At 39.4% G+C, this 59785-nt stretch overlaps 1 protein-coding gene across 2 annotated transcripts; it reads right to left on the reverse strand.

Annotated features, from left to right (window-relative positions):
- Nucleotides 1-3389: 3389 nt before the first annotated feature.
- SPOPL (speckle type BTB/POZ protein like) lies at nucleotides 3390-36763 on the reverse strand. 2 transcript variants are annotated; one of them, XR_005257559.1, is made up of 11 exons: nucleotides 36509-36763; nucleotides 21535-21669; nucleotides 21235-21356; nucleotides 20818-20969; nucleotides 17190-17317; nucleotides 12941-13118; nucleotides 12791-12846; nucleotides 11092-11214; nucleotides 9786-9928; nucleotides 9543-9701; nucleotides 3390-7612 (listed from the first exon to the last, which is right to left on the reverse strand). XR_005257559.1 is itself a non-coding variant. In XM_038142455.1 (11 exons), exons 2-11 carry the CDS (start codon nucleotides 21610-21612, stop codon nucleotides 7468-7470), a joined length of 1179 nt encoding a protein of 392 aa, XP_037998383.1. In that variant the 5' UTR covers nucleotides 21613-21669; nucleotides 36509-36763; the 3' UTR covers nucleotides 3390-7467. The 2 variants fall into 2 exon arrangements, 1 of the variants encoding a protein (XP_037998383.1); XM_038142455.1 differs by having other exon boundaries at nucleotides 9648-9701.
- Between the last annotated feature and the right edge of the window lie 23022 nt (nucleotides 36764-59785).

Consider the following 59785-nt stretch of genomic DNA (forward strand, 5'->3'; position numbering starts at 1 on the left):
TGAGAAAATTGAAGTACATGACAGAAAGCATTAAGATTCATTAGGTTTCAATTCTCTGGTCTGTCAGCTTGTCAGAAGTAGATGCCTGCTATTCTAGCACTACTGGTAAAATACTGAGTATTTTCCTAATCTAGTACACAATTTAACCCCTTTTATAGCTTGTTCTCAGATTAACCACATCGGACATTTCCTGCTAGAAGGCACTTTCACAAGGAAATTTGCATCTCCATTTCTTTAAATCAGCAAAATTGAACTTGCTCAAATTTCACTATAAAGCATTTGCAGGCTCACTAGGTATTTTGTATTTATTTACATTATTTGAAAGGTGCTACCACACACTCAAAAAACCCACAAGCAAGGCATTTGAAGAAAAAGCTGCATTCAAAAGATATCCACCCTGCCCCATACCCATGCCTCAAATTCATCTTGACCAAAACAGCCAATAAATATGCAAATATTTTATGTCCCTCTATTTGTGGTCCTGCAATAATCCTCCCCATTTGAGTTGGGTTGGTACAATCAAAATTCAGCACAATAACCCCCAGTGCTGCTGTGAAGGAGGAATGAGGGCTTGGTAGTGCAAGAACTCCCTCCTGTGTGTGTCTGACAAGGACAGCCCATCTGCAAGAGGTGACAGGGACAAGATGCACCATTTAATTGACATTTTTATTCTCCATTTAAAAACATATGGTGTGGGCTTGACAAAGACCACCACAGCTCCTAATCTGGGCATGGCACAAGCACCAGAGGCAAGATGAAGTCTTTGCTGGAGGCAAACATTTCAGTTGCACACTTCAGTAGCAAGCAGGTGGTTTATTTTAAAGTTTCAAGACTCAACAAGCACAGCTGGGTTAGAAAATTGTGCACATAATAGATAAAATTAATTTCAAAGCTTACAGAAAACTCACCAACTTAAAAATGGAAAATATAAATAGTTTATGTGGCAATTAAGGTTAAAATAGGTCAGACTGGAGCTAGAGCTTCTATGCTTGAAGATTTCATCCTATTAGAATGTTTTTTGCATACGCTTCAAAATGTACCTTTTTTAACAGAAATGGCTCAGTCAGCTGTGCAGGGAGAAACGTGGGAAGTCAAAAACTGTGACTGCTTAAAATGCAGCAGCAGTTGTCTCCATTCTGATCAGCAGCACCAAGTCTGACATGGTGTAATTTATTTTCTGCATGACTATCACTGCCAACGCATGAAACATGCATAAGTTGGGCAAAGCAGAGATTTCCACTCATTATACACCTACCCTCGATTGAAACACTGTACCTGCATCAAAATATTGTTATGCTCCAAACTCTGCTGAGAATGCAAGGAAAAAATGTTAGTGTCAGGAAACACTTTCAAAGAAGGCCCTGCTCCCTGCCTGACAGGATGATGATCATCAGGTATTGCTCCTTCAGAACACTTGAACCAAGAGCTCAAAACACTCCTGGTACTTTCTCTAGAAGCCAAGGCCACGCAAACTCTGCAAAGTTGTTTTTAGTTCCTGAGTCTCAAAATCACAAGCTTGTTTCTGTTCTTTATACTTGACTCACAAGAAGCCCTATTTTACACTTAGAGCACCAGCTTCACATGCTGTTAAAATATAACTTATTGACACCCCCTGGAATGCCATTCCAAAGCATTCACTCAAGAATTCTCTCAGCTGAGCCTGGGATGGGTTTTTTTTCCCCCCTTGGTGCAGTGCTTGTAATGGAAAAAGTAAATCCTTTGCATCTCACATCTGAAATGCTTCACTTGACTCCTTGTATTTTTTCCAACTTTCACAGAAAGTACAAAGAAGGAATCTTCAAAATTGACAACAAGAAACAAGTTCTTCTAGTGGAAAACTGCCAAGACGTTTGCAGAAAAATAAACAGTTCAAGACTAATTTTAAGTGGCATTTAATAGCATTTCCTCTGTTAGCACACTACCACAATGTTAAGTGCAAAGTTATTTGTGTGTAATGGAAGCAGCTGCATCTTTAATCTAATTTACTTAATAAACGTGGCAAGTAAAATTTGTGGTGGAATGGGTAATATTCTGCCTTGAATAGTAATTGTAACTGAAGCCATCTAAAACACAGAAAACCATCAATACTATGAAGTTTGGAGTAGCAGCACAAAGACTCACTTTAATCAACTTTAATTTTTCACCTGACTGCTCAGGCTGCACTCAAATACTTCAAGATCAAACTATCCCTTCAGCACAGGGCAGGCCAGGCAATTCTGTACAGCAAGAGATGGTTTTTACCCTATCAGCCTCTATCAATTGAGAACCAATATTTGAGCTTTCCCCTTTTAAAGAAAGAGGACATACACAGGACTGGACCAACACTGTAAAATACTTTCCACAATATTCAACTTAAAGGAGAAAAAGCTTTCTTCGTGTGCTCAAGTTTCCACACAAAAAAAATGGAATTTTCTATGGAAAAAAAAACAGCTGGTTTTTAAAATCAATGCTCATTGAATCAATTTTGCTGAAAAACAAAGAATTTATTTTTTTTTATGATGACAAGATAAACAACTGGGAGGAAAACCATCTTAAGAAAGGACAAAAATATAGCCTTCAAAAAAAAGATATAATGAAGTTTAATATTCTTTGTTTATCTGGAATTTGAAGCTCAGGTCAGATATTTGGATTGCATAAATAATTCTGACACCACTCAGGGGCAACCAGTCCTGTTCCCCTCAGAGCTTACTGACCTCCCTGTGGGGATGTGCCATCATTGATACAAACCCCACAAGAAACATTAGACTGGATCACTGTGGAGTCACTTAAGGGATGTATGTTTGAAGCACAACTGGAGAAAATTTGCATGTATTGACCCAGACACCAACTTACCTTGACATCATCATTTTCAGGAGTTCAGTGTCCAAAGCCACACATCAACAGTGCCACATATCACTGCAAACATTTCTAACATATGAAACCCCTTGCATACCACTCCTCCTCTTCCACACCACTTCTCCTGTAACAAATGCCAACAGCATTCCTGCTGGATGGGCCCAGCAGCAGCCTGTACTCCTTGGCAGGACAAAGGATGATGGTTTTTGATGGTGGGTGGAAGAAGAAAGCAGATTTTAAACCTACCAATCCCACCTTCATTATCACAGCATCAACCCTTCTTCCCACCAATCCTGACAGAGTCTGTGCTAAGGGAGGCCCTTCTCAGGTGGGCAAGTTAAGCTCTCCAGAGCTTTAAAGTGTTAAAACAGAAAAATAACCAAGTTAAGGGAGATCAGAGCAAGGCTGCAAGATGATCCTCCCCAAAAGAGGTTTCGAAAAGAACAGCAGCATATTTAACATTAGACTGACAGCGCTGATAAAATATCTTTCTCAAAGCAAAGGCAGCCATTGGGAACAAATGCAAGACAACAAATAAAGACAGACACATTCTGTATAAGTAACAACTTTATTGTAACTTGATGTGCTGAAACGCAAAAATATTTTCAGCAACAAGGTACAAAAAGTATTTCACCATTAACATCAGCTGATAAAAAAAGGCTGGATGGTTTGATACGACTGTTTACATATCTGAATTCTCTTTATCATTTCCACCCCAAAACAGGTCCAAGTCATTTCACTGGTTTAACTTCTAAAATAGGACTCATTGATCTCAAGCCTTCAAAAACCAGGTTACAAATACAGTGAAGTTCCTTGCAAAACACTTGAAATAGTGAATTCCCTTTACAAACATAGTCCATTTACTGTAAGCAGAAGCCAAGTTATGAGACTAAGTGTCTTGGCTAGCTAAGGAGCTAAGCTCTGCACTAAATACACTATTGACAACAGACAGAGGACAGGTAACATTCCATTTGTCAATTACAAAAAAAAAAAAAAAAAAAAAAAAGCAATTAAGCTTAGGAATTTTAATCAACTGTAAAATTCAACAGAATTCGACAACATTTCAGGTAGCAGTACCTCACGTCTGCAATTCACTGCCTTCTATGAAACACAGTTTCAAATACTGCACATGGCTTTGATTCCCCCAAAGGAGAAGCCTTGCTGTGAGGATTTAAAAGGAACACAATCTCCGTGTAGATCCTCTACTGATCTCCTGTGCAAAGGTGAATCTTATACTAAATACTCAATGTGTAGAAAAACATCAGAACTAGAGTAACCTTGTGTCCATGATTATCACGTTTTGACATACACTTACCTTGTAACAGCAAATATTATCACAATTTCACAAAAATATACCATTACTCAACTTGTATCTGTGATACTTATTCCACTTGTTTGTGTAGTTTGTACCTCGGTGAAATTGAATTTAGGAAGCAAGAATCAACATGCAACAGAGGTCAAATGCAACTTGAACTTTTCCATCTCAATTGTGTACCAAAGAGTATTCTTCTTCACCTTTAAAAATACCTTTTACAAAGACCTTGCACCCTGTTAAATCATCCCTTCATTGCAACAGTTTCCTATAAAGGCACAATGTGTTCATACTTCTGCATGCAGTAAATGGACTAGGAAATAAGGATTATTTATTGAAGCAACTTCCACCCAAAGCATCTCCTTAGGAGAGGTTTGAATGGAGAAAAAAAAATAAAAATATATATAATACATAATAGCATTTTAACAGCAAATTGAGTCCTTATTTTTAGAAAGTCACCCTTGACAAAAAACACCACACAGTCACACACACACACACACGCACACACACAGGACACATGCAGGGTTCTCCCCAGAAAAGCACAGAAGTGGTGGTTCACATCTATGAGAGAGTAGTGTTGGCAAGCCAAAACATGGCACCTTCATACGGCATATTCCTAACCTGGAGGGAAAACCAGGAAAAACCCCCAGGACTTCAGCCTGGAAAAACCTGACCACTGATTATTCCTGATCTGCTGCACTTCCAACTGAAGCTTTAAGGGCAACTTCTTGAGATGTGGGGAATGAAACCAAGCTACTGAATCCAAAGGGGAAGGTGGTAATTATCAATGTCCCGTTCCAGTGAGAACACTGCATGTAGGTAATTAAAGAGGTGAATAATTAGTGCACTCACTTAAGAATACAGCAACTGCTTTACCTTTTTCTCAAGATCTGTCAGAACTTGATAACTTAAATAAATAAAGTCCAATCCAACCAGATGGATCAGCAGAGGGCCCTTTCCTGTTGGTGTAACACACTGCCTGGCTCAAGGAGGGGACACTCTATGATGCAGACGATACCACAGCACAGTGTCTGACATTTTTTTGGTACAAAGTGTGCTATTAGGCTTTAAAAAAAAATAATTCTAGCAATCCTTAAGCTTTCCATCTGATTACTGTAAGTTGTTACTTTAGAACAGGCTGACCTGGGCAATCATTACAGCATTAAATATTCAAGTCACTTTGCACGTGAGCGCTGTGAGCTTTACAGTGATGAGGATGAGGAGCTGTAGTCCCAACACGTTACACAGTGCAGCAAAAACATGATTTTGGAATAAACACCTTCACCTCCTGTTGTGGAGAATGCTTGTGAGACCTTATCTTAGATAAATATTTAAAAATTGATAAATCTCTGTAAATATATAATTTGATGCCTTGTGTATTATTAAAATTTCTGATTTTACACTTTAGCCATTATAAAGATTTAGCTAGAGGGTAAGAAAAAAAATCATGTTTACAGGTTTTAGTCTTCAAAATTGGACTCAGCATTTTTTTCCAATTTACCTTTGCAAGGGGTTTACTAGATGCCAAAGTATAAAATTATATATTCTTTCCTCTAAAAATTTCATTCAGAGCAAGTCAGATGAATCTCAATGAAATGAGGATGGAGAAACAATCTGAAATTCTTCCCCTCTTTTCCCTGCATGACTTTTTTTAATAGGCAAACTCAAACCCTTACGCAAAGTTCTTTATAAATTAGGTGAGATCTCCTCCCATTCCCCACTGTAAAACCCAAATCTTCCCCCCAAAAAAAAGAAATACAGCATATTATCACTATTACAGTAAACTCAATGCAATAACTCAGGGAACATTTAGAGTGTGCACTACTGCAGACTTTTCCTCCCAATTGTAAACAAAGCTATCAAACACTGAGGATGTTGATATTAAAGCTAAGGTTCATATAGTAAAGAACTGGCCCATGACAAGCAGTTTACAAATGTTTCATCCTTTTCACATTATGCAGAATTTCAATACCATCCACATTATGCAGAATTTCAATACCATCCACAATGCTAGTACAATAACTGAAATGCAAGGCTGAGCAAGTCTCTGCTTGCAGATACCATCTGACATTTCAGGGAAATACTCCTGGATGCGTGCACAGCCTCCCCAGGTGTTTGTGGGAGCCATGCATGTACGTCAAGATGGGAAAAATCCCCTCAAAGTTTTTACCATTCACATGCCTTTTTCAAATGAGCGAAAATATTTTGTTACTTAAATATGAAAGCTCGCAATAGCCACCTTCAACTGAGTCTTAAAAAGACATGCCTTTCTTTTCTAACAAAACTAAATCCCATGTGGCTGTGGGCATCTTAAAAGGTATCTAAAAAGTTAAGCCACAATTACCTGTACCTCATTGATTCATCAAAAGCAAAATATATATGTACCACACAACATACAAAAGTTACACATTAAAAGTGCATATTCAAAATCCATTTGGCCCATTTCCTCAATTTACATTTGGTCATTCTATGCATCCTTGACTTTTCTATGCAACCACACACTGGGATATATTTATTCCATATACAACACTATTCCTTTTCACATTGAGCTCTTTTACCTCTCGTTCAGTTCTGCATTAAATGTAAACTAATGATGGACCGTAAAGAAACACAAGCAAAAAGGTTTATTCTGTGTTTCTCTTCACCGCTCGGACAGCTTTGACACACACACAATAAGCATTACAAACTGTAATGAAAATACATTTTTGGGCCAAACCATTGCATATTTGCCCCCACAATGAAAAATAAATTATGTTCAAAGCAGTATATTGCCATAAATAGCCTGTGGGCATTTGCTGAAGGTAAACAGGCTCTCCCTATATTTAGCACTTGCCTAGGGTACATGATGTGCCTCTGGTTCAAGTGCTTTTAATGAGAGGCCAGCCAAAACCTTCCAGTTAGCACAGGACCAAACTATAATCTTTTTCTTTTTTCTTCTGAAAATAATGGAAGATCCCTTTCAAAAATTAATCTTCAGTTATCAACTTTACTGCATTATGGAGCTAGTGCAATCCTGCAGAGCCTAGTCAAAAAGACAAGGCACGTTAAAAAATAATAATAAAAAAATCAAGATACATTAGACTATATGGACTAGAGAGTCATTGAAGATAATTTAAGGCCTTTCAGTGAATTAGAGTAATCAGTCTAATTTAAAGCTGAGGATTAAACCATAAATTATCCATCTGAAAAGCAAACAATAGGCTTTTTCAGCTTCTGTTCTGTGGACAAGGATAACAAAAACTCTTGTTATGGTTTGTGAAAACACCTCTGGACAAGGAGGAGTGGAGTCAGTCCAATTTCTCTAGAGTTCATGGAAGATTTCAGGACTGTTTTAGCCGTTTGCGTGGAATGCCAAACTGTGGACACTGTGCAGACGCCAGAGCGCGAAAGGCCTCGGCTACTAAGTGAGGGTGGGAGTGGATCATGGACTTCCAGCCTGCAGTTTCCATTATGTCTGTTGCTTGGCTGAAAACAGAAGCATTGAGAACAGTCACACCATTTTACAAACCAAATGCACAGTGGAGAAGAGCAGGCAAGGCAGAAGTGCTGCAGAAGGACAGTCAAATATTGTGGGACAGACCATGGATGCCAGGGAGCGTGCCAACAGAGAGAAGCAGCAATTTGCAATCTGGGTATAGGGATATAATCAGATGTGGGACAAAAGGAACTTGTTCTACTCTACTCAGTACCAGCCAGACCTCAGCTAGAGAACTGTGTCAGAATAACTACCTTGAAATTGGTCATGAGAAACAATAAAAAGGAAAACTAGAAGAAAATGAGGTCTAGTGCAGAGATGAAAAGCAAGGGAAGACACGATAATCCCATTACATAAAAGGGCATGCTCAATTTGGGGAGAGATGGATGACAAGATGAATCAGCTGAAACTGCCTCAAAAATGATGTAGTTCATCTCCTAGAAAGAGCCATGAAGGCAGATTAGCTGGCTGGCTCCAAACCCCTTCACTGGGAGCCTGCAGTCTCAGTCTCATACTGAGAATATTCACTCTTTTTTCAGTGTAGATGATGGGCCACATTCAAAAGAGCTTTCAATGGCCACTGTTGATTTTTAAATAACACAAAAGCAACAACAGATTTCAGCAAGTATCACACTGACACCCAGGAGACTAAGAACTATATATTTACTCAATGTTATGTATTTACTTTTTGGTGAAATAATATTTTAAAAAAGAAAAAAATTCACTTTGCACATGAAGAATATTGTATTGGCTGGGTTGCATGTCACACTGACACAGGATAGATTTGTAATTTGGAACTGATATGCATCAATCCCAAGTTCCCATTGCTCTGCATTTTCACAAACCTTTTGTGAGCACCCTCACACTGTTTCAGGAACATTATCAAGCATGAAGTAATCAGCTGACCTCTACACCACATGATCTCTAAAACCTTCGGCAGATTTCTAACGCAAGCCTTTAATCTGCTGCTGCAAGTCAGTGAAGGTAAGGGCCTTGAGAAACAATTCTAAAGTTCAGACTCCCTGGTGCCCAGAGTCAGTAAATTAAGCCAGGCCCTCTCCTATTATTTCCCTGAATTACTGTAGATGTTTTAGCTGAAGCAAAGTTGACCAGCATGTTAACCAGCAAACATTCAAGACAGAAGTCATCTCACAAACTTCCAAATCACTTGAGAAGAAATACATCAAGTAGTTACATAGTTATGATTCTGACTTATCTCTGTTACTGGTATTTTACTATTTACCTTTCACCACCCACTGATTTTCCACATCATGCTCAATCATTATGCCTGTGAAGCTTTTTTTTGCTTCAAGGAGAAACAATAATTTAAACTAAGTGGTACAACACAGCCTTTAAGTTCTCTGGAGATTCTGATGCTAAGAAATAAGTGCTCCACTGCCCTTACACTGTGTGAGCCTACCACCAGCTACTCTGCAGCTGGCTGTCTTCCACTTTGTGATTCACTTGAGCTGCTGCAATCCAGAGCCTGAGCCACACAGTCTCGACCTGTTTCCAGTGTAGGCAGGAGGCCTCAGAGTCAGAGGGACCTGACTGACGGGTTGTGTGGCCTGCAGAGCACTTGTGCTGGCATGTGGGAAGGTGCACAAACACGTCCCCAAAGGCAAAGAGAGCAACTGCCCTCCTTTCTGTGGAAATACTGCAGGCTCAGACTGACCCAAGCAAGTCTCAAAACCACACTGGGGTTATCACTCCTCCAGGCACAAACCCGGGTACTCATGAGAATGGTTTTCTCTACAAAGGCTGCTTCCATCATCTCACAGCACTATACCCCTGGGAGAGGGAACGCAAACCAGCTATTGTTAGGATCTCACACTGGAGAGCAGCTAACATTCCCTGACATTAAAAGGGGGAGTCACAATCATAACTGGGGTAGCATCTGCTGAATCCTACTTTACTTACAGTCAGTGACAGGCCTCAGTAGTGTGGAAATGAAGCAACAGTTCTTAAGATCTGCAGTCTACTTAGCAGTGTTTGTACAGAACATCGTGGGGCAGGGAAACTTACTTGCTATTCCAGTTTTTCCCATCTTTACACCCAAGTTGTCTAAGAACACTGCACCTGCAAGAGAGAAGTGTGCTAATATTGAGAAAGTACACCAAGTATAAACACAAATATATTTAGAGTCTCACAAGTATTACTTGCCTGTTAATAAAGTCTATTGCTTGTGCTTTTAGCTGTTCAGCGCTGTGCAAATCTGCGAGGATAAGAATGTCAGCAACATTTTCTACCGAGAGGTTACTACAGAGTGCTTCCTCACACATCACCTTCAGCCGTTCCAGTGCATACTGGAGAGAGAAAAAAACTGCACTAATCATTCCTCAAACTCGTCCCCTCTGTCCTCATCTCTACAGCTCTTAAGACCCTTCCAGCCAGGCTTGGCGCCTCCCGAGTCTAACATCAAACTGCTTCCCCACAATGTGCTGCCCTGAACAGTTCTCAAACGTAACACAGGCATTAGGCTTGGCACTAACTAATTAAAGACCATGCTGAAAGTTTTTATAAAACAACAGAAATAACTCATTCAAAAATTTTCATTTCACTTCTGCTCGGTAAGCAAGGAGCCAAATCAGCACTGAACAGCTTCACATCTCTAAGTGAGGGGCAGGAAATGATACAATGGAATTTCATCAACTACATTGTTTAAAACAAATTTCACTTTACCCCCAACCCATCTCTGAACTTCCTATTTTCCATCACACCTTTGATAAAACCTACAAGAAATTTGAGGGAGAATAAATGCATTCCCATATTATATTTTGCATGAATAAACTGTGCTTCTTTTTTGAAGGATGTCACAATCTGAACAGATTTCATTTTTATTTTCTGGTATTGCAGACAATCATACAACTATCTCATAACAGTCTCTACATTTATCAATTATGCCCTAAATCAAGGTCAGCATTCAAAAAATACCTTAATTGCTGAACTGCTGTAAATCCCTTCATCTCAAAAATCACAGCAGAAAAAGTATTTCAAAGAGCAACAATTTTAAGAGTAGACATGATCCCAACAAAGAAGAGATGAAAGATCAGAACTGTTGGGTTTGTAAGGAAGACAAAAAGACGAAAGTTCTGAAGTAGCAGTACTTCAGGGAAGCACAGTTAATTCAAGAACTTGAATAAATCTTCTTGAAGAATACAAAGATCTAGTATACATTTTATTCAAAACCAAATTTTCCAAATCATATTAATGGTCTCTAATTTCTAAAAAAATTTGATACTAAATAAATACCTGAAACACCTCTCTTTAAAAAAAAAGATTTATCAGCCTTCTACTGTTAAAAAAGTCTATTCTTTCCTATCTTTCTTCATTTCTGATGAGAACTGCCTCATTGTTTTAAAAAAGCAAAATATATATCAAACAATCTGAAAATAAGATTTAAAAAAAAAAAAAATCAACATTCCCCAAGCAAACACCAGATTTGGGAAGTTTGGAGTCAATTACTTACTTTGTCTGCAGCTGCCAACAAATTGTCAGCCATTTTTTCAAGGTTTGGTGCTTTTCCTGTGTAAATGAATCTCATCATTTCTTTAAAAACTTCAGGGTCTACATCATTTATTTCTACACGATTCTGGTAAAGAAGAAGAAGAATAATCAGTGAAAGTCTTTGGAATTTAGCTACAATTTCAAAGTGAATATTAAGTATCATCTGCATGCATGCTATAAGTTTTCATTCACCATCCATCATACAAAATCCTTACAAATTTAAGGTAACATTCAACAATGTTAAGCCAAAAGCAATCGAAAAAGCTCTTAAAACTTAGGTAGAAATCAGCTGGAAAAGCTGCAGCAATAAAAATTAATTGCAATTTTTTTCCCTAGGAATGCATAACTCTGGAGTCTATCACACAGACTGTACATAAAAATCAAGACAGTTTCAGGAATACTAAAAAATGCTTCTGAGCTTCCAACACAAAGACAATGTGTTTGGAATATCAGAAGTCAGAGCAGCAGGCAGAACAAATTGAGCCATTCTTGGCTCAACTTAAACTGAGTCAACATAGCCCAGGTTTTGTTCTGAGAATCCAAAAAGCAAACACACTGAACTGACATCACACAGCTGAAGATTGCCATAACACAACAGTGGCATTGCAAGCTTGACCAATCCTATAGCAGTATCCCCTACGAGCAACTAATGAAGTGGGAAATGATGTCAAAGATGTAGAAGCAGACAGCAGACTTTTGAAAGGAGTTTCAAAATCCCAGGCACAGGAGATGGGCATGGTCTGGTTTCCTGTCAGTTTAGGAGGAGGGCTGCACAGGGCATCTGCTGCTGATGAAGGCAAAGGCCTGGCATGGCACATTACTCAAGCTGTGACATGTTTGGGTTTCTTTCAGTCCAGGAACCTCCGTAAAATGCTCCCAATACTCCATTTCCACCTGTGACAGTTTCCAAACTGGAGAGGTGCTGGGAAGGAAAGCGACCCTCAGCTGTACCACAGCACCACGCTCTCACGATGTGCGTGTGCACACAAGTGGCATCTTGCAGTTTTCAACACCAAATGATGATCACCTATCATAACCCTTTTGTGAGGTGATCAGTTCTTCACCTTTTCACGGATTCTGCCTATAAGCAATCTACTTTTGATAATTCTTCAAGAAAGACACAAACAGCTCCTCACTGTGGGAGATATCGAGTGCATAAAAGCAGAGGCAGCACTTTGCTGATTAAGAAACCACCCATCCAAAACACTTACACAGGTCAAGTGCCTGCAGAAGCTGTGAATGAAAAGGTGTTCCACTGCCTGAGGACTTAATTCCAGTCATAATCCACCTCTTGTTTCTTGGCTACCATAAAAAACACTTCAATACTTTACAGCAAAACTTTAGTCAAGTCAGCTGATAGGAAGATTCAAAGTGAGGCAAAAAAGGGGCAGAGATTACCAGGTCAATTACACCAGTAGCTAATGTTTAAAAACACCATCTAGGGCAGATACAAGTACCTGAAAAAATCCAAATCCTCCAGCACCTCTCCACTCTCTCTACACAAATTCCCTCAGAACTCACCAGGGGAGGTCCAGGAACTGTCCCTCATGCACCATAAGATCCCTCATCCTCCTCAATCTGCTCTGCCTCAAGTTTTCTGCAATGTTTTCCTCTTTCACAAAGTACAAATATTTACATGTAACATTTTCAGTGAAGCTTACCTTTTTGCTTTCCTCCATTTCATGTTCAAACATTGCATTAAAAACTGGAGATCGTGCTGTATCAAGAGAAGTAAACATTAAATATAATCAAATTTTAAACTTATAGCGATTTAAATTACAAAATAATAGCAATACAAAAGTAGAAAGTACCTGCAAGGACAGATTTATGAGCTTTGAATTCTTGTCCTCCTACATAAAAACTGCAATCTGTAAATCTTGTTGTTTCCCAGAGATTCCCTAAATCTTCTGCTAGTCGACATTCAGGTACCTTCAAAGTGTTTGTATTAGACTGTCCTGATATATTTACTGAGTCTTGGACCACGCTTACCTAACAGAAAATCACAGCAAGACAACTCCTTCATAACTGAATGCCAACAGTAATTAAATCACAGTACCTATTGCTAGAATTCCAACAATTCCAAAGCAAAGCAAAAAACAGTGAAGCTTCTGGCATTAGGCCAGAACCATAAACTAATGCTTTACAGTTTACTTTTAAGTAACATAAAACAAATAGGCTTACTTAGAGACTCTAATATTGTGTACTTATCCAACCAAAACAAAAAGAGAGAGCACAATACCACATGTCACCTGACAGAAATGCCAATGTAAATAACGACAGATACAGTTCTTGGAAAACCAGTGGGAACAAAAACAAGTTAATGCTATTTCAGAGTTAAATGAACAGTTCAACACTTCACCCATCTCAGTATAAAAATAGACAATATAAAATTCTGTACAGATCATCAGGATCATGTGGTCACAGAAAAGTTTCAGAAGAACAATTTTCAATATCCCTTATTGTACTGACAGTTAAGTTTATACATAACCTACAGTGAGATAATGCAAACTAAGGGCAAGTAACAGCTCCTTCATTATTTCATTTTACTTAGTCCAGGTGGGGCAGGAACCACAAGTAATTGTTTTCCAAACAAGATGAAAAGCCATTACTTTCAAAATACAAAGTGTAGTAGGTAACTTCAATAATGAAATGCATTCCCACAGGATGTAACTTCTGTACAGAACCAGTTAAGAAAACTGAAATATGTGCATTTGAAGTGAATATTCTGCCATTATTCCCCACGTTCAAGTCTTTCATATAGGAATGGAACAGGACAGCAGCACTCCTTGCTGCTTTTTCAGTTGTCTTCACACACCAAGTCCTTTTAATCAGTGTGTTGGGAAAACAGAAGAGCTCAGCAGGTTTTGCTTCTCTTGTCTGAGAGCACAGACCTGAGAATAAAACCTTTGTAACAAGCCATACTACAAGATCTTGATCACTCCATCTCCCAAATACAGAAAATTAGGATTAGATCTTAAGAGAAAATGCTGATACTGTTAGGATCAGGGCTTTGGTTGATTTCCAAAGGTATCTGGATTAAATCTGGCATAAAGCAAAAACAGCACAGTTCAGCTGCAGAGAAAGTTGGAGCATTGCAAGCCAAACTCCAGACCAGAAGGGGAGGAGGATGATCCAATTATGACAGCAGCTTGGGGATTTGAATCACTGCCTAATTCCCTGTATCATCTCATACCCCCTTGTGAACACAAGAAATTCCTTTTTATTCTTCCACCTTAAAAAAAGAGAAGAAACCCAAAGCACAGCAAAATTTCCCTTTCACAGTCAGACTGTACATTTGTAACACTGAAAAAATCTATAGAGCTATTTCCCAGTTTTCACACACACAGTGATTCCAGGAGATATACATACACACAAAGGAAGTTTTAGCTTAGCCAAGCTTATCTTCTGTTGCCAGAGGAGAGTTCTGCTTCTCCACAGCCTCGACTCAAAGTTCGTGGTCCCAGTTGTCTACACAGCATCCTCCTGTTAGCTACACACAGTGCCTAGGGAAAGTCATCTACACACTCTTTATGTGCACTTAAACTGATCTCTGACCTGCCAAACTTCTGGTTCAGAATGGTTTATAATACATACTGAGAGTTGTGCAACACAACAATTTGCTACAAGTCATCTTTTGAAGATATAACCTAAGCAAAGTTTTAATTCAAATCTCCCCCAACAAGTGACCTGAAGTGTATTGTCCTTTAAAGTTTCTAAATACAAAGGATTACAGGGGTCTGAGCTTTCATATCTCAGTCCAACAGGCATGCCATAAATCAAGTGCATCCTCTTATTATTTATGATTTATTTAAATGAAGCTGAAATCCAATCAAATTTATCCCATATAACTATTGAAAACTTGTCAACTTGAACAAGTGCTGTGTGATGACACTTAGCAAGGATAATGTCCATGATTTTCTGGATTCTTAATCTGTGGTAATCTAATGATAAGGGTGATATAAATGATTCCTTGGACTACTGAGGCAGGTAAGAGATCTGTGAAAGCAGAGAACACTCTGTTCTATTAACAAATGGAACATCTGCAAGGGTTCAGTACTTTCAGATTACATGGAAAGGGAGAATTCAGTCAGAGATCAGTGTGCCCAAAAATCTGAAGTTGCATTTAATCTCTTGTTGCTGCTGGCAGCACCGGACTTCACAAAATATTAAACTTAACAGCCTCTCAGGTCCCATCCAAGGGCATATCCAGCTGATCTTGAGAATCTTTGGCAACTCGGAATGAATATCTTTGCTGCCAAAGACAACCAAATAATTTTCCTGTAAGCCAATAGGAAGACGGGCCAACCAACAACAGTCAGTAATCAGTGACCTTCACTAAATACCTGCTACATCTGACAAGTTTTATCAAGCCAAGTGCAATAGTTAAGAAGTGGTAAGTCAGTTTTCCAAACAGGAAACAAGTAGGAAGGCAAACATGGAAATCAGAGCTTAACAGTGAAGTTCTAAAAGAACAAAAACTTCAGGCTTGTCTATAGAAACAGGTCCTTCAAACAACACCTGTCATTTCTAAGGACAGCTGAAGAGCTGGTATCACACATCCAAAGAAAGAAATTCTTAAAATATTTGGATTTTCAAGTTTTTCCTTCACCCTGAAACAAGCCAGAAGTTATTTTAACATGTTCACTGTGAACAACTAAATGTTTTACTTCCTTCCACATTTATAATCAGGGTAGGTCCAACACTTCACAAAAGCCACTCACACTAAAACATCAAGATATTTTCAAAGGGAAACACAGCTAAATTCAGTGATTAGCATCAGAATTTAAGTAACAGTATTTCTCTGTGGAAATCCAGTATTTCTTCTACTAGTATTTTTTAAACAAACCTAATCTCATTTAAAATTAGAGAATGATCTATTCCAAAACCAAATGCTACTTTTAAGAGCTTTTCATTTACATCAAAGTGTTCATTAAGAGGACAACTTAAGAAGAGGAAATTCTCAAAAGTATCTTTACAGAACCATAAAACACTTGTTATATCTGCTTTTATCACCCAAATAATTGTATTCATAACAAATTTATCATGCAGCTAATTTAACTTGTCTAAGTGAAAATAAGATGCACTATATTTGCAATATCTAGTCTCAAGGGCCACATTTCAATTATTCTTCCTACCCAGCATAATGACATATAATTAAATTGTAATCTTGCCAAGACAATTTTACACATTTCCTGTAAATACACAGATCAAAGCAAACTTATTAGCAGTTAGAGCATCTATCATCCTCCTAAGTCACTAATCACTTTATGGCAGCCCAGATAACCAGCCAATGTATATTCAACATACACTCCACTTACACTGCTACTTTCTCTGCTTTCCATTTTTAACACCAAGTAAGCTTTTTACTGAAATTTAATATGAAAATTTAGGTTATGGACATAAATGATATTACAGAAGAAGGGACCCACAATACACCATGAAGTTAAATTTATACCAAAGCTCTCAATGTTAATTTTCAGTATCAAGCACACCTTCTACAAGATACTTGCATTCTCTCAGAAAACAAAATGTAACAATTAGTCAAAAAATAAAGTGTTTAATTTGCTGGGAAGACCTGTTTCACTGGTTAAAGCCAACAATTAGAATATTACAGGAATATAGATTCTGACAATCAGTTGGGTTTTCTTTTATAATGTGAACCAGTATGTTAACATTTCCATCCAGTGAAAACCAATCCTCTCATTCCAGATACAACTTCTTTAAATAAAAGTGACCTCAGTAAAACAGCATTTCTCTAGACAGCACGCAGCAGCCACCTCTGGCATAAATAATTCTACAGTGAATTCTGATATAACTGTGGCAAATTCACAGAAAAGTTCAGCAGTTTACAAGTGATCAATTCAACATTCCACCTTAGTGTACAAGCACCAGAAAATAAAATAAAATGCAATGCAGACAAAGCAATGTATATTTTAACAAGTTTATAGTTTTCAGGAGACAACTTTAAAGTATGTTACTGCTTAAATCAACAGAAGTATCTATTTATTAGAGCCAGAAATATTTTGTTTAAAACTTTATTACTCAAAAATTAATACCCACCTCACAAAATAATGTAAGCTTGTCATCTGGTAGAAGACCATTAGCTTCATCTAGCAAAAAATCTCTTCGGATAAACTTCTTAAACCCCCAGTCCTTGCCTTGCACAAATCGATATGCTCTTTGGCTTTCTGATAAAAAAATTGTGTACAAATACAGCAAGTTAAAGGAAAATATTAACAAATAGCACCCAATTCCACATCAAGACTAATTGTTAATAAAAAAATTCAGCAGTTTCACACATTTGGATCACTTGTCAACAGAAGTGATTAAAGCCTTTTTAATATTGTAATAGTGTTATTTTATAAAACACTTGGTAGAACTTGGTGGAGGCACAATTTGTAATTTGAACCATATCCTCTCATTAGATGTCTCAGGCACCATCCAGCACAAGGAGTTTTTCAGTGAGTGTTTAAGAATGCCAATGTGTCAAAACAGGAATTGTTCAGAGGGAAGCACCATTACAATGAATTTGTCACCACAAACCCATCCTGACAACGCTCTGCAGTTGTCATAACAATGTGGTTTGACTTCTTCCTGAAATGGAAAATCTTGTTTCACAGGTTGAAATTATTTTGAAATACAGTAAAAGCATTAAAATAGCAAAACAGAAATGAAAATTTTCAACTACTAAACTATCTTTAGGTCATAAAAGATATTTATATTTATCTTTTGGCCCTAGTTATAAGAATTATTTTTTTTTTAATCCATCAGATTTGCTGTGACCACAGAACTTTTTTTTTTCTAAAGCTCACAGCCAAAAAATAATTCCCACAGTCATGTCAGTGCAAACACATGTAAATTCAGTAAGATCACACATTTTACATGGCTGGTTGACTTAAAAGTGGCCACTTGTTGCCCAAATCAAACCATGGGAGAGAGCACCCTACACTTAAAGTAAAATATGGAAAAGAGGTTATTTGGGAATGGCTTTGAGAATCTAAGTAGAATAAAGTACATTCTGAATTAAATTTAGAAAGATTGTTCAAAATGAAGAGAGCAAGAATACTGAAATAAGAGCAGAGGGGGAAGTGGGGAGGGATCTCATGAAGAGTTCTTTAAAAAAGAACTTTTCTTTCATTCCAAAAAAGCTGGGCAACAAACACATCACCATTTCATTTGCTGTACACAGAGATGCTTCAGCCTTCCAGAGAGCACTTTAGAAGTTTAAGTCAGAAGTTTGTAATAAAACCAAAGTGTTTTTCATAACAGAAGCTGTTAAAATATCCTCCCTTCTACAGCCTCTAAAATAAAGCCATCAGCAAAGCCAGACTTCCCCACACTATTGACCTTGGCAGCACCACTGGAACACACTGGAGCATGCACCACAGAAAACACACACGTGTCACACACTGCCCTCACCTCCAAGAGCTGGAAAAATTATATTCAGAACAGCTCTTCACTAGGATTATATCAAGCAAAATACCCTGTGAAGATTTTCACTGTATTTTCAGAATACACTGAGGAGCCAGCCAGGGGCTGCCACTGCAGGAGGTGTGAGGTCTCTGTCCCTGTCACCCCATCACACCGTGTATCAACAAGCCCTTGCCCATGCAGAGCTCAGCAGCAGAGGGAAATGCACTCCCTGAAGTGCAGTGTGGGCTTTGAGGGCACAGCACAGACACACAACACTGCTCACATTTGAAAATCTGTACACTAAGGAGGAAAAACACATTTTAAAACAATATTATCTAGTTTTTTCAGCATCTGGATTAGTGTTTTCACACTTTTACCGACTTTTAACCTCACTACCTAGAAATAAAAGAAAAAAAATCAGAAATTCATGTTCACAAATTTCTTCTCTAGATTCAGCCCAATTCTTTACTCTGCAGACTTAGATTTTACTCTCAGCAGCAACAACCAGTGTTAACACCCAAAATTAAGAACCAAAATAGAGCAGCACAAAAGCGCAAATGTATTTTTCTTTTAATAAAGTTAAAATGTTATTTCACTATCTGTTTCATACACAGCTTCATCCCTTGAAGCAGCAGCCTATGCATGAATTATCAATTTACAAGGGACATTGGAAGTGGGGCATCATCTTCCTGTCTCAGTAAATACACAGCACCCACAGAAGCAGATGGCAAGTGGCTGGAGAGTCCAAGAAATAAGACTTCTGTTGATAATTTCCTAAAGTGAAAAGATATTTATAACTCCTGGGGTGCCAAACCCAGCACAGCTACTATTGCAGAAGCTGCAGACACACCCACTCTCAGGATTTTTAGCACTGCAGTGATGATGAACCAGCAGAGAGCTGATGGGTCAGGATTTGGGTGTTGGCTACAGACTGGTCAGGAACAAACAGGTCACTGGAGATTGGGGTCCTGAGGGACAACAAATCAACAAGAACCCACAATGAACCCCTAAGGTAAACAAAGGGCAGCAGGACCTGGCTAGAGATTAAAATAGATTAGCTGTGGAGTCTCCATCCCTGGAGATCTCAAAGTACCACAAGTCCCAAGCAAACTGCTCAGGCTGACCCTGAGCCTCCAGAGCTCCTGTGCCAACTCAACAATTGTGTGCTTCTATGATTAGCTCCAAAAAGGTTTTGATGCAGTTTCACATTTTATTAGAAATACCAATCCACTCCAGGACTGGGTCAAGTCCAGATGTATACATCCTCCAAATGTACACAAGTGTAGCTGTGCTCATATAAGCTGCAGAAGAGGAAGTTGGCAGGGACTGAAGAAACCATCAGCATCAGTGTAAAGGGACTGGTGGAGTGAAACATGCATGGGAAACATTTATTTTCCTTCCTTCCAAAGAGTCCAGTAATTTCATTTTTACATTTGAACTCAGTTCTGTGGATTTAATTTGATGATTACAAGTGGGCCTAGTTACTTAAGGAGAAACAGCATGAACTTTGGGTATAAACACAGCAGAACTACAGATTTTTTGCAAGAAATGCAGAATTTGCAGCACAACAGGACCTGAAACAACTCTTAGGTCTTGGAGTAGAAGAAGGGAAGTAAAATAGATATTTTCCATCAACAGGACTTGCAGCAGAACAAATTCAATGCAGATCAGCATTAAATATTCATTTCCACAAGAATCCCAGCTTTCCCAAACAGCATTTCCAATGAAGGTTGTGCTCACAAGTTTGAAACTAAGAGCCTTCCATACATTTTTCATATCAACAAAACAATTAATTTAAATCATCAGTTATTTCAAGGTCTTCTAATTCCTTGGGTACATGGCACATGTTTTTAAACTGATTACACTGTAAATCAGCTGAAATAGACCAAAATATTGTAAAGGATGCCTAAAAAAATCCAGCCATCTCTGTTTATCCTATTTAACAATGGAAATTGAACACTTCTAATGTAGCTACAAACAAGCAAATACACTTCTCCTAACAGGAAACAAGAATAATCTGCTGGAAAAACTAAGTGACAAGGACCTGGAGTGACAGCAGTTGGCAATGTGCTGTCATTTATACTGCTCAGGATAGAATTAACATAGCTCAGTGATCAGAAACGTGTGAAACATGAACAGGATTTTATAATTATGTTTCTAAAAGGAAATTTAAAAAAAGGTATTTTAAAAGTTTATCTCAATATTAAATTCTGCTCTCAACTGAAAAAAATAACATTGCTGATGTTCTTACAAAACCACATTAGCATTCCCTTACCCATTGCTTTTGTTTCTTCTCTTTTAGCATTCAGCAAGGAAAATTTGAATTTTGCTCTGACTTCACTTTTTGGACAACTGACTAAAAGCAAATACAATGACAAGTAGTCTTTGCTTTCATCGTCTAATCCCTTTGGATTCACTCTCAGGCACCTGAAAAAAATGGAGAAATTGTAATTTTTTAATGGTACCCAGAATAAATTCAGAAATACTTTTACAAGACACAATCATAAATTCTACTGAAATGTTTCCATTGTGATTGCTGACATTTTGAAATTAGAACCAATCCATTACCTACAGTAACCCTCCAAGAAGTGTCCAAGTTTTAATATTTATTTTTGATTTAACTTTACAATTTTTTGTGAGCAAAATAACCCCAAAACAAAAGCCAAAGCACTTGCTCAAATAAAGACCTTACCACTTCATTTTGTCATTTGGCCCTGATGAAAATGTAGAACTCTTTAAAACTTCACCCATTTCTTCACGGCAAAAACTGAAGTTATTAATGGTCCACATGTATGAAAATTTTACTACTTTAACCTGAACAAAAGATCAGAAAATGTTAAGAAAATTTAACTTACACATCAAGCATTAACTATGAGAACTACTTAGATCATCAGCTATAATTTTTCAATATGTCAATAACTTTAGTTTCATTTTTTTAACAATTATTATAACAATAAAAGAAAATGAAGCCATTGGAATTTATATAGATTACCTGGGTGTAACACCAGCTTTCAGCCACAGGTCCACTGGACATCTCCCCAGGAGGAGGTGGGGTGGGAACCCTTGACATTGCCACTTATTGCAGGTTTATAGTATCAAGAGAGCAATCCAAGCTTCAGTAATTCTCCTAAAAAAAAAGTAATTCATACATTTTGTTCACCCTTTCTAGGCGTGGGAAATACAAAAGCTCGTATTACTGTGTTTACTAAATGATGCGTCTGAAAATTAAACCTGAAAAGAGGACAATGGCTCTGCTGGGTGTCACACATTAACAACCACTGGTGCTCAAAACCTGCAGGCTGAGCCCTCACACAATAATTTATAAAAATAAGCACCTCTGCATCACACACCACCACTAATGACAATATTTCAACACCCCCTTTGCAAATTACCACTTTGGCCACTCCAGAAGTGTTATAACTTTCTTCAGGCTCTCCTCCTTTGACTTGCAGAGTAGCCAGAGCACTCAGTCATTAGTACAATGCCTTAGGTTTTCACCCAGACATAATTCACAAGAACACTCAGCCACCTGGGAGTAGAATAGGTTCACACAACCCTGAGATTTCTGAATGGAGGGTAAGAAATCAAACCTGCATTTCAAGCAGTATTTTCTTTCACAGATCTTTAACACCAACAGACACAGCTGAAGAACTATAATCACACAAAGCCAGAAAACCGTTTCACTCAACTCCTAACAAAAAATGAAGCAATTTTGTAATGAACTACCACCACCTAACAGAGCACTCCTGTAGCTCCTCCTGCCCATCAGGAACTGAGCCACTTGCCCAGATCCCTCACACCTGGCTACACAGCAGAAATTGGCCTGGCCAATGAAAGAAGGTGGGCAGTGAGAGGGCAGCTCTGGGCTCCTGGTTGGCTCTTCTCTAAGGGAGGGTTGGCTGTCAGCTGTGGGCAGATTCTGTCCCAAGCACAGCATCTCACTTCAGCTGCTTCATTAAATTGCTAAAAAAGTGAAATGAACCCTGATCAAACCAGAAAAAAACATTCCATTATTTCTGCCACAAAACATTTTCTCTTAGTACAGAAAGTTTCTTTAAACATATCCTGCTATCACTTAAAAGCAACCATCTTTCTGCAACATTTGACTGCTTCACTGTACAGCTCTTTTTAGTTGTGATAGAACAGCATTAATTGTCTTCCTCAAAAGATGCGATTGCACATCACTAATCATGATGGAACTCTCCAGGGATGGAGCAACACTTAGAAACAAGGTTTTATGCAAACACTGGTAAAAACACACTGCAAGAGCACGTGCAATTCAGTCATGATGCAACAAGTTTATTATTCCTACAGGAAGAATTCTGCTCTGTGAAATACTGCGATCCTCACTGGATGTTTTCCCCCCCTGCCTTTCTGGTACTGCTTCTCACTCATGGTATGAAGCAGCCCTTCCACACCAAAGCCTGCTGACAGGTGATTGCTCTGAATCACAGAAGTATAAGAGCTTGAAAAGAAAGCTAATTCTCAGTTTTTACCAGATGAGGAAGCAGATGCTTTATAATAATAAGCCTTAATGAATCTCTGCCAATAGATCTGCTATGACAGGGTGAAAACAAAATACTGAATAGGTCTCCCGTAAGATATGGACCCCTGAGACACTGAAAACTAATCATAAACACAATTCAGCTGTCTATAACAAATGAATACTCCCCAAATAAAATTTGTAGTTGTGGCAACATTCAGTAGTACTGAATGTTAGTACTTCATTAGTACTTTCTATAAATGAAAAACCAACATCGTCCCTAAATTTAAGATAACCAAACTTGTTTGCTTCATGTTTTTTTAAGTAGGAAACACATCTATTGTGCATGTTGTGTTTACAGAGTTTTTGCTTACATGTTTACAATTGGTTTTGATTGGTAAACATGCTTACATGTTTACAATTGGTTTTGATTGGTAAACATGCTTACATGTTTACAATTGGTTTTGATTCTCTGTACAGAACCATTCAGAGTAAAATTCATACATATGAACTTTTCCTTTCATAAAGCAAATATTAGTACTTATATTACCATTATTTCTGGAAGCACATCCTACTCAGTGACGACAACTGAAGCTGTTCCCCCAGTGCAATGGATTTTGCCACAGAACCATATCCTGAAAGGGTTAGAACAGCTTACCTCAGTCTTACTGACCCTGCTTGCTGCTCCTTGATGCTCCAAAGCTAAAAGCAAGAAGAATACAGCCCATTCCTTATTCTGCCATTTGCATGAGATGCACAGGACTGCATTTGTATCTCAATTCTCCAGCCCATCAGACCAGTCAGCTCCCAGTAACCATGAAGGAGCAGCAGATCTGAGCCAAATTTGCTCTGGAGGGGTTTCTAAATTGGAAAAGCCTGAAAATAACTGCTGTACACAATCTCTTTTAAGAAAGTGTTCAGTGACCTTGGGCCAGCTACCAGCAGTTATCTGCCCACTCCCATCTCACAGCTAAATCAGCTTGATTCACTGAGAATTTAAGCAAAGGTAGTTATTTGCAATTATTTTCAGGTCCATCTGTTGCCTTGTCTCTGTACCTGCTCTAGCCATGGCAGCTGTGCTTCAGAGGCTGCTTCCACCTGCTGCATGGCCTTTATCTAAGGAAGGCCTGATTGTACCTAAGTACACTTCTCAGGTCCTTCTGAACAGCCTCAGCTTTTTGTAAAGTTTCCCCTTTATAGCACTAGCACCAGACAAGTGATTCTCATGACCTCCTGATACAGCTCTGAAGAACAGATTAACACCTCAATTTTTTTGCATGGATTTACTAAGCCAAACACATTTTTAGACTGAGAAAACTGGCAGAAAGCAGTAACTTTAAATCCTTGATACTGGGAGTCTGTGTTGAGGAGCTGTCTGTATTTTTCAGTATGCCTGAGCACACAACTTCAACAAAACAAAGGACCAACCAAGACAAACTGAATAATGGGAGAATGAATATACAGAGCTTCTGATGCTCTGTTAACATCTACCAAAAGACAGGGAGAAGGATGGAAATGGTTTAGCAGTGCTGCAGATCTGCCCTTCACTTTACTTAATCAATTAATTGGGATTTGGGTGGGGTGATGTGGATATTTACCAGAGCTACAAGGTGAGAGAGAGCACAAGCTTTCAAGATGCTGTCCTGAAATCAAAGGATTTTGGAGGTGTTTGGAGAGGGACTTTTGCAGTCTGTAGACTGACAGCCACACCACACTGAGTGGCCACCAATGGTCACCAGGGCAAAGTGGACCCTGCACAGGCAGCCTGAAGGTGAGAACAGAGGTGCAACCCTTTGCTCTACAGTGCTCCATGTGGGGAGGAGACTAAATACTACTCTGAAGAAATTGTTTATGAATCATTGATCAGTCACTGTCATCAGCTCTGACAAAATGGTTTTCCAAGTACCAACCCCTCATCACAGCCTATTAGACCAAATGGTTGGGAACAGAGAGAGCTGTAGTTCACAAAACCAGTCAGGGAATGACTGGGTGGAATTAAATCAGTGAAGTGCAGGAAGACAGGTCTGCTATCCACAGGATGAAACAACTTAGAGGGACAATTTTCATGCTAGAACCTGCATTTATTACTCTGCAGGCTATCATGAACAAAGGAGCAGAAATGAGGGAACATTATCAGACAATAGCTCCAAGAATTTCAGGCAATGCTGTGCCTGTCTGGACACAGCCCAACAAACCAGTCTGTGTGGCCATTCTGCCAGGCACAAATGTCTGACCATCAGGGCAAACATGCACTGGGAACAGGAAAACAAGCTTTAATGGACAGGGTAAAAGAAGTTTCTGGTTTTCAAAAGGAAAATGAGATGTATTTTTAAAGGGTGTCAAGTTCCTTTGTTTGGAGTTTTTTCTAATGAACTGATATACTCATACTGAATATTGTACAGCAGCCAGCGCTGATTTATTTCAGAGTTTGTGTTCATTGTCTTCATTGAACACTTAGTGTTAAAAAAAAAGAAAGAAGAAAAGGTCAAAGGTTCTTTGCTTGTACTTCCAGACCCCAAACATGATGGGCTTATCACTTCTTCTACTGGTCTGTCAAGGAAGGTATTGGCTTCACTTGATAATCGCTCTGCAAATAGACCAGATTCTGCTAAATTTGGATCTTCCAGGAGCTCATCCTCCTACAGTGAGCAAGTAGGCAGAAATAACATTAAAAAAGGAGATTTCTCAAAGCACTTTTTATTTGGGAATTAACTGAAGTGCTTTCCTAGTCAAACAAATACTTATGCTAAACTTAAAGCCATGTGAAATTGATTATTGTGAATTAATTACCTGCACATACAGTGTAAAGAAAGCACAGACTACCTTCCAAAAAATGTATTTGCACAGATTTTCATCAAAAGCCATACCAGATCTTTATTTTCCCAACTTTTACGAAGAGATCTTAAGATTCAAAGTTACTTCCTAAATCAATAGCATGACTTTCAAAAATATCTTGCTTCCCCTGTCTGAAATTGAGTATTTATCACCATTATTCTAAACAAAGTTACTTTTCAACTTCTCAGAGCTAGACAAGAGCACACTCCCAGTCTCTTGCATTTTGTGCTGGAATTAACTTTTTCACTGAAAAAGTGACTAGCTTGTTAAGAAAGCACCGCATACATAGGAACATATAAAGAAGAATTTTCTACACTCCCAAAATAAACCCACAAAACACTTGATAAAGCTGTTTGAAGGGCTGTTAGGAGGATGCTGGGCCCTGTTAGGAGGATGCAGGCCCTTTTAGGAGGATGCTGGCCCTGTCTGTCCTTAGGAGCAGCTCAGTGCAGGAAGCAGATGCCAGGAGCTCTCCCAGGGCAGGCACAGTGCAGCAGGTGCACACGAGGTGTTGCACATTGAACCACTAACAGCAATGGTTTACTCAGTATTTCAGTGAGGGATTGCAGCCAGAACACTGCTGGTAGGATGGCTGAACAAACTGTCTTCTGCAGGGTACCCAACACACCCCAAAAGTCAAATCCAGCCTGTCATAATCAAACCAAGGATGGTTCTCCAAGCAAATCAGTGACCCAGTCCTGCTCCCTCAAGAATGAGAAGAAAAGCACGTTGTGAACTCAGTGATCAGGTCCTGCTGAGCCTCTTCCTTCCAGCATCCCTTCTTCCCAGGGCTCAGACCTCCAGGATCACAGTGGCTCCTTCCAGGGTCACACCAACAAATTCCAACTGCATTTACTGCATATTCCACTTGGATGGTGACAGTCTTTTCCTGAGCAGGGCTCAATAGTGCACAAAATGCAAAGCTCTTGTGAATTAACTTCTTGTCCCCTCTCTGGAAATACTGATATTTCATCACTGGGTGAAATAAAGATCACCTTCTGAAGTTTAACTGGAAAATAACATTCTGTCCATCCAACTTTTTATTCCTAGTAAATACATAATTCAGAAACCAAATATAGTTTATGAAATTTTGAGGGTTTGGCTTTCAAAAAAAAAAATCCGAAATAAGTCCTTCTTCATTCAGTAACATCAATTCCCAAAAACCCATTCAAAATAAACATGGTGTAGTTACAGAGATACTTATTTCATTTCCTCTCATTAAATGATCAGTGAATAAAGTATTACATTGATTTATATAATTAATACGCAAGTGTTTTATATAAAACTATCAATATCTCTTCAAGGAATCAGTTTCGTTTCAAATTACAAAGAAGGCAAATTCTTAGGAAAAACCACCATCTTCTCACTTCTTAGCTGAAGAAGAATATATTTATGAATATAAAAATGAAAGAAAGAAACAAACCCAATCAAAATAGTTATGTCTGAAGTGAAAGACATTCTAAGGCCAAAGACAAAGTTATTTCTGCACTGCCCCACCTGGACACAGCTGGATCACACAGTCCTAGGCAGCAGCACCTTATGAAGGCCAAGCTATTTAAGAGTGAAAAAAGCCATGTTCCTTTCTCATTGATCACAGATAGATTTGTGTAACAGCCACCCACCACCTGGGTCACACTTATTTGGTGGCATGAAATGCCTATGGCTTGAATTTTTTTTAAGCGTTTGTCTTATAAGCTAATTAAGTTTACATAAATTACTACATTTTTTACCAGTAATTAGAAAAAAAAAACAAAACGAACTTTGCAAAAAATAGGATTGTTTTCTTAATTAGGAGGATTTGCATTCCTTTACAATTTATCTTTTTGAAAGAATTGATGTTGTATTTCCTAAACAGCTAACTGTTAAGCTATGTTTCCTGCTGGATGATCCACAACACAATAACAGATGCCTGAAAGGTCTATTAAGCTCAGGCAGTTTTCCAATTTGTTCAGTTATTATCTCCTCTGAAAACACTCTTAAGATATACCTATGAAAATTTAAATACAGTGTTCAGCATTTATTGATTTTAATCCTCATCCATCACTGACTGCATCATTTGAGTGAATGGAATTACTCACACTTACACAATTGCAATAACATACATCCATCCCCTAAGTTAGAAAACTTATAGGTTAAGGGGGCACTACACTTCATGTTATCTGTAGTACTTCTAACATGAAACATTTCTCCTTTTTGGGGAAAAAGAAGGGAACAGCACTTGGGCTACACACAGGAAACCCCCTATGACACTTACTGAAGCAGCAGCCTAAAACACTTAGAAAGATTTGAGGCTTTTTTAGAACGTGATATTTAAAAATGCTTATTTAAGTATATTTTTGCTCTGGAACCACGCAATAGCAACTAAGTTTACACAAACTTTGGGGCTTAAATCAGAAGCTCGGGCTGTTCCTGTGTGCTTCATGCTTACCATGTCACCCTTGCCATCCCACAGCTCTGCTGGAAGCCTGCGCCCTGCCAGGAGACACAATCAGCAGCCACACCACGAGCCAATTCATGAGTCTCTCCACACTTTTCCAGTGAGAAAAAAATACTGCCATGGACTGGGCTGTGACAGCTGAGAAACTCCATATACACCCTGTCACCCCTGCCTGGGGACAGTAAACTCCAGCAGAGACAGGGCAGGCAGCTGGGGTCACAGACATCTCAAAATAGCTGCAACTAAGACTCCAGAATTTAAAAGCACATCCTCATGGTGTTTGCAGCAAAAAAGCCCCAGCAAGGCATAACCCAGCACGTGGGAAATGCCCAACTTTTCTGAAGGAAGATGGTGTACCTATGACTGATGACTCTGAAGTTAGCAGCTCAAACTTAGCAAGGTAATACTATTGATTGTAAAAACTGTAATGTTGCTTACATGCTACTTTCAGGCTTTTCTCCTAATTTTCTTTCCTGTCCTAAGGCTTTGAAAAATAAAGCTGAATTTTACCTCAGCTGTGAGAAAGCCCAAGTGCTCAGCAGAGCTGGAGCTAAAACTGTCTAATTTACATCAGCCAAGCTCACTGATAAAAATCCCTCAGCATTAGCCTTGCATTATTGTTCTGTAATACAGGAAACCCACTGTGCTCTGTATTAGATATCCCAGACCAGCCCCTACAGCAGTCATCTATGCATTTCCCTGGAGAAGAAATGCAAGATTATTTCTTGCAGCATTTTTCATTTTCATTGCCCAGTCTAGTTTTACAGGACCCAAAAGAGGTGTATTTCCACCACAGTTCCTCTTGGGAAAATATTCTATTCAAATAATCTATTGCTGTCGGGGGTTGTTTCCTGGTATACAGCCAAAGTGATCTTTTCCCCTCCTTGGTTTCACTCCATTACTCTTACTCCAACAAATCACTGACATGTGAAAAGTATATTTAATAAAGACATTTTTTCCCTAAATGCTTCGGTTACACACAATCAAGAGTTCACCAAATCGAAAATGCTAATCTTAACTTTCTTCTTTGCACTTGGAACAGGAGTTTGGATAAGCCAACAGAAAGCTGATTCCAATTGTAACAAAGAAATATCTTCAGCAGATTCACAGCTATCTGGGGCGATTTGGGTTGTTTTGGTTTTCTTTTCTTTTAAAATCCACAAGACTTGTGGAAAGCACTGGCCTGCACTCTCTGGAGACAGGTGCTGCATCGTCATTTGCTGCAAAGGAACGAGCAGCAGAATGTTCTCCTCATTAACTTCTGCAGACTGGCATCACCTGCAAAGCTCACATTGAATTGGTACAACTGCTTTCAGCAGGCAAAAGCTCATACTCACAGATGCTCTCAGGAGGGGGCTGATCAGTCATTCGTTGCCCTGTTACCTCTCACGGCAAAGCAGTGGTCACATTTTTGCACACAGCTGCATCTTGGAGATTCTGAGAGTCACAGCTCATTTCAAGCCTCCTCTACGCCTGTGTGTCAGACTTAATGCAAAAAACAAGTGATATTTTAAAGCTAGGAGATTAAGAAAAAAGGCCTACAACTCAATTCTGCCAGAGGACCAAATTGCATTTGATGTTAATTTGCCCCAACAGTCCTGAAACGGAACTAATTCCCAACAGCTGATTAGACACATCCTAGGAAAGAGAGGCAGGCCAAGAGGTAGAGCTGCACACACACTTGCTTTGGTGAATATGAAGCAGTAATCTCTAAAAGCCATCAATGACAGCAAAACTTCACATCTCAGGACTGGACTGCAGCTAAACTGGTTTAGACACACAGTGATAAAGAAAATCCTAAAAGTTCACAGAATCATAGAATATCTTGAGGTGGCAGGATGATTGAATCCAGCTCACGAATTAGTCCAGCAGAAACTGGCTTCTGAATTTCTAAGACAAGTAGACAACTTCTACCATTCAAAAAACATCCAGGTACTGTTTTCCTTATACTTCAGGATTTAAGAACCATTCAGATATAATTTGTTTAAGATGCCTTTTTCCACTACAAAAACAATCCAAAGCTTGGCAGTTTCCTGTAAGTTTCCCCACTTACACACTCTTAGTTGCTCAAGACAGTAGAATATTTCCCAAGTAAGCAGCAAGGCAAAGAGGCTGGCACAGGCCTGTCGGGGTGGCCTGGCTGTGGAGTAAATAGATTTGGTTTCATCTTGGGTGCTGTCAAACAAGGCAGACCAGAAGCAGATCTGAGTCTGCTGCTTTCTGCCTCCATGCACACACAGGAGACACAGCCCCGCAGTGAATCATCCCACCCCACACACGCAGCGCTGCCACGGAAAAATGCTCTCCCAGAGCAGAGAAACAAACAGCAGGAAAAAAAGAGATTTACTACCAGGAAATCAAGAAGTCAGCCAACACCAAGTGCCGAGCCCCTCTTTACAAGTGACTCTGGAAACCTCTGAAGGCTCAGACACTGTAATTTATTAGTAACCCAGACTAACACTTGATGATGTTATTGCCATATATCTTTCCCCACAGCACTCAGTGAGCAGAGTCTCGCACTTGTTGGAGGGGATGGCACCTTTCCAAACACAACTGCTATTTAATCATTAAAAATGATGCCTGGCTTGTAAAACAATATTCAAAACCACTGACTACAGAATAAAAGTGGATTTTTCTTGATGATCTTATTAATATAACTAATCATAGAAACTAACTCTGAGTATAAAGTTTGCCACACACAGATTTTGAGCAGTTTGCTGCCTATGGAAGCTTTTCTTTCACTTCTAGTTATATCATGCTTTCCTTCTCTCTTCCCTTCCCCTCTTTTTTTAAAAGGGAAAACCCCCACTTCAGCAGAATGTTACTAAAAATGCTGGGTTTTGCCGTAAGCAAGACAGGACCTCCCCTAGTCACAAGCCTCTCATGAGATGCAACAGTATGAATTCAAATCTTTCAGATTTATTTACTGTATTTTTTACCCTGGATCAACCACCTGCCCAGTGGATTTTGCAAAACTCGTCTAAAATCTATTCATTCAAACTTCTTCAGTGTAAGAAGTTTCAGTTTCTTAGAAACTATATCACCCATCGCAACACAAACATTATTCTGCTGCTACTTTTAATTTAAATTTGCTCACTATAGGCACATAAATAAACAAAAAAATCTACCTTGACATATTCTGCAGAGATCAGAAAACCCACTGAAAATAGATTTCATACATTTTATTCCTCTGAAACCACCATATGCCAAGTGCAGTGCCAGATCCAAGAGTGAGATCACACCCACTTGGACAGTCAGTACAGCAATGCATTGCATTAACCTGCAATCACACAAATCAGCCAGAGATTTCAGACAGCTTCGTCTTCAGAATAACATTTCCAGAACTGAAATAATATGGCTTTAAATAAGTTCAGATAGTCACTATGCAGAACTTTCCAAATGCATGAAAAAAAAACAGCTAAAAGGAGGTATAAATCCAGATGTACACAAATAATTGCTGCAAGTAACTTTGCACCCAGCACAGACGTTTTAGTTAAAATGACTATTTTGTCCTGTTACGAGAACAGTTACTCAACTTGACATGTAAGTATCAGTGTGCCCACTGGTACATCTGATACTCACAAAAAGGAGCTAAAATTTTATCTTTTCATTACATATTGCTCCATCCATAAAGCTGAAGAAACTATATTAACCACTCATTTTATAAATTCATTACAAATAAGTTCTGGTTTTATCTTCAAGAGTTTTGATTACAAACAAGTAACTCTGAAATTAATCTCAGTTAACAAGGAATCTATCTGTATTAAAATTTAAGAAAATCTGCCACTGAAGAGTGATAGTTTTGTTGCTGAGGTAATGTCTACATATGAAGTAATTGTCTTTTGTGAAGACAGTAAACATGTGTCTCCTCCAAAGAATTTAGAGGAATAATTGGCTAATCTGAATCACTAGATTAATTTATTAGGTGCTTGAAACAACAAATAACTTGAGATCAGATTTTACTTTGACTTAACCCAGTGATATTTAACTTAATCTCTGTGTACTGAAATCATCTGTATTTTATAGGCTACAGGCCATACTAATGGAGAAAGCAGATTCATCAGTTAGAAACCGAATCTGAACAAAGAGAGCCAGGAAAATGAAAGCTTTTGTGAACTTTTCCAAAGAAAAAGTCAGCATGGAACAGAGAGCTAGAAAGTAGAACACCAGAGGAGAAAGTTATACCAGCTATTCCTCAGGCCAGAGGAGCTCAATTCCAGTTGTTCAGGAAGCAACTGCTGACGCAACCACCCCAAACCCTTTTAGAGACACCCAAGTCTAATTAATTTGCTGAACATTCAGCACACAAGAAAACAAGGCATTTGAAAGAAATCAAGTGCAAGTCATCACCCCCCATTTCCCTTCATCTCCACTGGCAGCCCTACTCACAAATCGATTTTGCAAAAGACTTGACCAACTGGTAAGTGAGCTCCTGGGAGGGGACCAACATTAAAGGAACTACCAGGAAGGAGGCCAAGAGAAAGCTTGGCTCCCAAGTTTCACCCAGTGATCCTTTCCACTGCACAACAATAAGAGGTTCCCACCCCATGAACTTTGGAAGTTTCCCAACTGCTGGAGACATTTACTCCACCAGCAGCAGCAATGCCTATGCCAAGAGCTACTCTGTTGCATTCTCCCTGGCACACAATTGCTTTTTCTTAAAGCACACAGGTAAATTACACATCAAATGATACTTCACCCTTGAACTACTTAAGAACTCAAGTTACAATATAGTGCAAGGAGCAAATGCCACACGAACCACGGTGGACTAGCTGATGCAGACTGTTACAATTACAAGTAGCATGCGTCATATTTTTCACCAAAAAAATGAGGTGATAAATGGCTTCTGGGAGATGCAAGGCACTGTCAAGGATAAGTAATCTAATTCAGGGAATTTGGACATGTGAGCTCTCTGGATTATTCCATGCCAATGACTTTCTGAATCAGCTGAGAGAGTATCTGACTTTCCACTACATTTCCCAAATGCTATATGCAAACACTCATCACAACAACGTTGACAGATACATGCATGGTTGCAAAGTGATTCCTTGTACAAAACATAAAAAACCTTGCAGCTGATAAAGAAAAATTTTAAGCCAGGCTACCAAAAAACACATTGGAAAGCTATAAAAATTTGGATAAAATGGAACCAAAAGAGTTGATGTTTCCAGCTGAGGGTTTTTAGGTTAAGATCTTTCCAATACTGAACATACACTCTTGCCAAAATTCCACCACACAAGTTGACTAGCTTAAACATTACCAAAACCCCACATTTATGCAAAACAGTCACTCTGTAACACAGTTACACACACTTCTTAAGAAACTCACTGAACTGAGGCAAGCGACCATCTTGTCTCAGTTAAGAACTACATCTAAATTACCACCACTGAAACACCTCCACCTCTCACAGAGCTGCAACAAATCTCCACTAAGTACCTGAGCACAAGCTGAATGAGAGATTTCCTACTTCCACATCAAGGGACAATTCCAGTAGGAAGCCTTTTGATATGAGTGGGACAAGAAGCAACAGAATGTCCCACGAACACGAACTGGAAATTTTCTCAAGAAATCAAAGGAAGGAAGGTCTCTTATGAATATGTATGTATTTTGTAGAGGGAAAAGGGAATCGTGGACTGGTTTGAAGGAAACATGAAGATCATTTAATTCCAACCCCCCTGCCATGGGCAGGGACATTTTCCACTATCCCAGGTTGCTCCATGCATGATCCAGCCTGGCCTCGGACACTGCCAAGGATGGAGCAGCCACAGCTTCTCCGGGCAACCTGCGCCAGTGCCAAGAGCCAAGGCACAAGAGGCTCTTGGAGACCACAGGCATAAGCCAAGCACTGAGGCAAGTGCCTTCTATTTCATCCCAAAAATGCAGGGCCCAGGACACACGGGACAAAATGCAGTCTTCACACTTTGACTGGGAGCACAGAATTTCGAAGACCCCAGGATTCTATTGACTACAGGTACAGGGCTGCTGCTTCTGGGAAGTGTAACAATCTCAATTAAGACATCCTTAGTCTCAACCAGGTTTTGCTAAATACACAGGAAGCAGACTGCTTTTGACAAGGAGACAGAAATGCCCATAAGGAGCATATGAACCTGTCACAAAAACTGTGAGAAAAAAACCACCAAAAATATCCACTTGTCATCAACATGAAAATACAACAAAAAAGAAAAAAGCAGGCAGAGGTGGTTTTGTAAGGCAAGACACACAGAAGCCTATGCCTGGGCATATCAAAGAACCTGGAAACATTCCACAGGACAAATTTCTAATTACCTCCACCTCTGCAACGGCATGGGATATAAAGAGAAAAAAAAAGTGAACAGATGTGAAGAGATTGTATATGAAAAACAATGCAGACTGTCTGCCAATGCATGCAGAAAACCTGGGAAGAATGAATGAAGCGAGCAGTTAATGAGATTTAAGTGCAAGTCAACTGTTTCCTGTTGATGTCCTCAGCTATTTCTTCTCCACTCCAACTTATGTTGATAATGACAACTGGTTTTATTCTCTCGACTGTATATTTATGTTTAGGTGCCTTCAGAGGCACAAAAAACATCAGAGAAACACAGAGAAATACAACCTAGGAAAAAAAAAAGAGGAAAAAAAAAGTAGTTTTATGTGATTTCAACAGCATGCACTCACAGCTGAAATCAGTGATTAGGGCCAGAAAGAAAACTTGGTAGCTTTTCAAATTCATTTTATATTTGTCTATAGCATATACAAGTTTTTAATAGCAACAAGTAGCTTGTGCCGCCTATGCAAGTACAGAATGTAATTCTTTATTTTCACTGACAGTTTAAAAGCAGGCTGCAAAGTACCAAAGTTAAAAGTTTGGCAGAAAGCTGTTTCAAGGGAATATAACACCAAGGATATTTCTGGATATTTAAAATCTCAGATTTCCAGAAGAGAGTTAAACGCAGTTTCTGCTGATGTACCAAAGCCTGACAAGTTTGCAACTTTACACACAAAAGGCATATTGTTTAAAAATTATTTTCCCTTTCTTAAATAAATATCCCCTTACAGAGTGAGGGGGAAATAACCATGCAATTGACACATACTGGAAATCCTTCACAAACATTTATGGTTGTCCTGGCCACACATCCCAGAAGGCCCAGAGAAAAGCCAGGTAAAATACTTTCAGAAGTGACAGTAACTGCTAAGTCCCCCTCTGAAAAGAGATATTTATTTCCAGAAATAATACAACTTCTAGTAAAAAATAGAAAAGGAGACATTTTTCTTAACCTTTTTTTCTTATGGTTATAACAAAATGCCTTGGCAGTCATACAAATGGTTTAGCTCAGAACCACTGTGGTAAAAATTCCTGTAACCATATGGGATATCTATCAAAATAATGCTTTCTGCAGAACTGATAAGAATAAGGAAGGACCCTGCTTGACACTGTCACAGATTGTTCTTCCTGGCAGGAGGTTCAAGACAATTCTTTTTGTTCAAACACTATGACTCTTGACACCAATTTAGAAAAGAAATTAAGAATACAGTCACAAAGCAAAGCTACGTTTTAAAACGGAGTGCTGATTTCAGTATCCAACAGCTAAAAAAACACCGAGACCTCATCGATATCGCTCCCGCTGTTTCCTTTGTTTTGCCGTTTTCCATTCTTTACGCTTTTCTCACCTACTTCTGCCCTCGAACAGCCTCAGTGTGATGCAAATTTTCCCCGGACTCCCGGGAATTTCAGCAGACGACATCATCAGGTGAAACCAGCCTGAGTCAACTCCACTTCCTGACCACGACTAAGATGGTGCGCGCAGCCGGTGAGCCGAGGGGAGCTCTCCTCACACACCATCCACCGAACCCTACAAACTTTGCCGCAGCCCAAAGACGGCGAACAACCAGAGCAACCTTCCGACCAACACAACCCCCCCGCCTCCTTTCGCTTCCTCACACGGCGCGAACTTCCCAAACCAAACCGCACTTGGGGGTATTGAGGGCACGGGCGGAAAACACCGCGCTGCTCCGCGGGGCTCTCGGCGGCCGAGCGGCGGGCAGCGCTCACCCGGGGCCTGCAGGAGCCCGGGGCGGGCATCGCTGCCCGCGGGGATCGCCGGATCCCCGGACCGCGCGGAGCCGACACCGCCCGGCCCGGCCCTCCCGCAGCACCTCCCGGAGCTGCCCCGGGCCCGAGGCCGCAACAAAGGCTTTTCCCCCCTCATCCCGCACCCCCGGCCCGGCACGTACCGGATCGCGGCGCTGGCGGGGCGGCGCGGCGGGGCTCATTCCGCCGGGGCGGGGACGCTGTGACGGTCACCGGCGCCCGGCGGGAGGCGAAGGCGGCGAGCCCGGGCGGCGGCGGAGCCGCATCGCTGCCCGCGCCGAGTCCCGCTGCTCCCGGCCGTGCCCGCCCCGCGCTCGGCACCTCCCGGCTCCCGCACGGCCCCGCTCCCGCCGCACTTCCGGGAGGGAGCGGTCACGCGGCCGCGGGACGCGCCGCTTCCATCCGGGAACGCGCGCGGGGCGGGGCGGCAGCGCTGTGGGCCGGGCCGGGCCGGGCCGAGCCAAACCAAACCAAACCAAACCAAACCAGACCAGACCAGACCAAACCAAACCAAACCAGACCAAACCAAACCAAACCAAACCAAACCAAACCAAACCAGACCAAACCAAACCAGACCAAACCAAACCAAACGCTGTAGGTGAACGCTCCCGGGCTGCCGGGGATCCCAGAGGCTCATCGGGGCTCACAGAGCTATCCCCGAGCACATGGCGCAGGGCTGCGTCCCGACGGTTCTGGAGTATCTCTGCTCCTCACCCTCTCCGGGCAGTCTGTTCCAGAAAGGAGCTCTTCCCCGTGCTCCGGTGGAATTTCCTGTGCCTTCCCGTGGCCTCGTGTTCTCTTGCCCCTCCAGAAGGGAGGGACGCCTCTCGTGAGGGGCTGGGACAAAGGGATTGTTCAGCCTGGAAAAGAGAAGCTTTGGGTGACCCAACTGTGGCCTTGCACTACTTGAAGGGAACTTATTGGGAAGATGAGGCAAGGCTATTTACAAGAGCACATAGTGACAGGACATGGGGGAATGGGTTCAGATGGAAAGAGCAGGTTTAGATCAGGGAAAAAAAATAAAATTTGAAGGTGGTGAGGTCCTGGCACAGGTTGCCCAGAGAAGCTGTGGCTGCCCCATCCCTGCAGGTGTTCTAGGCCAGATTGGACAGGGCTTGCAGAAACCTGGGATAGGGAAAGGTGTCCCTGCCATGACAGCGGGTGGACCAAGATGGTCATCAAGGTCATCATCTAACCCAAACCATTCTATGGTTCTCTTGCCTGGCACCACCAAGAAGACCCTGGTATCATATTCTTGGCACTCCCTTTAGGTATTTATATGCATTAACGAGGTCCCCTCTCAGCTCTCTCTTCTCAAGGCTGAACAGGCCAGGCCCAGCTCCCTCAGCCTTTCCTCATAAGAGAAATGTTCCAGTCCCCCAGTTATCCTCATGGCCCTCCTCTGGACCTCTCTCCAAATGGTCATCAGGGCTCCTCTGAGGACTCGTTATTTACTTATTTTTTTATTTTGTTTTGTTTTTCAGATGATGTTGACCTGAAATTGACACTCGCAAGCTCCATCTGCTCCCCAGTAATGGGGCTGGAGAAGAGCCAGTCCTCAGTGACTGTTCCCCCATGTACAGGGCTGGTGTTAGGCTCTCAGCTTCTCACCCTGCCCAGATTCTGCTCACAGATCTGCTCCAGCCTGGCACACGCATGAGCTTCAATATCTTCAGTCCACAGCCCCTGACCAGGACTCTCCTATTCCCTCCACAAATGTTCACCACCCAGCAGTTCTGAGACCTGTTGGTCAGATCTGTTTCCTCTAGAACCAGGTGAATTTCTCTACATCACTGAAGTAGTTGCTTCTAAGAATAAATGGTGTGATAATTTGTAAATTACATGCACAGTACTGCAAAATTCCCCATGGAGGTCTGAAAATAAAACTTAAGCAATATGTTTTGCTGTGTTTTTCAAACAACAGGGCTTTAAAGAAAACATCCTCTATGGAGACAATTAAGACCCAATGACACCTTAATTGCTTCTCTTGAGAATGAGCAATAAGAATACACACACATAGCATTGTGCTGTGTAAGGATACCCAGGCTAGCAAGGTCTCAAATCGATACAACTGCATTAGTGAGGCTCAGAGCCCTGGATAATTCATCCTGCAGAGAAAAACTGCACTGACAGGGCCATACTGCCTTTGGTAGTACTAGTTCTCTCAGAACTATTTCATGTACCTGTTCAGCACTGCACTCTATTTTCAGATGCCTCAGCATTTTTTGTTTATTTGGAGTCTTTTTCACACCGGCCCTTTTAGGAAACAGCTTTACATCCACAGCCAGTGCTTACTCCATCTCGTGAGCATGATTCTTGCAGGGATACCATGCTGCTTTTATGTTGCCCACTACTTGGAAGAAAACACAGTAAACATTTGTCATTTGTGAGAAACACAAACAGAACACAGAGTATCAGAATGTTTGGTCTTGCGAGCTGAACAGTTGAGTGATTGGAGACACTGTTGCTACTGGGAAGTGAAAGGTGACCATTCTTTCACAGGGCAGAATTCAGTCACTCCTAGGGAAAATCAGGGAGGCATTCCTAGTTGTAACTGAAGAGTCTGCAATGACTTAAATAGAGTAACTTGGCACATAAGAAAATCAGTAAGTGAATCTTTGTATCTAGTAACCACCACCTCCCTTAAATCCCACTCTAGAGAAAGTCTGCAAAGATGAATCATTAACAGAAGTTGTGGAAAACATGCATATTTGCCAGCAGTCAAAAGGTGAGGTTACAGCTCATGCATCCCTTGGGCTGAAGAGTTCCTTTGCTCACCCTCAGATATTGTGGGGGGTGTGGGCACATGCCACAGCAGGGTGTGTAAATGGGGACCAAGCACAGCAGCTGCCACCTTCCAGATCTGGAGTCTCCACTTGGTTTAAGCAGAAGTTTAACTTATTTTCCTGTCCTTTTCATCCACTCCTTAGTTCTGTTTCCTGCTAGTCCCCCTCAGATTCCCATTTCTGCACACTCTCAGTGCTGAACTAAAGTGCCCCATGCAGTGTTGGTCTGCTGTGTAACACTAAGGTGAAATTCTGACACATCAGGAGGCATCAGTGTGATTTGCATTTCGGCAGCACTTAGTGGGTCAATTGGAATAAGTGACCCTTCATGCCAAATGTTTTACCAAACACAGAGTTTGTAATCTAGTTATGACAGAGATGGTAGAGAAAAACAAGGCAGGGTGGAGTGATTAAGCACACTTCCAGAACAAAGTTTTTGGCAGAGACCAGAGGAAGGACAAAACTTTCCTGGGTCCAGAGTGAATGCCCTGGGTCATGCTTCCTCAGACCAGGCAGGAGGACTCACAGGAATATACTCTTACAATATACACCATTTTCTGGCAGGATTTGGTGGTACTTTTACTTTTCAAAAATTTTTCACAGAAAGCACCTATCTAGTTTATTTTCCTAAATAAAACTCAATACTAAATGTATTGAATTTCCAAATTACAGCCTAGGAAACTATATTTCTAAAGACACCTGAAGAAAGCACAATGCCAGTTGTAGTTGTTTTTAATTGTACACACAGCCAGCAGTACTGTCTCCTCTATTTAGACTGCCCATCACTTCTCATTATGAAAAAGCTCTCAATACACACATTTCTGTGTGGGGAAGGGTTGTTTAATGTGAAAGGCCTCTAAAATAATTTTACTTATTGCTCCTAGAAAGATTAAGAAAGCATATTAGCATATAGCTATAAAAGGATTAGTATGTGGAGATTTTAAGTGCTCTAGTCTGGGCAGGCAATACAGTGTGATCAAATTTCAGGGTATTGGGAGTTTCACCTTAGATAAACCCCTCAAAACACAAATTCTGTCTGCTGTAGTTTTAGACATGGTATTTCCTGTGCTTCTATGTGAAATATGATTTATTCCAGGTTGTTGATGAGATTTCTTCACCCTTGTTTTGTGATATGAGGTGAGCTGAATTCAGCTGCTGCACATGGTGATATTAACTCTCATGGATTAATAGATTGGTTTAGTGTTACTCCCACAGATTTAAGGGAAGTACTTGCATATGTAAACATGAATTGAAATGATTTGCAAAATGCAGTTGTGAGTGGAAGCCATTCTCTAGCCAATAAGTAGTCACATTTCAATGGTGAAATTATATATCCTAATTACAGATTCATCATAAATCTCTGAGATATTTCTGCTGAAAGGAGCCATTTATATACATATGTATAAGCACATTGCTGCAATAAGTTTTCAAGATCCACAACAGGATTATGTCACTGAAATAACATTTTTGAAAGAATTTAAAGGCAGGAATATTAATTGAATCTGTTTTCTTAATCAGTGTAATTATTTCATTAACATATTCTAGAGAAATCCATTTCAAGCAACCCAAGAAAGGGCAAGTATTACATGATTTCTGTTTTCTTTTCCTGTCTGTTGTCCAAATGTGAGCACTTTCTGGAGGAATCATGATAAACCCGTAGCATCTTATTTCATTCAACCCTATTTACTGTTTACCAGAGCCAGCAGACAACACTGCAAATGTGCTGCCAAGATGTATGGGTGACTTTGCATTAAGTAAATGCAAAGGCAGATCTAGCTGATATAAATCACTATTATATGGGCAGTTTTAAAAGAGCGAAAAATTTCAGCTGGAAAGTTTTTTATCTTTTTATTATAGAGGGGATTCAGAATTTGAATTGCTTTTTGAATTTAAAGTTCCAGGGCATTAAGATATTGCTCAATTTAGAGTGACTTTTCCACCTTAAATAATTTTTATATTTTCCTGGACTTCCTTTCTGAAAAAGAAAAGAAAATAGTAAAACTGTTGAGCCACGACAAACAACTAATTTCCTATGAGGTGGTGATACAGCCCTGAAATTATTTAGTAGTGCTTCAACAGAATGGGTCTTCAATTAAAAGGTCAGTGTTTTGAAGCCAGCACTCTTCACTGTGAAATATGTGCTAGTTTTGCAGGAAGGTTTCAGCAAAGATGCAGTTTCTCCTGAGAGAGGAGGGTGACACTGGAGGAGTGAAGTGTTCCTGCCAGTGGCTGCAGCACAGAGCCTGCAGCCTGGGGGTGAGTCACAGCCAAGTCTGTTTTTCATGATTCAATGTGAGTTTTGATCTTCTATCTTTCACCACAGGTAAAAACCACCAAGCTACTGTAACCACCAAGTCTTCTCTGTTTATACTTTGTATAAGCAAACACTAGTTTTAGCAGAGGCTTGAACTTGGGGCTTCCAAACTTTGCCTGAGCTCAGCAGCTGCTGGGTGTGAGCTTCCCTTTTTTCTTCCATTAAAACAAATAAATAAACACTGGAAAGGTTTTCATGCAAAATATGAAAACATTTCAGTTTTCTAACTTTCACAAGACAGGCACATGTTTCCCAAATAGTTTCAGTCAGTTTTTCAACACATTTTATTTCAAGAGGTGCTTATATGTTATTAGCGTTAAAAAAAGAATTATTAAAAAGAATCTGCTTTGTATTGCCATGTTCCTTTCCATCAGTTTCTGTGTTTGTGCTATTCACTGTTATGCCTTAAAATAGAGAGTAAGGACTTCAAAGCAGGTATCCTATCTTCCTGTGGGTATTTCTTTAATTCATAATGGAAGAAAACTTCCTGGAAACTGGGAAACTGGTTGCAGCACTATATTACAATAATTTTTCTGCAGAATGATGAGCTGCAAATCACTGACCATCTTTGTTTTATTCCTCCCCAGTATTTTCTTATGTAGTATCACCAGTTTCTTGTAAAAAAAAAAAAAAACCAAAATAAAAACCCAAAACATTTGCACCCCAACAAATCTGATTTTGTACTTAGTTTTTCTTCATTCATATTTGCCAGAACTCCACAACCATGATGGCTGTGTAACCATGTGCTGTGTCCCAGGTTGTTTCTCCTTTGCTCTCCCTTCACTGCCACTGAGGGTCACAAGTGAGATGGCAAACCAGGGGTATTATTTGATCTGCTCAGTAAGTCACAATCCTGACAGCCATAACCAGATGTGGTAACATTTTTCATAATAGTTTCTTCAAGGAAAGATTTTTTAAAAAATATTTCTTTGTCAAATTAATAGATTATTTTCAGAACTTGCTAAAGGATGAGAAAAATATTTGAAAGTTCTTTGCAAATAAGCATTCCTCTCCTTAAAAAAAAAAAAAGAAAAAGTAAAATCAAACCCTGTGGTTTTAAATGTTATGCCAGATTTGTCCTTCTCTACTTCCTTCTGCTCTCCAAACTCCACTGAAACACAAAGGGACTTCCCTTCTACAGACTTCAGAGAGTGTGGAAACTTCTTTTTGTACCAGAAAGCGAAAAAGAGCAAATGTTTCTTTGTGGCTTATACTCATAAATTTGATAATGAAGCCAAATGCAGTCTCTTCCTCATTTCAATAGCAAGTTGCTTTTAAAATGTCTTTAAAAGTAACTTTCATGGAGAGAAGAACAAGCATGAAGTTCTGAATTTTATGAAAACCCAAACATCATTATTTATAAATAGAGATATGCCCAGCATCTGAACACGATTCAGTTGGCTCAGAGAGCTTGTGAACAGACTCTCAGAAGAATCCAGATTCTTCACTGAATGAAGATCAAGCTGCTAAGGCACATTTAGAGGAAAAACCACACCTCAGTTGAGTTCTGTCAGAAAGATAATTTGTTTTGAACTTTATTACCCTTTTTGGTTGTGAGATTCTGTGGTGTTGCCTCTTGAAACAGCCTCCTGCTTCCCAGCTGATAAACAAAATCCTCGGTTATGCTGCTCACAGGAGTACATTTCAATATTAACATTCCCCAAATTCTCGAGTTTCATGACAGGACTTGGTATAATTGTCTCTATGCATGATAAAAACCCCCATATTCCCTCTAACATAGCAGTTCATAGGACTGAGTCTTCTACCATACTTTACAAACCCAACTTTTTTAACATGGAGCACTAAATGTAAAATGCGTATGTATAAAATACATAACTTTTAATAAGGACTGAAATAAAGCAGCATTGTCATTCCAGTAAATGCCTATTTTTATTTCTGACAAATATGCATAACAGACAATTGGATATTTACTGATTGTTGCACAAGAATTTACCCATGGATTTATGAGTTACACATGAAATTTCCTATTTTGTTCAGTTCTGCATATTCCACCAAAACATCCTGTATTTTCTTATTCTTTTTGTCCCTATTGTGCAATTTTTTGGGTAGGAAATCGTACACTGGGGAAAAAATGGATTGGGGGGAAAAGATTAAATTTAAAGCTCATGCCTTCATGTTTTACATGTGACTTGGCCTCTGTTAGTTCAGGAAGTTGATTAATCCCTAATGAAACATGCTTTTACTGTGTATCAAACAGCATTTTTGTTTGACCATAAATTGTTTTTCATGATTTTTAATGGGCAATGAAAGCATTCTACTGGCTGTTTTTTCTAATTTTTCAATTTCACCATCCTCACAAAAGACATAATTTACACAGCTTTATTCACCACTACTATCTATAATTAATCTGGACATATGGTTTTAATAGAATTTAAGTACTTAAAGTATAAGACTATCCTCCAAGTTAAAGTGTGTTGAAGCATGTAGACTAGAAAATAAGCAATCTTAGATATATATGTATATAACAATATCTTCAGTAGTCAAAATAACATAACCTGTGCAATAAGTTAGAGTTTCTGTAGGAAAGTCTCCCAAGCAGAATGATTCCTTGAGTTTTACTGAAGAGATATGGGCTCACTGAATTTCATCTCTAAAAAATATTGGAGATTTGCATACGAGATTCCCCATTCCTTGTGAATAGATGCAAGGACAAATGGCATATTCTGAATACCAGAAAAAAAATCACCAAACAACATTCAGGATAATTGGAAGGATCCCAATGCAAATGCTAAATACTAAGCTGGGAACACAGAACAGCCCCGTGATAATTTCTAACAGAATTGTGCCAGATACTTGAAATTTTGATGAAGCCAGCCTTTTAATTTTAAGACAATAGAGGTGTTTCTTAGTTATTTTTTATTTCTTTTGGTATCTACTTAGACTTAGCACTTTTTTACCTATCAATGTGTGCTGTAAGTGCTGTAGTTCTCCTTAGCAAAGATTTTGCACTGTTGATGTTTTCATCCACTTCATTTCTCCTTGCTGGCAAGCATTTAGTGTCTTAGACATATTATGATTCATAAGATGAATAGCTTCCCCTTGCTCTGGGATTCAAGAGACCAGCATGGAAGTATCCTATTCCTAGAGCAGAATCTCGGATGAATAATGTGGTATGACAAGTGTACCACTCACTGATGGAGATCTGCTGGAGTCCCTTCAGCAGCCTAAACTCAGGTCAGGAAGAGGTAGATTAAGGCAGATAGAGGGCTTCTGAGTCAGATTATGTGGTGGTAAAACAGGGTTAGAATCATTTTGCAATACTGTGATTGGATGCAAACTTCGTTTGAGATTTCGGCTTTCAACTGCTTCACCATATTTACATAAAACAAAAGCTAATTAGTGACAAATACTATGCAGAAAACTCCTCTGTACGTTATGCTTAGGTCAACATTCCACTTATATAAAAAGGTGAAAGTAGCTTCATTTTTTTTAAAAAAAGAGTCTGTTGACACCATTGATTTGGAAAGATGTGATATTATCATATTCATATGTGGGTTCATTCTGTATCTCTTCATTAAAAAAGAATTTGCCATCGTTATCACAAGCATATATTATAATAACAATTTTATTGTAACCCAAAGTTCAGATGCCTAATTGCTTTCAACTCTTTCTTGTTTTATACTTTGAATATTTAAATAGTTGATGTTTAGAATCAGATATTTTAATGTGGTTGTTTTATGCCTGAGTATTTCTATTAAATTCAACAGAATTATTCATAGTGGTATGGAAGGTGTCTCAGTCATGATCAGATCCAAAAAAGGAGGAATTCACTGTGGAACAACTGCAAGATATTGTGTTTAAATTCAGAAAACATAAATAATAGCTCCCTAGTGAGTCTTAGTGAAAAAGACCAGATAGGTACAAATCCGAACAGATATCTTGTATTTCAGTTGTTCAATAATCAAAAACTGGAATGTCCTTTGAATTTTAGTATTTCAAGGTATTTACACAAGCATATGAGCTAGATAATTAAAAAGGAATAAGTTAAATATGATCATCCTGGATAACTACCTTGAACTCTCTTTAAGTGCCAACAAAACTTGAAGTGTGTTATCTCAAAGTCATTGACAGTCATGGCTGCATCTGTAAAAAATGTGTTCTAAGAACACAAGGATTACATTTGTCATCTGAACCACCTGTTTGGCCCTGCAAGTTTTAACATCACAGAAGATGACAGCATCATCTCAAAATGAAGAGATTCACAGGAAGCTGTGATATAATGGAATACCTTGAGGCTTTTCTCTGAGTCATCTCTCCCTGATGGCAATTTTAAGGTCACTCCTGAATATGGACAATTTATTCTGGAGACAAGAAACAATACTTGCCAAGAAGAAAACAGAGATCAATTGGTACAACTCATGACTTTAGTGCAGTTAATCTAAGTGCCTTTGAAATACTTTAATTTGCAGCTTTGGTATTCTGTTGTTCTAGAAATCAGTTCTAATTTTTCATCCAGTACTTTAGGAAGGAGTCTGAATTCCATAATACCTGGATGGAGAATAATTTAGTTTTAGTGCTCTGATCAGTCTTCGTTAACAAAACTTCATCAACCATTACTGAGTTTGATTTTTTACTTTTCATTTAAAAAATTTTATGCAAGGAAGACCTTTCACAAATGCTAATTCCTTGGAGTTACAAGCTAACTCAGAACCCAAAACAGAGAGGGAAATTTCCAGCTGTTGATCTCAGTTAATATCAGCTCCACTTGCTTCTGTTTCCTTGGCTGCTCATGTGCAAGGAGGTGGATAGCTCTTATCTCTTAACTGTGTGCACCTTGTCTCAAATGCTTCTACCAAAGCTTGGGAATTTGGCACTTTTCTACCTAAATGAACAATCACAAGAGGAGCTTAAAAAACTGGTTTATGAGAGTTTCTCATCAGTGACAAACATATTTACTTATGAGAAACATGGAATGTGGCATTGTGTTTCTGTTTTATTTAAAAAGATAAGTCTATCAATATTTTTCTTTGAAATAAATGGAAAGCTGTTTTCCATTCAGCTGGTCTCTTTATCAGCGAATTAGTTATTGAATGGTCAATATTACTTGTTCTTCTCTCTGCACACTGGATAATAGAGTGCAGATACACAGAAGAGCTTTCAGAACAATGCAAGAAGAGAGGGAATTTGTGCAAACTCATTTGTACAGATAAAGGAAACCTCTGAGGACTTGAGCCCAGGGCTTCACACTATAAAACTGCCAGAATGGGTCCTGGGAGCAGTTAGAGACAATGCTAAAAAAGAAAAAACTGGTGCTCCTGACCTTACAACATCTTATTCATAGCACGGTTGTATTTATAGAGTATGGCATGCTGGTTTTAAAAGCCTTAATTATTGAGACTCTTTTGAGACTCAAACAAATTTCCGAGTGCGGGCCCTGTTTGTAACTATTGCTGACCACGGTGCCTCACCTGAAAGAAGGAAATTACCTTGGTGTTAGTGCTACCCATGAAGATAAGACTGAAGTTGTGCAGCAATTCTGGCTGAAAACCTGCAGCATTTGAAGCCTTTTCAATTCCTGTTCTGTAAGGAGTCTTTCATGCAAGTAATAAATTGGATGTCACTTAGATGAGGAGTACAAGTTGAAAGACAGAAGAGTGTAGACCAGACAGTACAAATCTAAATGCATGGCTCAGGCATTCCCCACAGTTCTGGGATTTCTGTAAGCAGCAGATAAAGAACAATTTGATTGTAAAGCTCGAGCTGTTACTGTTTAGCATTCCCAAGATGAAATTTGATGTCACTGAGCAGATTTATGGCATTCACAACATGGCAGGAAATGCAATTAACAAGGCAACACTGCAACACCTACAGAAGATGGTGACGAAGAAAAAATGAAGATAAAATTTCTTTTATTTTTCATTTTTCTTATTCTTTTATTTCTGTACTTTCCCATTGTGAAATAAGGACATAAAATGATTGACACTGTTACTAGGAATGAGGCCTGAAATACTGGAATAAGTATTTAGTGTCTGGTGAGAACTGTGACCTGGGACAGAAATAGGCTTTAGAGTGAAAAGGATCAAAACCTTAATAGCCATTAATGCACAACAGTTACAAAAGTCCAAGGCAAGGGAACAGGGAAGTAGACCAGGCAGGCACTGTCTGAGAGAGCAGATGTTGCCTCTTAAGGCAGAGAAAATGCACAAAAACCAGGAACTAAAACACTTAGCCCAAAATATTACTGAGTGTTTTGTGGGCAGAGGAAATATCCCAGTGTTTGTTCCCTAAAGGAAATGGAAACTGAAGTACATGCAAGCACCCACAGAGACTACCAAGAAACGCAAGTTGTGTGACAAGACTCCCAAAAGGACACTTCCTATGCAGAAAATAAAATCTTGGATGTTATTTTGCCAGTGTCCTGTAAGCCCAGTAACAAGCTGGGTTCTGGCTGACCAGCAGAGCTGCAATCTTACTGCAGCAACACTGATAAGCAACTGGTACGTGACCATGAGAGAGAACTTCAGCATTGCAGGACCAGTGGACTGGCTGTCAAAACATTCATCACAAGATGATGCATTGTTGCCTGAATTTTTAAACAATTGGCACAGAAATACCCTATCTTCCAAGAAAATGCCTCCCAAAACAGCTGGGTAAATCTCAGATGAGCCATTAACTTGACCATAGAAATGTTCTACCATAGAAATGTTTCACTTTTTTTTCTAAAATCAAATTGAGTTAAATTTTTTCTACTTTTTTCTTTTACATTAAAGTGACTTCTAAAATGTTTCCTAATGAAAAACCAAAATGAAATAATTGTATAACCTACACACATAATATTTCTTCTAAAATGTGTCGACTTCTCTCATTATCTTCCATTTTTGACACTTACCCAGACAAAGTGTAACTCAAAATCACAAATAACTTGGGTTCTCTTCAGTATTTTGCCAAATAAAAAATATTTGGCCAAGGGAATCAAGGAACTTGTGCCACAAAAATGAAAAAGTGTGCCTTGATATTGAGTAGCAGGCAGAACTCACTGCTCTGAAATAAGGAACTGATTCCACTTTCCACCGGAGAGCCAAGACAAAGCCTGAGTTGACAAATCTGTCCAGGAGGACCAGAGAGTTTGCATACCCTCTGGGAATTTTGTGAATTCAAAACTCTCATTGAATTCCTGTGTTATGCTCACACCTCACATTTTCACAAACCCCAGTCTTTGTTCTAACAGAATCTCACAAGTGACACAATTATAGAAGTAGACTAGAAAACATTAAAACTGACAGAACATAAAATGTTCTCAGTTCAGTGGCTTGGATATGAGCTGAAAGCAAAGAACACAGCACATGTTTCTGCACTTGAAAAGCTTCCCCCAGAATCTTCTTTCAGGGACAGCTTGAAAAGACAAATTGTACTGGAGTTTTCCAATCTGTCACAGTAGAGGAAAGCTTCTGAGCTGTAGAGAGATGCCTGAGAATTAAAAATATATAATTTCATCCGAGAATTTATAAACCCTTCTAGTTCAGTTGGTTTTTTTCTCTCCCTTTGATTATCAGAAATACACCTTCCAACTCTTATCCAGATAGAAACTACCAAAACAAATGTAACAATCCAAACCAAGTGTTGCAGTGTTGATTTTTTGTATATTTTTAATGATAGTTCTTTCTTCAAAATTTAAATATCAATCTAGAGCAAAATGAGGAAATGTTTTAATGGGAACTCCAGGCTGAAGATGATCGTCCATACTGTAGGAAGCTGGAATCCATGCTCAGTGATCTCACTGAAAAAACAAAACAGTGTAAATGAGAAGTTGTTGTCTCTCATGTAAGAAAAGAGATTTTTTAAGTCCCTAAAAAACAAGTTTAATTTTAAGGCTAATGAAAAACTCAGCCAATCTCTGACTTAAAATATGTGGATTTAGCCTGGGAGATTTTCCTTTTTGTGAGAAATCTGCATCAGTGCACAAGAATTGGTGAAATCTCATCATACTCTGACATGATGCACAAAGAATTGAAAAAGAACACTGTGTTTTGTGATCAAGTGATTCCTATAAACACAACTTCCATGGTGGCTGCCTGTTCAACACTCATCAATGATCATCTCTAGAGTTGTATTTTCATATGAACTCTGTTGTAGCATGATGTCATGGGTCATAACCTTTACAGTTTGGTAAAGTTCTTAAAAATGATAATTTACAGTTCATTTTCTTCTTGTGATTCTTCTTGTTAGGAACTACATCAACTGCAGGTTTTATTTTCCTTTCCTCAATGAAGGTTCATATGTACTTTTCAGTTAAGCATTTTGATTAGGTGAATCATGAAGGCTTTCTGGGAAGTCAGTCACGATATTCATGTTTTACAAATGGGGAAGGTGATGAACAGAGAAGGAAAGTGACTTTCATGGTGACAGTGTGAGTGGCAAGGCTGGGAATAGAAACTGGAGATCTTTACTGCCAGATCCATTCTACTGGATGGCGACCATTCCCTACAACTCCTTATTTTTCCATCATTTGCTTTTTAAAAGTCATTATCCTTGTGGGTTTGCAGATAGTATGATAAGTGATGCAATCACTCATTGATGCTATCAATGTCATGCAATTTTAGTGCAAAATAGTAAAAGGTAAACACTCCAGTGGAGTGTTTGGAGTGTTCCAAACTCTGGCCGTGTTTTGGAGAATTTTTTTTTTTAAAAAGCAGATCTAAATTGTGACTCTTTAGAATTTTCAAAAATTAAAAGAGGGTTCAAGGAATGGACTTGTAAATTTCAGGAAATTATCTAAAGCATTCAAAACAATTGTTGTAAAAGTGAGGGTGTACAAAGCCTGTAATGCCTCAATGAAAAGGAAATGTGTTGTGGATTTGAGGGTGGAGTTTGGAACTCCAGCTGCCCAATCAGAAAAATCTTGTTCCACCTGCAAACCATCATCTCACATAAATTTAATTTGCCAGCTAAGATGCTCTGTTTTCATGTCATGGTAGAAAACCTTTCTCAGCATCATCATTGTTCTAGATAATTCAACAGGAGTGCAGTGTGCATCTGTGGCTGGTGGAACAGATTTACATGGCAGAGTGGTTTGATCCTGCACAGATCTGGTTTTGGTGTTTGCAGTCCCAATCTGAGCCAGAATGAACAGTAATGGCCAATCTGGAAGGAATCCCAAAGTCATCACTTCTTTTGCTGTGATAATAGTCCCTCCAGATGACCAAAAGTCTCTCTGTTTCCATTCTCTGTCTGGCTCATTTCTTTGACCTGTCCCTGAGCAGGGTCATTCTCTGATTGTGTTTAAAGATTTAAATAGAAGAACCACTTCCTGAGCTCTTACCCCACCTGCTCTTGGACAGACCCAGCTGTTTCTTTTAAAAATACAGTCTTGCAAATTTTACACCTGAGCTGGCTGACCCCTTACCAGCAGGTTGTGTTGGGGAACCTCACATCTGTTCCTCTTAGGGAGTGGGAGGTGAGCTGGGTTGTGCAGAAAAGCTGCATGAAATGGGTTTAGACACTAAATAATAACAAGTTTCAGCCTAGAGTAAGATTGTTATGCCTGAATTATGAGCCTCCTGTAATAGAAACTGTAAGGGAAATTCAAACAGGCTATTAATTGTAGCAGTGCCAATATATTAAGATTTAACATTAAGATGAGTAATTTTCTAAAGGTATATACTAAGCAATTTCAGTTCTTTTTACTTGCTTCATATGCAGATGCATTTCCAATAAATGTGTGTGCTGATTTAAGAGCTCCTGTATTGGAGTCAGTCACCCCTGCCAAGGTTCAGAAAACACCACGTTCCTAAAGCCATCAGGGTTGTACTGAGGTTACATGCTCCTCTGCCTTTGGCTTGCTCTAATCTTCATCTGACCTGCGGTAAATTCATGCTGACTGTTCTCACCCTCAAGGAAATGAAGTAAGATTAAGGTTTCTAAGAGCATAAAGTTCTGAAAATTAATATCATGGTCCTGAAGCCTCTTGGCTGTTTTAGAAAATGGTACAAGTCCACTAGTCATGATATTTTGTTCAGTTGACAGAACTGTTTTGTGGAAAGGCTGAAACTTCTCCTTTGAGAAGGGCAGTTTCAGTGATTCTTGGCCAGTGAAGGATTCCCTGAAATTCTGCCTGAAATTTCAAACACAGAGGGAGGGAATCAATCCAGCATTATCCATGGCATGGTGGCTCTGTCACACAGCAAGAGAAGAAAGCTGGCTCAAGTCCTTCTCTGCTGACTCAGGTCAAGGATTTGAGTCTCAGTGGAGGTCTTTTGTCATAGCACTCACTTCACCTGGTCCAATTATTTTAAAATATTTACATGCACTAGAATAGTTCTTTGGAAAGACTGTGAAAAAAAAGGAAATAAGGATTGCTTTCTAATTAAAAAAAAAAATATCTGAGTCAGAACTCTTTTATCCAGGTCTCATTCTTCAGGAGTGGATTGTGTGAAGTTCACAATATATGTGCATAAATATGTTAGCCACAAATCAGTGTGATAACCAGAGAACCTTTGACATAAAAGTGGTAACTCCAGGCATATTTAAAAAGGACACACAGCAGAGTTCTACACTGAAGGAAGAACTGCATCTACAAAAGTAATTCTTGTCACTGAAAGAAGAGAACAATTTTGTTTCCGTGAAGAATCATCTGCATTGGACTCCTTCTAGCTGTGCATGAGATAGTAAGGTTATTTTACTCCATTTCTGGTTCTCCTCTGCTCTTCCTGTGCCATACTCTGTGTATGCTATGAGCACAAATTTGTGTTTTATCACTGTAGAAGTGCTTGCCATTGTGTATCTGAATGCTGAGGTCTGTTTGGGGAACAGACACCTCTGCCAGAAACAATTGAGTAAAAAATATCTATCAGCATAAATAGTCCCCTATTTTTCCTGAATATTCATGTTCTCGTGGGAAGTATTTCCACACACTTCCTTTAAAGGAATGAAGTGTTTGGAAAACCTAAAGGGACAAAAAATATCATTTCCTCTAACTAAGCATCTCTGAAATGTTAAACATCATTTTCAGAATACACAAAAATATCTGTTACTTCATTTGACTTGCTCCAAAAAAAAAAAAAATTGGTTTTCTGCCAGCCTCATCTTTCCTTAGCTTCTCTTGAAAAGATATCTCCATTCTGAGACCAGTTGCAAAAGAAATTAAGGAATCTAATCAATGGAATAAAATCAATTTTATAACAGATGAAACTGGACTATCAAAAAAGAAAGAAAATTATTTATTTTTCATGTTCTTCAGCACTTAATATCTATTGTTATTGAGGAAAATCCAGAAAATTCTTTTTTTCTGTCTGTCCAGGAGCACATGCAAGATGGTAACTTCCCACTGTTTTCAGTTGCAAGGTACCTGCAATAGCACCTTGAGCTCCAGGTGGCTTTTCCCAAGATATCTGAGTACTGGGAAATAAAAACTGCACTCTGTAGAGACCAGGCTGCAGGATCAGTGAAGCTGTTCCAAAATACACAAGCTGAGGCTCTGGCCTGTGAGAGGCAGTGGTGTCCATCTGTACCAGAGCACTGTCAGGAGGGTTTTACCCTGGCACCAGCATAAAGCACCTCTGCTTTCTTTACTCTGCTCTGGAACTGTTTTTCTTAACTGCTTTTCATTACAGCTCTCTCTGGAAAAATACCAGTAATTTAAAGGTTAATAGAATGCTGATGTCACTGTAATTAGAGCAGAGGAAAAACATTTCTGTAATTACTGCTAATGCTTTCCTGCTGTTCAGCCAATAAGATATGGCCCCCAGTCTGAGATGGAAGGTGGGTGTAGAGATCTGTGTGAGCGAGAAATTGTGACAGGGTGATCAGACTAGTGCAGAAATGATGCCTGAGTCACTGGGAGCGTGCTGGAAATTGGTCATTAAGCAACCCACCTGGAAAAAATAGAAGTCAAAATGTTGAGGATGAAGATGTCATAAAAATGCAGTTTATGGCACTGGCTAGCTAAAAAAAAAAAAAATTCAGGACATGCACTTAATCAAAATTCATGTTTTGGTTTCGCTACACAGTATTACAAGTAATCCCATTAGTGTAGGAGTTCTACATTTTCAAAAATAGCTGTGATGCTGCAGAGCTGACCACACACAGGAGCCTGTGGGAGTGACCCCTGGGACAGGGCTGGCAGCCGGTCACACCCGGACCATTATCCCTAAAGCTGCTTTGTTCTGTGCCTGGTCACTTCCCATGGAGTGAGCTGGTGCCCTGAGGTGCATAGAGAGGTCTCTGCTCTGCCTCCCGAGCTGGGGAATGGCATTTCGGAGCTCACTGGAATAGCTGTGAGCAAACAGAGCAGCTCTGCTTGGGAGGTTTTCTATTTCACTGATGGGACACCTCTCAAAATTAAATTTATGGTTATCCAAATTTCTGTATTGTCAAAAGACCATAAAAAGAGAATAATTGATGCATTGTAGTTCTTTCAAGAAATGTCAAGGAATTCCTTTCCCTGTTTTCCAACAAGTTCAAAATTGCTGGGTTTCTACCAGGAGAAGCATTTGTTTGCCTGCACCTAAGACCTTAAGGAAAAAACTCTCTACAAACACGGCATCATGTGAGTTTTGCTAATTTCAACGGAATTGCATTTTCTCAATTGCTAATGAAATTTTTACACTCTGATGGATGCTCTGATGAAGACACACTAACTTCCTTCTCTAACCCTCCTGGCACAGCACTGGGCTCAGGCTGATTAGCTCTGTCCTTCAGAGCCGCTCCATCCAGTAGCAGCTCAGACATCCCGTGTCCTGTAGTATTTTACAGCGCAGAAACGCCCCAAGAAAACTCATCAATAAAGAATAAATTTTGCTGTTGCTCTTTCCACTATCATACATTTCCCAGATTCCCCTTAGCAGACCTGTCATTAGTCAACTCATTGTTTCCATGTGTCACAGTGGATGTGGATTTTAAGGGGAAAAAAAAAAAAAAAAGGGTTTACAAAGAGGTAGCCACATGTTTCAGAGCAGAGCTGGCATCCCCCAGAGGAGCTTGGGATGAGAGAAGCAGCACGTGCAGGTGAAGGTCAGAACCACCAGAGGGGAGTTGGAGAATGTGATAATAGACAGGAGCAGATAACAGGAAGAGTTTCACTGCACAGGAACAAGCAGGGCAGATTAAGAGGAAGATAAATAGGCCTTTGAAACTTCAAATCTTCCCCTTTCCAATTTAACATATGAAAGTGAATTATATCTGAATGCTTATAGGGATCTAAAACTGAGAAATAGCCAAGGTTCTTTTCTGACTTCTTTTCAGTATTCCAGCAGCTCCATTTTCACTTTGAAACACAAGTGGAAGCAAAATGTTCTGAATGGGATCTGTACAGTTCCAAAAGGCATGGCCTCCAGAGATAATCATTACAGCAGCAAGTGTTCCTTTCTTGTACCATCTCTGCAGTGATCAGGACTCTTGTACAGGCTCTGGATGTTGTACCAAACTGTCCCTAAGTGGTTTTAGTAATTTGGAATTGCAAATAAAATATAGTTCAGCTGTAGTACCTCAAATGTAATACTGAAACTGCATCCTGGAGTATATATTTCTGCATTCTTTTTAGGTGAATTAGACAATACCTCTAGACTATCTGATTTTTACCTGGTACTGTGTATGTAGTCTGCATTAAATTGTGATCATGATTGAAAAGCTGAGACCTGAGATCTTCATGGTCTCAAGCTTAGGAGAGGCTTTTTTCATTTCAGGCCAAATTGATTAGTAAGAATTAACACCTGAAGGCTTAGCATAAATTTATTATCTCTAATTCTTTTCAAGCTGTTTTCACTGAGCATGACATGAAGTCTGGACCAAACAGGTTAGACATTTCAAATAAAACCAGAAATTGGAGGAAAAGTATCTCTTTTATTGAGCCAAGAGTCATTGAAAATTCAGGTAATAAATAGGCAGGAGGGTGAAGGATATAATTTATATCTTGGATCTTCAGAAAACAGGAATCCTCCCCTTCAGTTAATTGTAATTGCTGTGATTCAATGAAAATATTAAATTAATTACTTTAATACAGTGGGAAGATCACTGTTCAAGCAGTGGTTCAGCCCCTCACTTTTAGGTTCAGTTTCCAGCTTTTTCTAGCTGTCACTTCTATTTAGACTACAGCAGCCTAAATTGAAACTAATCACAGACATGCAGTGTGGCAAATCTGCTTGACCAGAAATTTCTCCTCACTCTTCTGGCAGGATTAGATCCTAACACTGTGTTGATTCAGCCAGGCCTTTCCTCTGATCAGCAGAGTGACTAATGGTCCTGACTGTGGTGTTTGTCTCAAGGGCGAAGCAGACCAGGCAGCATGGACCCGTCATGTTGGACAGTCAGCCGTGTTTGCATTGCTGGAACACTTAGGGAGGCTGTGGCCATGCAGAGATGCTGCTGGAGGGGAGCATTTCCTGAGGGCCTGTGTGTAGGCACACACTTTGTGGTGATTGGGAGTGGGGCTGTGGCTAAACCTCATCCCCAATGGGATGAGCTGTGAGAAGCAGGTGAACAGCATTGGCAGCAGTGAGCCATGGAGTGCCCAGGTGCACTGACCAACCACCAAAGGGAACAGAGGGCACAAAGGTGCAATGCATGAACATGAGGGTATGAAAGGCTGGGCTAAAGAACAAGAAAAAGCAGCTGCTTGTAGCCTACTGGGGTGATGTGACTCTGTATGGGTAGATGCTTGAAGCTGGCTGATGAGGTATGGTGTTACTCTGTTTGGGGGTATGCTTAAAGCTTTCTGAAATTGTACAGTCATATTCTGTATATTGTGGCCATCTCAGCTGTGACATGTGCTGTGACACCTGTGGTTTGCTCAGGGTCATGGAAATGAGTTGGCTTCTTCAAGCTCTAGGGGAGCATCCCTTGGTTGTGAAGAATGCTTGTTTAGACTGCAAGGGACATTTTGCCAGTGAGGTAGAAGCCATGTTATGGGTGTCAGAGAGCTCCTGGGCCTTTCAAATCCTTTTAAAATATGTATTCCTTTTTATCCTCTTATTTCTGTTGTCCTTTGCTCCTTGTTCCCCTTGCTCCCATGACCTGGGATTGGTGAAGACATGATGATAATGTCAGAAAAATGTGCACGTCTTGTCTTCTTCACCAGATGTTTAATTTTGATTTGTTACAGTATGGAAAACAGTAGTATGCAGAAACCATATTGACTGACATAAGCTTCTCCAAGGAAAATCTGATATGGATTTCATGCCCATATTGATGGAAAAGAGCATTGCATTTTCTCAGGTAGTTAATGGCAGGGAACTCTCAAGGACATTTAAAACAATGAGATTTTTTTTTTCTTTTTTACAAAACTAAGTGGGTTAATTCACCAAATACCTTTAAAACCACTAAGTGCTCATTATTGTTTGTTCTGGTTTTGGCTGGGTTAGAGTTCATTTTTTTCATTGCTCATCCTCTAATTCTGTGAATAATGTTTTTTACTTCATTTTTAAATGCGCATACTGTATTGCATGATTATTTCAGCAACTTCATGTGCAGTTTTTTTATCGAGGGGTAATTTGCCCACAGCAGCTTTGGTACTTTCAAAGTGAGCAAGAATAGTAATGAGGCAATAGTTCTGCTATTGCAATTAAAGGTGGAAATTATTTATCTTAAATTTGCAAATACTTTCAGTTGATACTGGACATAAACTTACATCTATATAATCACTCCAAGAATCTATACTAACTTTCAAAGGTCAAAAAACTAGAATAAAGAAGGAAAATGAGATGTAATGTAGCAGTTTCTGTAATTGTTACTTTCATAAGCGTGCTGTCAACAGCTATTGTGATAGTACAGTAATGAGGAGAATTGTCAATGTAAGCAAAAAGATTCTGTACCTTTTGTTGTAAAATGAAATTCATCTTCATAAGTATTTTTGCGAGTACACTTGCTAATGCAACAGTGAATCCAGCTGAAATGGTTTTCTTCTTTACCTTACCCCTTGTGTCTTAAGCACTTAAGGAAAAAAGTGTTTCCATTTGTTTCTGTCTTAGCACAATAGTTGTGTAGTATTTTTCACGACAGAAACTCACAAAGCTCTTATTTATCTATTAAAAAGAACCCTAAAACCACAACAAACCAGGAATACAATACAAAGAGGAGAAAAAAATTAGCAAAAAATGTGGGATAAAAGCCTGTTAATTACACTTCTGCTATTAAGTGATGCCTTCTGTGCCTTTAAACTTGCTCTGTTTCCCTTGCCAAAGGGCTGCTCTTTTTTGCATGTGCTGGCTTTTGCCTTTCTAGATAAAAAAATACTGCTGTGGCAATATTAATAGTGCAAGCAAATGGTTTGCAGGAAGGGACAAGAAGTTTTCTTGTAACCGGGTAAGAGAACCTTCCCCTGGCTGAAAGTTTAGCTTGTGGCCATTTATAACCTTTCTATTTCCAGCTGAAACCTGAATCCTTGTTCTTTACATGGACAATGCTGCTTTCTGATAATACTCCCCCATAAGTGAGAGGAGGATTGAGTGTGTAATCATGGGTCAACATTAAGCCTCTAAATTTCTCAGGGAAACATTCATTTCTGTCAAATTCTTTGCTGCAAATACTGAGTATTCAGCTCTACACATCCCCTGACATAACTTAGCTGGCTAGTAGTGATCCACAGACCACACTTCAGGAACAATTCCCAAAACCAAAGAACCATATGAAGGGCAAACCTGTGGTAGGGGTTCCTATCACAGCTGTGTTGTGTTGTTCAGTACTGTAGTATCATGCTGTTTCTTGTCCCCAGTTTGAGAGAATTTTCTAATCTATAAAATAGTAGAAATGTCAAGTACAGCCACTGTACTTGGAAGAACTGTTTTCCATGCTCTAAGTGAGACTAAAACTGAGGAAAAAAATGTGAAAAGCCATTTTATATTTTTCTAGGCACTAGTGGATATTTGTTTCCACACTTTCCACTGCAGAAAAATGGGTTTTTTTCCTAGTATACATGGGTTTGCATCTGACTATTACAAACTAGTTTTGAATTTATGTTCCTGGTGTGCTTATTTGTTATATTACAAAGGTTCGGTCTGTGTCATGAAATTGCAGCCTCTTTGTCTCCTCAGTTTAGTGCAGCTAAGAAGGGGCAATTAGACTGAGGCAATAAAGTGTGTTTCTCATGAAACTCTAGCAGCTTGAATTGCCCTCTGTTCACAATCTTAACTAACAAGTTTTAATATAGGGACATTGTATTAGGTGCACAGCATGAGCTTATATCATACTGAAATGTCCTTGTTTGTACAGGTAGGTAGCTGTTGTGTAAATATTCTCCAGTTTTAAGATGGGATCAAAAGTATCAACCTGTGATCAGATCCTGTTAAATGGCTTCATGTTATTTAAATGTAGCTGGTTACAGATTTTGATATTTGCAGAGCATTGTCTATGTTTTGCCTGTGGCACAGCATGAAGAAAGAGAATTTATTGCAGGACCTAAGTATGGTACACGTCAAAGTTGTCTGGGCCTTAATTTCAGTAGCAATTCTGTCATTACTTTTCCTATGCAAAGTTGTACTCTTTCACCCAAATGAGTTTTGACTTGAATTGAAACTGTTTCTCAGGAACAGATTTGCTTTAACCATCACTTTAATTCTCTACTTGTGTGTGTTGGGCTATGTTTTTTTTTTTCAATGGCACCTGGCTACCTCTCTCACTAGGCTTTTAACTTTTTTTTTTGAAAATAGATGTGTGAGAAGGCCTTCAGTGAGCTACCAGAGCTTGTATTTGAAACTCAATGAGTTCCCAGTTGTACTCTGCAAGATTAATTCAAGTCAATAGAGGATTTAGAAGTGAAAGGGGAGAAAAATCAGGTCAGCAAGAAATATGAATAGACTGATTAAATCAGTGGGAAATGCTGTGGTAAAAGACAGAGGATTCCAATTCCATTTATTATAAACTGGGAGGCTGAGATGCTTTATAGTAAGGAAGGGCAGTATTGCTGGAGAATTGGGTTGAATTGGCAGAGTACATCCAAACATTCTCCTTCTATGTAATATTACTTGGTACAAGTGCTTGGTCTCTCTGCTTTTTAATAGGAGGACTGTGAATGTAACTCCTGAGGAAAAGATCAGTGGTGTTTCCTTGCACCAAGGGAATGAAGTAACTCAGAATGCATTTGCTACTGTGTGGTTTCTGATTTAAAATAATGGTGACAAAATCTGAGTGGACTTAGTTCATCCTGTCCTATTCAGAAAGGTCAGGATGAAGTCCTGATCCAATGATACATTCCAGAGTTCTTATCACTAGTTACGCACAACTATCAGTACATTCTAGAGTATAGTTTGCTGTCCTTTAATTCCTAGCTTTTGCTGCAGTAAAAACATTCCCCATTGCACTGAAAATAGTTACAGGCAAGAAGGAGTATGTCTTGGATACTCTAGGAAAAGTTAAATTTGAAACAAAAATCC

This window comes from Motacilla alba, chromosome 7 (genome assembly GCF_015832195.1).
Source record: "Motacilla alba alba isolate MOTALB_02 chromosome 7, Motacilla_alba_V1.0_pri, whole genome shotgun sequence".
In the NCBI taxonomy this organism is placed as follows: Eukaryota; Metazoa; Chordata; class Aves; order Passeriformes; family Motacillidae; genus Motacilla; species Motacilla alba.

Bases quoted from the DNA above. Each gene is read 5' to 3' on its own strand.
- SPOPL (XM_038142455.1), bottom strand. From the start codon at position 21,612: ATGTCAAGGGTTCCCACCCCACCTCCTCCTGGGGAGATGTCCAGTGGA. The intron at 11,215-12,790 runs GTAAGCTTCACT...CTTCTTTACCAG, and splicing joins AAATGGAGGAAAGCAAAAAG to AATCGTGTAGAAATAAATGA. The intron at 9,702-9,785 runs GCAAGTAATACT...TCTCTCTTGCAG, and splicing joins GCAATAGACTTTATTAACAG to GTGCAGTGTTCTTAGACAAC.